Source organism: Juglans regia, chromosome 13 (assembly GCF_001411555.2).
Source record: "Juglans regia cultivar Chandler chromosome 13, Walnut 2.0, whole genome shotgun sequence".
NCBI classification, from domain to species: domain Eukaryota; kingdom Viridiplantae; phylum Streptophyta; class Magnoliopsida; order Fagales; family Juglandaceae; genus Juglans; species Juglans regia.
In genome coordinates this window covers 27092109-27164197 of record NC_049913.1, presented here as the reverse complement: position 1 = coordinate 27164197, position 72089 = coordinate 27092109, and the positions used below count along the sequence as shown (strand labels likewise).

General features: G+C 35.3%; 2 protein-coding genes across 4 annotated transcripts; both read left to right on the top strand.

Annotated features, from left to right (window-relative positions):
- Positions 1-24574: 24574 nt before the first annotated feature.
- On the top strand, positions 24575-29063 carry LOC109004002 (alpha,alpha-trehalose-phosphate synthase [UDP-forming] 6). Of its 3 annotated transcripts, none has more exons than XM_018982369.2 (5): positions 24575-24815; positions 24932-24993; positions 25462-27511; positions 27602-27875; positions 28547-29063. In XM_018982369.2, the coding sequence occupies exons 3-5, from the start codon at positions 25509-25511 to the stop codon at positions 28832-28834; spliced, it is 2565 nt and encodes an 854-aa protein (XP_018837914.1). In that variant the 5' UTR covers positions 24575-24815; positions 24932-24993; positions 25462-25508; the 3' UTR covers positions 28835-29063. The 3 variants fall into 3 exon arrangements, with proteins under 3 accessions (XP_018837914.1, XP_018837916.1, XP_018837918.1); XM_018982371.2 differs by having other exon boundaries at positions 24611-24815; positions 25498-27511; XM_018982373.2 differs by having other exon boundaries at positions 24640-24993; positions 25498-27511.
- Positions 29064-57896: 28833 nt separating this feature from the next.
- On the top strand, positions 57897-65958 carry LOC109004003 (MACPF domain-containing protein At1g14780). Its single transcript, XM_018982374.2, has 8 exons — positions 57897-58287; positions 58397-58638; positions 63611-63803; positions 63929-64003; positions 64163-64346; positions 64718-64887; positions 64980-65044; positions 65187-65958. The coding sequence occupies exons 1-8, from the start codon at positions 58051-58053 to the stop codon at positions 65800-65802; spliced, it is 1782 nt and encodes a 593-aa protein (XP_018837919.1). The 5' UTR covers positions 57897-58050; the 3' UTR covers positions 65803-65958.
- The last annotated feature ends 6131 nt before the right edge of the window (positions 65959-72089 follow it).

Genomic DNA, 72089 nt, shown 5'->3' with positions numbered 1-72089 from the left:
TCACCCCTTGTGGACCCACTATTATTCCACTCGGAATAATAGAAATTGTGTCAAGACTTGACAAAGATGGACTAGATGAACCAGTGGATTCGATTGATTGAAGAGGAGCTGAGCCTCGACAAAAGATTTTACCTTATCTTGATGTTTATAGCTCTAACCCTTCATGCTTTAGAACACATGAAGCAGCTGATTTAGCCATGGAAACTTCTTAGCAAGAATAATTGTAATAAGATTATGCTACATTATGATTTGAACTAATAATGGTTATGAATGAAATTGAGATGTTTTAGTTTATTCTGGCATAAGTTTTATTTAGTCACCCTTATTCCGCTGTGGTTATTGCATACTGTTAGATGCATTTATAGGATGTATTGCATTAACTGTCATGAATGGGGATATATAACCTTATGTCACATTTCCTTAAGCTCTAAGTCTTCATTCCATCCCAAGTGAAGGTTGGGGGTGTCATAGGATAGTATTAAAGCAATTACGTCTCTAGGTAAACCCACATGTCTTTAGGAATGTGTGACGGTGACCGAAGCTTCGGGACATGTAACAAAGGCTACATACCCCTCGTACATAACATTTAATCTAGCAGTATGTAGTAATTCGCAGCAGATAATTCTTTTAACTACATAAGGATGGTGGCAATATAATAATCTTGGTACTGAATGTAAGCATCCCAAAAGTTTAAATTTTCATAATTGTACTCCAAAATAGATAATTGTTTTAAAAGACTCCCAAAACACGAGACCATCAAAAATTACTTTCACAAAAAAACCATGAGTCATATCTTTTTTCTCCCCAAGACAATTTAAGTTCTTTGTTTTCTCAATGCTACTGTTCCATCTTGAGTCAAACATAAAAAGACTCTGTGTGACCTCTGAGGCTCAGGTTTCGAAAGTCCTAAGTCCTTTGCTATCTCTTTTGCCTCCATCGTAGTCTCGCTAGCTCGTTGGAGAAAACTGGTTACTTGGTCCATGTTCCCCCAAAATTTCAAGTTCTTCAATGGGTTGGTAAACGTAGAATCAATCTCGCCCTCGCTAAGGCTAGCTAAAATTTCTGTAAGAAGCAAGGTCGTATACTTCAAAACATCGACCATAAAGTCGTGATGAGCTTTCACAACGAACTCGTCCTCTATCATTGAACCATCTAGGTTCATGATTCTATGGTGTCTGGGGTAACCTGTAACAACTCCTACCATTCTGGGTGGGGAATGGTAGTGGAAAATACCACAATGAGATTTTAAAAAATCTCAGAAAGTAAACAATCAACATACAATAGATATCACAAACAAATACAACTAAACCACAATGAATGCATGGACATGAACTTTGACGTAAAAACTTTGACATATGCAACATAGACTTTTCTTAAAACATCTTTTCAACTTTTAGACTTCTTATCACATGGTCATATCATTTGAGCTTGGGTACTTGTTCTTGTCATAACATATCATGCCGTTCTTTTCATTTTATAACATATCATGTCATTCTTCTCATTTCATAACACTTTCATATTGTGATCATATCACATTGTAACATATCATGGCATAACATAATATATCATATCATGGCATATCATAACATATCATGGCATGTCATATCTTATCATAACATGAAGCTCAAATGCCTTGTTTATTTCATGATTCACATGGTGGATACATCATTGCTCCCTAAGCATCGTGTGTTCTCCACTAGTTACCGCATCAACCAACGATCCACTTTTTCGAGGTGACTACGTCATAACATAAACATATTCTTTTACGGCAGTTCGCTTACTTTCCCTTCACCGTATGGCACCCACTAGCTTTAGGTGCAACCTCGCTCTGATATCCTTTCCTAAAGGAACCATTCGAGGTCCGTTGATTGTACTTAATCGACCCAAGGGTCTCCACTCGACTTTAAACACTCTAGAGTGGACAAGGAGTTCCACTATGGTATTTTCGCGTCCTAGCACTTGGGGTCGTGATAAAACGTACTTTGACTCTTTTCTTTTTGAAAACATAGACTCCAATGCATGAGACATGAACACCTTATGTTACACTTTATCATACTCATGCAACATATACAACCCGAAACACATATAGTCCAATTCCCAATATGCATGTCACAATATGGCTAGAAAAAATTAGAACATGCAATCATATGATGAATACATGTAAACATAGTTGAATCATACTTGTCCAACCACAAAACAGAATCGAATTCCCTTCACATAGCCTTTTCTAAATCATACAAGTCCTCCAAACATGGATTTTCGTCATCACAACACATATTCTCATGCTTTTACACATTCATATATCAAAACAAGCATGCATAGCACATATACATGTAAAACCGAAACCCTAACATGGCATATTCGAAATTCATTTCAATAAACCATTATGAAAACATAGCATCTCATCCTTTTATCGAAACCGAGCAATACATATAACAAGATAACAAGATTCAAACAATGATAAACAAACAAGAGTTCATGAAATATATACAAGTGTTATCAAAAGTAAGTTGGAAGTTTACTTACAAAAACTCCAAAGTATAAAATAGCAAATCTGAAAAATATATATAAAACATATTAGAAGATAACTAGAGAAACCCTAGTCTCGAAATAAGGGTGAGTGTGAGTGTCTAAGGTTTTAAAAAATGCTTTCCCATGGAATAAACCCTAGAATCCGAGACCTTTAAAGATAAGAAGCCCTAGCCTTTCTTCTAAGTAGTGGCCATGGCCTTCATTCCCTCTATACTTCGTGTTCAAGAGCTTGAAGCAAAAGAGTATTTTCGGGTTCTTCTTCTTCTTGAAGAAAAACCCTAGTTTCTAAAGTGAAAGTGTGTGTACATGTGGGAAAACCCTAGAACCGAAACTTGTTGATGTTGTTTTCCCTCTTGGTCGTGTGTGTATGTGCAAGAAATGGTGGAATGGTTCTTACCTCCTTGTGTTCTTCCTCTAGCCAAATGGTTGAAGAAGTATTCTTGGTGGTATTTGAAATGGTAAAGAGAATGGTGGTGTTTGGTTGGTGAGAAAGTGTGAGAAAAGGATTGTGCATGGATGCCACTTGGCATCTTGACAAAGGGTCTCTTCCTTTTCCCTAGATGGCATTGGAAAACCAAAAGCCTTTCTTACATGTGGCGTGTGGCTTCCTCAAAACCGAAACTCTCTGCTGCCTCACCTTCCCATTATGCCCTTCCTCACTTGTCTCGGTTCGATTTACTTGGTGGCAAAAGGGTCAAAACACATAACTCAATCCTTCTTGGAACTCTACCTCGTGTGCATGGTTGTCAGGTGGCAAGTGAGTGTGTGTTCCTTGTGTTGGCCGAAACCCTAGCTCTTCCCTAGGTGATCCTTGGCATTTCCCAAGCTTGAGCCATCGCCCCCTCTCTCCTCTCTTGCTCTTCCAACATTCTTCTAGAACATGTATTTTTCCTCTTCCCAAGTAAGATCTTCTTGGAACTCCAAAGTTCTCTCTCTCCATGCTTGACAAGTGTCAACCTCATAAAAGTGGTCCTTGCCCCTAGGTGTGTAAGCCCTGACCCTGATGACCTCATCTTCCACTCACACCTTCTAGATCCTCATGCATGCTGGACAAGTGTCACACTTGCCATTTTCCTAAGTTCCATTCTAGAAAAGATCAAATTGTTCCTCGTGTCATGTGGCGCCTCTACCAACCCTTAGAATCAATTTTGGGCTTCCAAACCCTAATCCCATCCTAGTTGGCCGAAATCCACATGGGCATTTTTGGGCTTTTTCCTCTCCTTCCACTTATGGGCTTTCTAAGTCTAGAATTCTAAGGTCCAAAATAAAACATACCTTAAGGCTCTCCTCTAACACTTAACATCTTCCAATAACTAAAAAAAAAAATCTTCAAATAAAATAGGAATGGGACTTGGCAAAGTCCGGGTTCTCACATAATAATATGCCAGATTATAGGTTTTGACCTTTAGATTGGGTAGGCTTGAATCTTACAATAGGAACTGGATCTGATACATGTGCCTCACAGGATTTGAAGGTTGAAGCAGAATGGCACGTGAGAGAAGGGAAAGAAATCCTAAGGGTCCCATGCTCGTCAGGCAAATGACTATTGTTTGGATGGGGGACGTGATTTGGCGAACGCAATTTGCCAAATGACGGAGACCATGAAGCAGCAACAGAAGTTAATCCTGAGGTAGAATCAACAATAGCCACACTCACATGTTGAAAGGTAGGAGAGCCGAGGATCCTCGTATGAGAAATTTCTAATATACAGATACCTTAGTTTCATGGGAATTGAAGGACCCATGAAAACCAACAAGTGGCTATTGGATCTCAATAGGACCTTCAAGATCAGCGGATGTATGAAAGAGCAGAAGGTATAATACGCAGGGCATTGGCTACAAGGAGAAGCCGGTATCTGGTGGGATACCAAGAGGCAATTTCTAGGAATTAGTTAACATGGTCACGATAACAAAAGTGGAACAATGAGGCGTGGTAGCCTAGATTAGCCTAGAGCAAAAAAGGGCTTCTTCTTTCTCTGCAGGAGGGAATAATACCAAAAGAAGGATTATGCAGGGAGCCAACAAGGGCAAAGGCATTATGACAAGCCCACCAACTACCTGTAACAAGTGCAGAAAGAATCAGGGTGAAGAATTTCGAGTAGATTTAGGAGTATGTTTCCAATGCGGTCAGTCAAGACACAAGATACAGGAGTGCCCTTAGAATGCCCAAGGTGGAGGAAACGCTCCTAACAATCAACCCAATCAGAAGTCGCTTGTCCAAGCTCGTGTGTACGACATCACTCCTGGAGAGATAAACGAGGAGATTCCCGAAGATGGAGAAACGATAATCATCACTGGTACTTTTCTTTAAGTACCCCTCTTTAGTAATTAGCTTTTATGATTTAGCTGCTAAGTAGTTGGTAGTATGAGGTCTTTTGTGTCAGTGGCATTTGCATGCACGTGTAACCTGCCGACCTAGACGTTACCTCAAGCAATAGTAGTGTCAATTCCTAATGGGAGCATGATCATCTATACCCGCATATTGAAAAACTGCCCACTAAGCCTAGAAGGGAGATTGATGGAAGTTAACTTGATCATCTTCAAACTATAGGATTCGACATTATACTAGGGATGGACTGGTTATCCAAACACTGTGCTAGGATAGATTGCCATAACAAGGAAATTATCTTCAAATCACCCAAAGATGGACAAATCCGTTATATGGGAGGTATTGTAAAGGCTACCCCTTCTCTAATTTCAGCCTTCCATGCAAGGAAGTGCATCGCTAGTGTTGTCACGGCCTACTTAGCATTCATAGTGGAAGATTATGATAGTAATGAGGGGATTCAAAGGATACCTATAGTTGAAGAATATCCTGAGATTTTCACTGACGTTCTACCCAAATTACCCCCCGATAAAGAAACAGAGTTCATTATAGAGCTAGAACCTACTACAACCCCTGTCCATAAGGCACCTTATCGTATGGCTCCACATCGAAAAGAATGAACGTATCGGTGAGTAGCCTAATCAGGCTTGAAAGACTCAAGATTCAAAGTCCTCAAGTCTGTATAAGGGTTAGCCAGCAAGAAGGCTCTCAACCTTTCTAGACCGGCTCCAAAACCCTAACTGAAAGCCCTGTTGTGGACCAATCTGGCTGCCAGAATTTGAGGAGAAAAGCATGCAATTTCCTCACCAGAAGCAATGAACTCAGATTCCAACTCTTTAATAAGTTGGCCCTGATCTTTAGCTTTGTTGCTCAGTCGATACAGGGAATCTGACAGTTTGCATTGCCTTTGGTTCATCCGATTGGGATCATCTTTCATCACTTTGTGCCAACAAGATAACTCCTCTAACTCCCCTTCTTCTCCTCCAAGTCCAGTGCCAAGCGATGACGCATCTCAATAGCTTCCGCCGCAGTAGCTGCCAACTCCTCGCAGTGCCTCCTCACCCCCTTTAACTCCACCTGAAGGCGGGACATTGTCTCTTGCTTAGAAGAGTGTTCTTCCTAAGGCAACCACAACTTGAAGTGGTGACGAGCAACCTCCTTCCTCACCAGGTCGAGTTCTTCACTTAGGATGACTGCATGTTCCCTCAGACTAGCCAAGTCGACTTCCAACAACTGGCATCAACCTGGTCAATGACTACCTCTAGTTCAGTCTTCTCGATCTCTAAGTGCTCGATTTCCTTTCATGCCAAGAAGGTAAACACATGCCTAGATCGTACTTCATCCTATAGATCAAACTAATTGTCAATGATGCAGGCCACCAACTAGTCCACCCCATGCCAAATCCATACATATAAATAAAGACCCAAACCCAAAAGGAGAAGCGAAGACTTAATTCAACAAATTTCTTACCGAGGAAAGGTAGTTTTTCTGCTGAGACCCCTTGATGTCGATGAAGTCGTCTTTCTCCGAGAGCCCGCAACGTGTGAAGCCCAAGACAAACTAACGCCCCCATCGCCTCGGGGCAGGGGGCCCAAGCCACGGATAGATCCCAGAAGGTAAGGGCTAGGATTGGTCTCAGGAGCCATGGCCTCGACCTCGATCGTAGGCCTCTCAGGAGCCACGACGTCGACCTCGTCGGTAAGCGATAGGTGCATCGTGTAAACATCGAATGCATTACCATCTTGTCGAAGGGGGAGAGAATAAGCCCCCTTAGTAAGAGAAGAGACTTTTTCCTCGCCCCTCAAAAAGTCACTGAAGGGCGAGGAAGGAATCGAAACTCAACCCTTGCTCAACTTTGAGTTGGGGGGGAGTACCGAGGTTTCACCATTTGATATAGTTGAGGGAAGAGAACCTGGGGTAGTCTCCCTTCCCTAACCTCTAGTCGAGGGCCAGTCCCGGCTTGAGCCTCGTTGGTTGGGACCTTGATCCTGACCCCACCGGGCGAAATTGCGTCACCTAGACCAGTAGAGAAATCCACAAGATCACGAGAAAAAAGGAGTCAATGTCTGCGACTTCTTTGTTCACCAACTCCAAGGTGACTAGAGGGGTCGATAGTGAAACAAAGGCCTCCAATTGGTAGAATCGATCTCCTGCAAAGGAAACTTGAAATCCAGGGTAGTGGCTAAGCTTGAAAATCCCCTGCAAAGGAAACTTGAAATCCAGGGTAGTGGCTAAGTCTGAAAAGGCTTACCCCATCAAATCACATAGACCGATAGAGTCTAGGGAACCCTTTCAGATAGGAAATTTGTGAGGTCAGGGCTCCTTTACCCCCTCAGCCTCACGGCAGAACCGCTTCCCTTCTTTCTCCAGTGGTGTAGTGGTAGCCCTTTTCTTGCCCGAGGAAACACCAAGTTCCTTCGGCAGATTACGACCGCTAATACGAGAGCAGTCTGGCATCACCAAGAATCTATCAATGTGGGCCATTTTCAAAAGGGCTTCGGTCCAAACAGACTCCTAGCTGTGCCCGACCCAAGAGTAAACTCTCTCCACATGGGCTTCTTCCTATAGGGAATTAATAACAATTACATCCTTCTCATTAGGCACTTTTCCCCAAATGGTGCGAACTGGAAATTCAGCTTTCTCAGCCTCTCAACAAGGAAACTCCCATCCTTGTCCAAAAATAAAGAAAAATTTCTTCTGCCATTACTTGGCATTCGAGTGGCGACCTTCAAAGCGAGCCAAGCGATAGCAAGAATAGGAATGAAAGGAAAAAACATTACCCTCTAGTGCCTTAACTGAATGGGTAGCCAGGAACTCACAGGCAGTTAAGTCAAGATACCCCTCCCTGGTGGGTTCCAAAACCAGCCTCCATGCAACTCAGCAGCAGATGAGGATCCTCCAAGCATTAGAATGAAGTTGCGCTGGTGCTAGCTTCGAATAGTCGGGGATGTCACGCACTAGGCAACAAAAAGGAAGCCATTGCCCATGAGATAGGGAACAAACAGTGAGGGCCACCTTTTCAATGAAGCCCTCTTCGTTGATGGCCCCTTGAAGGGGAACCTCGAGGACCACAAAATTAGGGATTCCATAGGAATCCTTTAGCTTTCGTAGGTCTACATTGGTCATACTAGACGACCAGTCATAACCCTCGAAATAAGGAATATCACAGTAGAAGAGGAGTTTGGAGGGGGAGACCTACGAGAATAAGGGCGGGAAGATAAGAACCTTGACAAGCCATGGAATCAGATGAACTTCAGAGAAAGAAATTAGGTCACGATGGAGGGCACAAACAATAAGGCAGAGGAGAGAACAACTAGTAAGGAAGATATGCATGAAAGTGAAAGGGGTAATAGTGAAATGGAGGAGACCATTTATACTCTTGAGTACAATGGTTGAAATGCCTCAGGAAGAATATGAGCAGTCTAACAGCACAATCGCCGTGAACACATCCCATGATCATCGTGATGTGACTAAGGGCAAATGTGAGGTTAGTACAAACCCCACTAACATGCGAATACAAGCAGCCAAATGTAGTGACTAATCTGGTAGGAATGAATGCGCTTCATAATCTTTAAATTTCTGCCACGCCGATGTGACAGGAATTTGGGTGGTAACTGGAGGATCATTTCAATCCCTAATAAATGGGCCCAAGGATATAAAGTAAAAAGCCCATATGATGGGCCTAGAAGAATAAGAACCCTGTGGGAACACGACATGTCCAGGATCCCAGGATCATATCACCCCTATAAGATCATCATGGTAAGTCACTTGGCTAACAGATATGCACCACATATGAAACAGTGAGATATTCGGGGTATTATCCTCGAAGAGGTCAAACCGTTCCTTCTGAGATCATATCCCGAGAATATGGTGATTAGAACCCTGAGATCTAGGGAAAATATACTATCCTTATCAAGTAGCAATTCACCTCTATATAAAGGACCTATACTAATGAATCTAGGTATGATCTAGAGATTCCTATATTTTCTTAAGAAATATTTACTCCTTCCTGACTTGGGTATCAGAGGTGCATAAAGCATACTGAGGCCCCCCTTTTGTTCCTTTTTGCAAGTCATTGATTGAGACTAGGTGGTGAAAAACTTCGTCAACAATTAGATAATTAGTTTGATTTATTAATGTCAAACCACATAAAAAATATATATATATATATATATTCTTATATTTTATTTAAAAACTCGTAACATTTCTTTTGAATAACATGTCTTTAAACTTTAGAAAAGGTTGATAAAAAGATTAATCTTTTCTGTTTATTTTCTTTCTAGATAAAATCTTGTTTAAGATAGTCTTTATCAATTTCAAAATTTCATTTTCTAATAATGCAAATTTGGGCATCATCCCCTACTATCTCTAAATATGTTGGAGAAGATGGTTATCTAGGTTGTTCATGAGTGTGTGAGGTAGAAGGTTTTTTTTTTTGAGTAAACAGGTGTCAACCTTCATTAAGAGAGGACTTACAAAGTTGATTTGAAAAAACAAATCAATTATAATCGTTAATAACTCTCCAGTACACTTTCGTGACTGATATAGTCTAGTCCAGACAGTAAATCTCTAAAGACCTAAATCTTCAGAGAAAATACTCTCTCTGTCCACGACAGAGATTACAAAGCCCCATACCCTGACTAAGCAGGGTAGGGTATCCCAAATCCCAACAACTCCATCAACGCGGAGGGGGAACTAATACTCCATTCGGACCAAAGTCCGAAGGTACTAATTTTTTTGGATTTTTATTTAACCTAGAGACTACATTACACAAACAAAACTACAAAGAAAAAACACTGCAACAAAACAGAACACAGGGGCTGCTGTGGCGCGTGCAGTACACGCGCCACTCTGGGGAGGGAACTGCCAGTCAACCTTGGAGATCCCGGACTCACAGACTCCAGAAACGCCGCACGTGGTGTTGGCGGAGGGCTCCCAGGTGGTGGTGGAGGCCACGCGCCGAACGGCGCCAAAACTTAGAGCCGCGCATGCGGGCTACTCGCCGCTCCGTTCGGTGCCGTATTCGGTGGTCTTTAAGATCGGCGGCAGGGCATCACCATGGTGGGGCGCGTGCTGGCTTGCGGCGGTGGGAAGACCCAGATCGGCGATTCACACTTATTTCTCCTGAAAAAACACAAAAACACAAAACAAAAACTACATAGAAGAGAAGGGAAGGAGGAGGAGGCGGAGGAAGGGAGGGGAAGGGAGCCGAAGCTCCCACCCCTCAAGCCGGATCTACGAACGAGTTCTAGGTTTCAGCAAACGAGAGAGCGCAGAGGGAGAGAAAAAAACGAGAGTATATATCTTCTTCTTCAACTAATCCTTTGTGAAGATTCTCGAGGTAGAAGGTATATTAGTATTAACAATATAAACAAGTGTATCAATAATGTTTTTTGGAATAATTCCTTGGATTTGGGTATCCAAATTCTGAGATTTATTATGAGAAACAGAAGTAAACACGGATCTAGGTATTTGATAATTTGAAGATGGAGGAATAACATTCTAAAGGGTTGGAAAGTTATTTGGACTAATTTATTTAATTTCTTGTCTATATAATTAAGATCCAATATAACATTATTTTTTATCTTTAGGTAATGGAGTTATATTATCTAATCTTCATTAGTTATGAAGAGTAATTTTATTCTAATTAATTTGTCTAGGAATTTATATGATAGAGTTTGGTATGTTAGATTGTAATAATAACGTATAACATCTAGGGCTAGTAATTAGAGCACGCGGTTTTAATATTGTTTTCATTAGTTTATAATGAATACGATAGACATCAGTTAAAGGGTGTAATCATGATAACTGCTAGTCTTAATATTCAATAACAATGCATGGAAAATATTGAATCAAATAATGATAAGGAATAATTAGGATAACAATTAAAATAAATGAGACTTCGGTATAGATTGGAACCTACCATACCAAGTAATGAATCATAAGATTTATAATGACATATATCTCTTAAGCATAGTACTACCGAAACATTAAACCCACTTCTTATAAGTGATTTGATAGCAACTTGAACTAGTCTAATGTGAATAAAAGAATATTTGTGATCAATATGTTGCTTGATAGTTTTTTTACTTAATAATTGTAATTATTCATATTTGTTGTTTGAACTAATAATTTTCTTAACAGTTTTAATTGAATAATTTGTTATACATGATAATTTAGATGAGAAAATAGATTGCTTATAAATTTTATTTTTGGATCATGAGGAATAGTCTAATCTTGCAAATTTCTTTCAATATCTAATATATTATAATTGGATAATAGAATCTGGCTCTATTGGAATGGACATTAAGGATCAATTTAAATTAGACCTGAATAAGGGTTTGATCATAAGAATAGAAACATAAAAAAAAATATCTATTATATAGAGAATAGATAGATCAGATTTTGAGGGAACACCACCGAGACCATTATAAAGCTTCTTAGCATTGATGGGCTGACCATCGGATTTTCTTGGATCATCAACACAAGAATCTTAATATTCTCTATTCTTTCTTTTGACATGTTGTTTTTTGTTAAAATATGCCTTGTTGATTTCTTACCTTTTTTATCCTAAGGAGAGAAGGGCTAGATGATCCTGATATCTATTGTATGTTAGACGAATTCCTTCGAGATAATCTTCAGGTTCCATGATAACTACTTCTATACTTAAATACACATCATATATATGAAACTCAAAGAATAGCTATAAGGTACTTTATGTATGATATATAATACATTATTTGTCATAATCTACTACTTAAATATATAGCCATATTGTATTAGTCTTATAAATATATTTATATTTATTAACATTATAAATATATTAATCTTTTTAATTTTTTTAATTCTTTTTTCTGAATTTGTCAAACGGCTTACAATCTTATAGTATTATCATGTTAAAGACGTGCATTCCTCTTATCTTTAGCACTGTATTCTTATGCAACACGTACGCGTCACCCTTGACAATTAGATGGCCACGACTTCCATGTTTATTTTTTACTTCTACAAAGCGAGTACTACTTCATGGGATTAGAACACACGACCCTCACTACAAGAAATCAGGTATTTTTCAGCGCTCAAAATCGTCGCAAATATCCCCAATAATCCTTGCATTTGATCATTTTTGGCGATTTTGAAATTGACGAAATTAAAGCGCCATTTTTTATCAATTTCAGCTATAGGCAAAAATTATCACAAAAAACTACTATTTTCGGCGATTTTAGTCTATCGCAAATGTCCCAAAAATTGACGAAAATGGTCTTCCCGTTTACAATTAAAATCACTGAGAAAAGTTATTTCCGGCGAAACATCTCGTCGCAAAAAATGTAATAGAATGTACTAGATTGATGTATGTAGAGAGAGTAATGAAATGGGGATAACTGTATTTCTGCTATGAAACAGAGAACCACGCTTTCTTCGAGGGAAATCACCTCCACTAAACAATAACAGAATAATATTCCAGGTACCTCAGGTGTGAACATTATGCCTGCTAATATACTAAAAAGCATTGAATTACTAATAAGTCCTCACTCTAATATGGACTCAAGGCCCTTACAATACTGCATGTAACTAAACAAGTAACTAACATAGTTGGCCCATCCTGTCTAGCCCAAGACCCACGACATCTCCCAGGTCCATCATTCCTCTTTATTTCTTTAGCAGCCCATTACGAAGCCCATGGTCCTCAGCCCACAACCACACTTAACCCTAACTGATCTTCACGACAGCAAGTAGTTCACTTCTTAGATCTGCTTCTTCACACCGTCGTATGACAACTCTCTCTCCTTTCAGAAAACCTTGTCCACAAGGTGGGAAAAATCTTCACAAAGACGGTGGTGCAACTCCCATGAAGCCTCCTCTGCCTTTTGTCCTTGCCAGCGGATCAACATCTCCACTAAAGGTCAATTCTTGACCTTCTTTAATCTTCTTTGTAATACTTCTTCTGGTTCCGCTTTGATAACCCATTTACTGTCTATCGGTGGCAGTGTTGTTAGTGGTAACACTCCTTGGCTGAGCTTAGGCTTGAGCTGCGAAACATGAAATACACTGTGAATCTGGGCTGGGACTGGAAGCTCCAAATGATAAGCTACCTCCCCGATCCTTTGTTCTACTTGGTACAGCCCGTAATAGCAAGGTGAAAGTTTAAGACTTTGGCGCCGGCTGATTGAAGGCTGTCGATAGGGTTGTAATTTGAGGAAAACCCAATCCCTGATCTGGTAACTTTGTTCCTTCCTCTTGCTATTGGCGTATTTTCGCTTTCTTTCTTGGGCCTTAACCATGTTCTGTTTCAACAGGTTCCACAGTTGCTCACAGGTTCACAAGGTAACTTCGACTTCTTCCAACCTTGCTGAACCTGGAATATAATTGCTTAGTTTAGGGGGAAAGTACCCGTATAATGCTTCAAATAGGGTTATTTTTATGGATGCATGCATACTAGAATTATAACACCACTCTGCCAATTCAATTCATTGAGCCCAATCCTTTGGTCTGTCCCCCACATAACTCCTTAGATAGTTTTCTACCCATTTATTGACTGCCTTTGTTTGGCCATCCGTTTGTGGATGGTAAGCAGTATTGAAGGCTAGTTGAACCCTCTGTAAGGAGAATAATTCCTTCCAAAACCGACTTGTGAAAGAGGGGTCCCTGTCTGAAACTATTGACTGTGGCATTCCATGGAGTTTAAACACATGCTTCATAAAAAGTTGGGCCACTACCTTAGCCGTATATGCATGAGAAATGGGAACAAAATGGCCATATTTCGTAAATTTGTCCACCACCACCCAAAGGGCATTAAATTTTCCAAAGTTAGGTAACCCTTCAACAAAATCCATCGTTATATCTGCCCACGGTTTAGAGGGAATGAGCAAGGGTTGTAAAAGCCCACTGGGGAGGGAGTTGTCTACCTTCACCACTTGGCATATATCACACTCCCGTAGGAATGCCTTCACATTAGCTTTCTAGCCAGGCCAATAGAAATCCCTCTTAAGTCTATGTAGGGTTTTGTCAAACCCCATATGTCCACCCATAGGACTGTTGTGGATTAACTCCAATATCTTTTGAATTAGGCCATGATTTGCTGGAATATAGATTATATTTTTATATAAAAGCAATCCATTCTTCACTGTATAGGGGCTGCTTAAGTCACCAGCTTGATGTTTCTTCCATAACCCTTGTACACTGGGTCCCCAGCAACAAAAGCCTGGCTAACAGATAAGGACGCCACTTTTGCATTGTTGAAACGAGTGCAAAAAGTTCCTTTTCATAAGTCGACATACTCACAGCCCTACCTTTCAAAGCCTTACTGAAAAAGGCTATTGGCTTTCCCGATTACATCAAAACAGCTCCAATGGCTTCCCTCGATGCATCACACTCAATTACAAAAGGCGAATGGAAGTTTGGTAATGCCAAGACAAGGGTTGGGTCATGGCTGTCTTCAAGCTGTCAAAGGCAACTTGTGCTTCACTAGTCCATTTAAAATCTTCTTTCTTCAACAAATCTGTTAGCCTGGCAGCAACAGCCCCGTATCCTTTTATAAACCTCCGATAATATCCCGTGAGGCCCAGAAAACCTCTCAAGTCTTTAACTGATCGTGGGTAGGCCAATCTAGCATTGCCTTCAGCATTCGAATGTTATGTGGTCGTTCGAACTCTACGCAATTAGAGTGTTTAAACGTTATGTGGTCGTTCGAACGATAACTATTTTATTTAAAGTCAGTAATAGAAAACCAGATAGAAATTCATAATATTTGGAAAAATACATTAGAAACTGTTTAATACTCACAAAATTTTTATAATAAGTGCGAACTAAATAAATAACCGTGAGACTGGCATTGTTCGTACATAAATAGATAATCTCAAAATCTGTACGCAAAAAACTATCAGTTGCTTGGAGGCCTATACTGTTGCATAAGCTGCTGCATTTGGATTTGCATCTGTCTTTTGAACACTTCCTGTTGTTCTTCATGTTGTTTGAGGTACATCTTCATGTCTGCTTGTTTTGCCAATTGAGCTTCTAACTCATGTTGCCTTGCAGTCAATTATTTGATTCTGAAATTCGCATCCTAAATAGGATATTGGCGTGCATCTTTCTTCTTCTCAAACTTATTAATAATGCTCATGACACCTCACCTTATATTTGCGGAATGCATTACCCATAAGCTTTTCCACAGTCTTACGCTCTTCTCTCTGACCAAAATTTAATTCGAAATCATCCTTGAAAAAAATAGTCACAAACACATTATCATTTATAATATTCTAAATTTAAGTAAAATATAGAAATTTATTCTACTGAAACAATGTTTTAAATATTACCAAACAATACTTCTTGATAAACTCTTCAACATCTTAGGGGACTTTCTTCCATGAAGTCGTTGCCAATGGTGCATAAGTTCGTGTAAGAGCACCCACATGCAATGCAAGCCAAGCTGCTGGTTGTCCTAACTTCCAGAGTCTTGTCTGGGAGGGTCATTCTCTGCCATCAATCTTCAGCGATTGTGGTTGGGGACCTATCTTAGATGAGCGAGAGGAATCATGGGAGAGCATCTCCTATATTGACATTGTTTCTGAGTTCTATAGAGAGATCAGTGGTGCCAGCCCAGATGACGGAGGGGCATACAAGATCTCTGTTTGAGGAGTTCCAGCTGTATTTTCATGGGATAGACTCGCTGAGCATCTTGGTATTCCTAGGCTGCCAGATGCATATCCAAACGTGGTGCTTAGAGAGTCTGATCCTTCAGTTGAGGTGGAGACAGCTGAGGAGGAGGCACCAGTTTATACAGATGAGCTCGATACACATGCTGATCATGAGGTGAGGGATTTGGTTGTTGGTCTAGATGCTCCCCCATATGACAGGAAGAAGAGCATCAAGAAAGCAGATTTATCTTCTTTCTTCAAGATCTTGAATTTGATAATTGCCAACAATATTGACCCTCAGCAGCACAAGATAAATGTTGGCATTGATCGGACGAAATTTATGATACAGATCGTCCATGGTATTCCTATTTCCTATCGACCTGGTGGGGTATATATTCAATAGGATTCAATCAAAGTCCCGGTACATTTCGACGGATATACTGCCATTCGGGATCCTAATCACCCAATTTCTGCTATTTGTCGGTGTCATGCCTGATGTTGCCGAGCGTAAACGGGAGCCGATGGCACCGATCAACAGCACCACCCTCTCAAGCAACACAGGACACTCGAGACTACGTCTTCGTGGACATGTTCCAGACTCGGTTGATCCTCATATAGATGCACAGCCGAGAGATCATGGAGTATCGGCCGCTAGGACATCCAGATAGACTGAGGCATCAGTACACAGCGCTACTCGTGAGAACATGGCCGAGATCGTGCTTGCAGCGATCAACGGACAGACATCAGCGTTGATCGATGCAGTGTGTACGGAGGTCCGTTCCGCTGTGCCTGAGTTTCGTACATAGATTACTAGTACAATCTCTAAGTTACGTACGAAGCTTGATGTCATGTCTGCGACTCAGGTCACCATCAGTACTCGACTGACACAGATAGAGGAATGCTTAGCTGCAGTCGAGGAAGTGTGCAAAGAGTTGGGGTCTTAGTACTGTCTATCTTTTATTTATTTATTTTGTTTTTAGAATGGACAATATTTAGTGTTTTGTAAATTCAATATTTAATTATGAATTAGTATTATTTTATATTTTCTAAACTAATTATTGATTGTTATTATTCCTATTATTTAATTGATAAATTTCTTATAATTACTAGTTAATATAAATATAATTCTCTAAAAAAAAACATATGATCACCGTTTGAACCATACAAATAACGTTCGAATAGTATTGATTCATCATTCGAACGGCGAAAATTGTACATTCGAACGGTAGAGCAATTTCTCGTTATAATAATGTTATATAACGCGCCAAATTGCACATTTGAACAGTTCTAATTCATCATTCGAACGGTTAAATTGTGCGTTCGAACGTAAAGCATTTTTCTGCTATAATAATTATACTTAACGTGCCAAAATGTACGTTCGAACAGTGCTGATTAATCATTCGAACGGTATAACAATTTTTCGCTATAATAATATTACTTAACGTGCCAAAATGTACGTTCGAACAGTTCAATTTAATCGTCCGAACATTAAAACATTACATTCGAACGGTTTCATTATTATGAACAAAATATTTCGTCCCTAATTATACCGTTCGAACGGTTTTTTTCTTCCGTCATTTTTTTGGGACGAAATCTGAAATTCTTCCCAAAATCTCACTTTTTGGGACGATTTTCATTTCGTTCCAAAACAAAATCGTCTCAAAAAGTCTTTCTTGTTATAGTGGTAGTAGTATGGTTATGGAGGAGGAGGAGCTTGCAAAGAGATGGAAGAGACTTAGGCTATGTTTGGATACCAAACATTCTTCAACACTTTCCAAGTATTCTCGTACTTTTGAAAATACTTCACATGCCAAACAACTTAAAATACTCTCAATGGGACCCACAAACCCACTTCAATCTCTACTCATAACTATTCACAAACATTCTATAATACTTATCATTATTACATATAAATAAAAAATAAAATCACTATAATATTTATCACTATTAAATATAAATTAAATTAAATCACTATAATATATAAATAAAAAATAAAATCACTATAATATATATAAATAAAAAATATTTATCACTATTATATATAAATAAAAAATAAAATCGATATAATATATAAATAAAAAATAAAATCACTATAATATATAAATAAAAAATAAAATCACTATAATATTTATAACTATTAAATATAAATAAAAAATAAAATCATTATAATATATGAATAAAAAATAAAATCACTATAATATATAAATAAAAAATGAAATCACTATAATATATAAATAAAAAAAAATCATTATAATATATAAATAAAAAATAAAATCACTATAATATATAAATAAAAAATAAAATCATTATAATATATAAATAAAAAATAAAATCACTATAATATATAAATAAAAAATAAAATCACTATAATAAAATAACTATAATATATAAATAAAAAATATTTATCACTATTATATATAAATAAAAAATAAAATCACTATTATATATAAATAAAAATAAAATCACTAAAATATATAAATAAAAAATAAAATTGCTATAATATATAAATAAAAAATAAAATAACTACAATATATAAATAAAAAATATTTATCACTATAATATATAAATAAAAAATAAAATCACTATAATATATAAATAAAAAATAAAATCACTATAATATATAAATAAAAAATAAAATAACTATAATATATAAATAAAAAATATCACTATTATATATAAATAAAAAATATTTATCACTATTATATATAAATAAAAAATAAATCGCTATAATATATAAATAAAAAATAAAATCACTATAATATATAAATAAAAAATAAAATCACTATAATATATAATAAATAAAAAATAAAATTACTATAATATATAAATAAAAAATAAAATCACTATAATATATAAATAAAAAATAAAATCACTATAATATATAATAAATAAAAAATAAAATTACTATAATATTTATCACTATTAAATATAAATAAAAAATAAAATCATTATAATATATAAATAAAAAATAAAATCACTATAATATATAAATAAAAAATAAAATCATTATAATATTTATCTCTATTATATATAAATAAAAAATAAAAACACTAAAATATATAAATAAAAATAAAATCACTATTATATATAAATAAAAAATAAAATACTATAATATTTATCACTATTATATATAAATTAAAAATAAAATCACTATAATATATAAATAAAAAATAACATTACTATAATATTTATCACTATTATATATATATAAATAAAATCATTATAATATTTATCACTATTATATATAAATTAAAAATAAAATCATTATAATATTTATCATTATTATATATAAAAATAAAATAAAATCACTACAATATTTATTAATATTAAAAAATCACTATAATAAAATCATTATAATATTTATTATTAAAAATCAAATCACTATAATATTTGTGGGACCCATACATTTTTTAACTACCTACTCAAAAGTCAACAACTCAACATACTTCACACATCCAAACAACTCAAAATACTCTCAATGGGACTCACAAACTCACTCCAATCTCTACTCATAACTATTCACAAACATTCTCAACACTTTTCAACACCCAAACGTACCCTTAATCTGTCAAGGGAGGAGAGTGATGTCTTCCTAGTATCTACTTAGGGAATGAAAGAGATGGGGGATTAAGGGAAACACTATTATTGGAGGGGTGATGACAGACAAGGGGATTAATCAGAAAGCTTTTAGAATAATATGTCACAAGTATGGAGGCTGGAAGGCTGGGTGAAGTTTAAGGAAATGGGGGATCACATGTTCTTAATTGAGTTTCAAAGATTACCTAATAATTAAGGAAAGAGTTATTGCTGGTCGCCCATGGTTCTTTGACAGAAACCTGTTGTCCTTACAAGAAGTGGATGAAGCTATTCCAATTAGTGAAATGCAATTTAATTTTGAACCATTTTGGGTTCAAATGCATAACCTTCCTATGCCAGTAATGAATGAAGAGATGGGAGAGCAATTTGGTTCCGCAATTGGATAAGTGATAAGGGTTAATGTAGACTCAGAAGGTTTGGCATGGGGGAAGTGTCTTCGAGTAAGAATAGCCGTGGATTTACATAGGCCTCTTGTGAGAGGAAAGTGACTGCAGGTAGGGAATCAGAAGTATTGGATATCTTTCAAATATGAAAGGTTACAAAACTTTTATTTTCAATGTGAAATGCTGGCTCAGAAGAGAAGAGTGCTATAAATTGAGAGTAAATAGTCAAGGAGAGACGCTGATAACACGACTTGAGTTGAATTTGATTGAGATTGTAAAGAGTTATGAAGTGCAACCGCATAACTGCAACCGTAAAGAGTAATATAATTTTTTTCATAATATATTATACAATCATATTTTTAAAATAAAAATGAAAATATTTTAATAAATTATTTTAAAATATATTTCAATTAAAATGAAAGAGTTATTATGAAAGTGTTCTGTGCGTTTGCAGTACAAATAAATATCATTTTAAAAAAAAATTATAATTACAGTCGTAAGTGTGCAAACGTCGTACAATCATTTTAAAAAAAAAAAATAAATACTATATCGTAATAAAAAAATTAATTTTTTAATAATAAATTCTACTTTTTTAAATAACTATACAATACTTAAACACTTCACAATTATATATAACATTATTTCATCACAAATTACCACGTACGGGCTAAGAGTTGTCTTAGTGAAGTGTCGAAAAATTTTAATTGTAAAATATGTACTTTACACGTAAACGGATGAACTTATCCACTTTGAGTTATGGTTCAAAGCTTTATTTATTTAACTTAATTTATAATAATAGTGGGTCACTCACTTGCATTGCAAATTGTGCAGCTGGGGCCCCACTTCAATGACGAGCGGATATGCCAACGCGACTTTCACTTATTTTTGTCCGGTTTCGCTATTTGTCATCTTTTTATATTATACATCACACTTATTTTAATTTATTTTAATTTTAATTTTAATTTTTTTAATTAATTAAATTATTTTACTTATCATTTATATACTAAATATTTAATATAAAAAAATAAAAATTTAAAAAATTATATATGATATGTGAATATATAGTACATAAAGATGATCAATAAAATTTTTCATTTGTCTTTAGGTGCTCCAGTTCCAACATTTTATTATCTTGTTTTCTTTAATTTTTTTATGGCAAATTGTTACTCTTTTCTATATTTTCATCTTGGAAACTTTGGAATTTACTATTATTTTTATAAATGATTAAGGACGTGTGAGGTATTTTGAGGTATTTGTGAATAATAATAAAAAAATATTAAAAATTAATAATAAAATATTAAATAATAATTAATTATATAAAAAAATAATAAATAATAAATAATAAATAATAATAAGATATATGAGAATATCTCATACCCACCTAAATATTTCATATTTATGAAGGACCGACCGGCTACTTCCATCCAAAGCCATATAATTAGAGTACATCATATTTCTAAATTAGTTTATACTTTTTATATTTATTTAAGGAGAAGTTTTATTTGCAAATTCTATTTTTAAGAGTGTATGTACAAGTCTTTTATTAAATAGAAAAAAATATTATTTTGATAATAATATTATTATAATTTTGAAAAAATTTAAAGATAAAATTAACTAAACTTACAATGTAATCTTTATTTAGAGACTGTACATAACATTGCTCTTATTTAAGACAAAGCATAATTAAGTCATAAAATATAATATATTTTTTGAAGATTTATATTGCCCAAGGATTGTTTGAAAATAGCGTCATCAAAACATCTCAATAGCTCATGCAACGTGAAAAGGATTTTGTTTCAACGTTACAAGCGTGTTAAGTGTTGTACATTTTTTAAAAATAAAAAAATAAAAAAAATAAATATAAAGTTTACGTGAAAAATTAATTTTTTAATAATAAATTTAAAATTTTTAAAAAAGAATGCGAAACGTTTACATAATTCATAAATATATCTAGCATTACTCATTTATAATTTCTTGTAACTGTTTTTTATACTCTTTTGGAAATTTATTTGATTTTATCTGAATAAAAATAAATAGTACAGATCTTATATATGATTTTTATTTGAACTTCAACTGAGAATTTGAGCATAAAATATGAATTAATCCTAAAATCTTATCTGACAACTGCCTCAGATGAGTTCGAGTTTATTTGTAATTTTGTAATTCGAATATTTTAATATCAACTAATTAAATATTCAGCTGAAACAGATCTCTCATAATAAATAGAACCATGATTTCTTTGTTAAGAAGAATAGAATAAAAATATGGATATAATGACAACACAAAGGATAATGTATTTAATCAAGCCGCTGAGCTGGCATGTCATTAATTAATTATTTGATTTGTTAATTTAATGTTTTTTTTGTTAAACCATAGTTAAACCATTTGATCATCGAACATTATGAAAGTAAAAGGTCAAGACTTTTGTTTATAATAAAATTAGTTCTTGGGATTAAATTAAGTGATTTAATTACAACCATAAACGAAATAAAAAATGTCTTATAAGTTTTTTATTCTGCTTGCCTAATTCTATATATCAAACTATATGAAAAAAAGTACTGCTATATCTCTCGAGAGATGTAGCTCGAGAACCTACCGAAAAGACAACAGTAGTTTTTTATTTTTCTTTTATTTTATTTTTTATGTATTTTTTAATCATCATAAATATTTTTTAAAAAATAAAAATTTAAAATATTAATAAAAAATACTTCCTTAATCATTAAAAAATAAATAAAAAATCATATTTGGGACCCAAATTCGGATTCCAAAGCATTTATGATATGAAAAAAACTACTGTTGGTAGTGGCTCCGGTTGAGAATTTTTTATTTTTTTCACTTAGTGATTAAATAAATATTTTTTAATAATATTATTAAATTTTTTATTTTTTTTAAAATATATAAAATCATTAAAAATACATGTAAAAAAATTTAAAAATATAAATACAAAATAGACTAACAGAGCCGTAGAGGAAGCTCCCAACGGTGACTATCGAGCCACCACGAACTATATAGTCATGCACCCGCAGGATGAATGAGAGAAATGGTTAAAATTTATACTACTTTTAGATCTAATATTTCTTATTATATTTACAACTTGATAATAGAATTGTTTGAATGCGGGATAGCTTCGTTTGGAAGTTGAGCTCATCTCAATTCATCTCAACTCATTATTACAATTTTTTCAAATTACAATATAAAATATAATAAATAATTCAACTTTTTCAAATCTCAAAATAATAATAATAATAAACAATAATATTCTAATAATATTTTATCAACTCAACTCAACTCACTTCAACATCCAAACCCACCATTTGATTACTAATTGCAATAAATAAGAGATAAGAAAGAGTTTTCCAAATCTTTAATAGTCTTAATTATTCTCTAATATTAATTGACGCGATTTTTAAATTTTATTTTAAATCTAAATAATGAAATTTATAATTATTTAATATAGGATCTAATCATGTGACTCAAGTCACTCAACATTGTGATCTTTTAATATATTATCATTTCTCTTTGAGATATTATTTAATATATCAAAACTGATGTTATCTTTTAAATCTTGTTTTTTATTGATCATAACATTGTGATCTTAATTGGTGTAAATTGCCATACCATTTATTTTGGAGGGCTCAAATATTTTAGGTTGGAATAAATAGCTTAATTGGATTTTTTTTGGAACACTATTGAAAAAATACTAAAAAAAAAAAAAGTGATTAAAGAATAAGAAATAAAAAATAAGTTTAAAACACAAAGAAGATAGGAATTTTTAAAAAAAAAAATCATAACAACAAAACATTTTATATAATGTTTTAATTAAAAGTGTATACATAAAGCAAACATAAAAACTAAAATTATGAATTTTCTTATATATATATATATTTATATATATATATATATTTATATATATATATATATATTCAATTCAATAGGCATTACACTTACGTTTTAATGTTGTCATGTTGATAACATAAAAATTGCGTTTTAATGATCTTGATTACATCAATTGTCATTATTTTTAATTATTTTAATCTAATTTTAATTATTTAATTAAAAATTGAAAAATGATAGACATATAATTCTTTTTATAACCTTCTATATAATTATATTTTAAATGAGAGGTATTTTTATAAAAATAACTTATAAAAAATAGAGTAATATTATATACAGTCATTAAAATATACAAACGTCGTACAATCATTTTGAAAAAAAATAAGATTTATTATTAAATAATTAATTTTTTTTCCATATTAGTTCTGTATTTATTTAATTTTTAAAAAAATTTACGAGATGCTTATATACTCTATAATTATAAATATTATTTTTGAAAAAATAATATCATTTTATATAAGTACTCTCATATTAAAACATATTTATGTAAAAAAGTTGTAAAAAAATTGTACACGTAACATTACTCTTAAAAAATATAGAAAATAATACAATTACAACTATTTTTTATAACTTTTATACAATTATATGTTAAATAAGAAATATTTTTATAAAATAATAATTAACATAAATATTTACAATTTAATACGTGATTATATAAAAATTATAAAAAATTAATTATAAGTGTATTATTAACGAAGACGGCATTATACAATTTCAAAATCTCATACAGACAGCATTATTGCTGTACAGTCTATATGATTTACTAATATCTTATCTATAATATAATTAGATGGGGTAACTGATATTTGAAATATTTATCTGTTAGTTTAAAAAAAATAAAAATATTTATCTCTCAGTATTTTTTTTTTTTTTTTTTATCTTATTCATTTGTCGGTATTAAACACCCTAGGTGGCGTAAACCTGACCATAGGCTATCGAAATTATCCAATAATCGGTCAAACTCAAGACACGTCACACGAGGCCTGGTTTAGTGTTGTGAATGAAGCGTTAGCAGCTCGCCACGTGGACTCTACGATTGGAAAAGCTAATAGTTATAGACCACGTGTCGATGCGCACGAGCAGGACAGCTAATTTCAGACAAGGCCTTGCAATGGGTCCCCCAAAGATGATGCCTCGTGGCGAACTAACCGAAGGAGAAGAGATAAGGACGAAGAGCTTCTTTTCTACACCTCGAGTGCTCGTACGCCTTATGTTTTCACCGTCCGATCAAATACCTTCCCCTTAGAAACCAATAGACATTTGTGGTTCCTATCTGCAATTTGAAAGTTTTCCCCATTTGAGAGAAGCTGCTGAAGCTGAGTTCATTCGACTCTGATAGGACCTGTTTGGTCTAGTTTGGAAAAATAACACATTCTAGAAAATTTTCTTCTTGTTTTCTAGTCATAAATGTGTTTGGAAGGCTGGATATAAGAGTGATAACGCTTCACTTGAGGTAAGATTGTGGATTGTGATCTCTGAGCAAAGCTTCATAAATAAAGCTTCCATATTTATTGTCTATCCTTTCCCACGAAGCTGAATTAGATTTTTTTGCTCTTGCAAAATATCTAGATCCAAAGAGCATAATGTTCCAACCTACCCCACCAATAATGGATTTGCGTTTTCGGCAACCGGTAATTTTCTTTGTTTATTTTTTTTATTTTTTTGGTCTTTTCCAATTGCCATTTCTAAGTAGTGCAAGTGTGACAATCTCTGGCGGAAAGTTTGGTAGCAGAGAAGTATTTGTTAGCTGTATATGATCTGAATCTATTCTATTCTTCTTTATCTGGATACCAAGAAACTGGGTTCATCTATCCCTTGGTTTCGTTTCACTTGAGCTTATCTTTAAAGAGATCGTGTAGCCCTTTCTTTAGCCGCCAATTTAAGTTGCGCCTCTTCCCATTACTTGCTTTAGATTCTTTTTTTTACACTATTTAGATGTGGTACTCTGACCGCCCAAACCTGTTGCTTTGGTTTCACACTACTTTTTTTTTTTTTTTCCTTATAAACCTTGGTAGAGATATTTTTGCGTAAATTTTATTAGGCTGCTTTGCCATTCAGAGGATTTGGCTTCAATGGGTTTCTCTTTTATTTGTGCATAGTGAAAACATAGCGTTCATTAGCGAGGATTCTTGTAGGACTGGAAAACATGGTGTCCAGATCGTATTCGAATCTTTTAGAGCTTGCCTCTGGCGAATCTCCATCATTTGGGCGCATGAGTAGGCGAATTCCACGTATTATGACCGTCGCCGGCTTGATATCTGATATAGATGACGACCCGTCAGAGAGTGTTTGCTCTGACCCTTCGTCGTCTTCTGCTCAGCGAGACCGTCTCATAATAGTGGCAAATCAGCTCCCTATCAGAGCTCAGAGGAAGACAGATGGTAGTAAGGGTTGGCTCTTCATTTGGGATGAGAATTCACTTCTCCTCCAATTAAAAGATGGCATAGGGGATGATGATATTGAGGTTATCTATGTGGGCTGTCTGAAGGAAGATATTCATCCAAATGAGCAAGATGAGGTTTCGCAAATACTCCTCGAGTCCTTTAAATGCGTGCCAACCTTTGTCCCACCGGATCTTTTTAGCCGGTACTATCATGGGTTTTGCAAGCAGCAATTATGGCCTTTGTTTCATTACATGTTGCCCCTGTCGCCGGACCTTGGTGGTAGGTTTAACCGGTCCTTGTGGCAAGCATATGTTTCGGTTAATAAAATTTTTGCAGATAGGATTATGGAGGTGATAAATCCTGAAGAGGATTTTGTATGGGTACACGATTATCACCTGATGGTGTTACCGACTTTCTTGCGGAAAAGGTTCAATAGAGTGAAACTTGGGTTTTTCCTTCATAGTCCATTCCCTTCATCAGAGATCTATAAGACACTTCCTATTAGGGAAGAGCTTCTCCGGGCCCTACTGAATTCAGATTTGATTGGGTTCCATACTTTTGATTATGCACGGCATTTTCTATCCTGTTGTAGTCGGATGCTTGGTCTTACATATGAATCGAAGCGTGGATATATAGGCCTAGAGTATTATGGTCGCACAGTTAGCATAAAAATTCTTCCTGTCGGTATACATATGGGTCAGCTGCAGTCAGTCTTGAGCCTGCCTGGGACTGAAGAGAAGGTTGCTGAGCTTCTCAGGCAGTATTGTGATCAGGGTAGGATAATGTTACTTGGGGTGGATGACATGGATATATTTAAGGGTATAAGTTTGAAGCTTTTGGCAATGGAGCAGCTTCTTATGCAGCACCCAGAGTGGCAGGGGAAAGTAGTGTTGGTACAGATAGCCAATCCAGCTAGGGGCAGAGGAAAAGATGTGAAAGAAATTCAGGCTGAGACTTCCTCAACAGTAAAGCGAATTAATGAAACTTTTGGAAAACCAGGATATGACCCTGTTGTCTTGATTGATGAGCCACTTATGTTTCACGAGAGAATTGCATACTATGTTGTCGCCGAGTGTTGTTTGGTCACTGCTGTGAGGGATGGGATGAATCTCATACCATATGAGTACATAATTAGTCGCCAAGGGAACGAGAAGTTAGATAAGGTTTTGGGTTTGGAGCCATTCACCGCAAAGAAAAGCATGCTAGTTGTCTCTGAGTTTATTGGGTGCTCGCCATCTTTAAGTGGAGCAATCCGGGTAAACCCCTGGAATATTGATGCTGTAGCAGATGCAATGGACTCTGCCCTTGAGATGGCTGAGCCAGAAAAACAGCTTCGGCATGAGAAACATTACAGATATGTCAGTACCCATGACGTTGGGTATTGGGCTCGTAGTTTCCTTCAAGATTTGGGGAGGACATGTCGGGAGCATGAGCGGTGCAGGTGCTGGGGTATAGGATTTGGATTGAGTTTCAGAGTTGTGGCACTTGATCCAAACTTCAGGAAGCTCTCTATGGAACACATAGTATCTGCTTACAAAAGGACTACAATGAGAGCAATCCTCCTAGACTATGACGGTACACTAATGCCGCAGGCTTCCATTGATAAGAGCCCAAACTCGAAGTCAATTGATATTCTAAATGTTCTGTGTAGGGATAAGAACAACATGGTTTTCATTGTCAGTGCTAGAAGCCGGAAGACTCTCAGTGAATGGTTTTCTCCCTGTGAGAAGCTGGGAATTGCAGCAGAGCATGGTTATTTCCTCAGGTGAACTAGTTTAATTCTGAACTGATCCATGTTTTGAGTATATTAAAATTGTATGGAATGAATTTGTAATTGATAATTTTGTTGTATTAGGCTGAAGCGAGATGCAGAATGGGAAAGATGTGTACCTGTTGCGGACTGTAGTTGGAAGCAGATTGCAGAGCCAGTAATGAAGCTTTACACTGAAACGACTGATGGTTCCACCATTGAAGATAGGGAAACTGCACTTGTCTGGTGTTACGAGGATGCGGATCCAGACTTTGGGTCGTGCCAAGCTAAGGAACTTCTTGATCATCTAGAAAGTGTGCTTGCCAATGAACCAGTTACAGTCAAGAGTGGACAGAATATTGTGGAGGTTAAGCCACAGGTCTGAATATATTTTACCTTATCAAGTTGTAGTTTTATATTTAGTTTCTAATCCAAGGTGTAATATATGAACTCTCTTCAGATCTGGATTTTATGCTGGTCGACTATAAATTTGAATGTCATTTGGGGTGGGCAGACTGAAACTTAGCCTGAGCCCAAATCGCCACTGCTTAATAAGTTGCGTGTTGCTCAGTCAAATGGCTGGAGGTGCTTTTCTTGAGTGTGGGATTTAATTTGTCAGTGAAGGGGAGGTTTACCTGTTTTGCATGCCTCACGATGTTACCCATGGTCTATTAGAGAGTGAGGTTAATGGACTTAAGCATGAAACAACTTTGTATTACAAGAAGGATCAGTGCAAAGAATATGTGAAATCTTGTTATTTAGAAAAATAGTTTACATAAAGCACGACAACTGACATCATGTAATGTTAGGGCCTTTCTAGTAGGAATGGGATATTAATACTTCCGTACTTTCATTGATATAAAACTAGTTTGTGTATAACCATGTGCTGTATAAACTATCGGCCCGTTTATGTTGAGAATTATGAATTTTATATTTCTTTCCTGTGAACCGATTTGTTTTTCAGTGATTGGTTTTGATTAGAACTTTAATAATTGCTGGGTCAAATGACAATATCCTAAACAATCCCTTAAATGCTTGTGTACATGCCAGGGTGTAAGCAAGGGACTTGTGGCCAAGCGTCTACTTTCCATCATGCAAGAGAAGAGAATGTCACCTGATTTTGTTCTGTGCATAGGAGATGACCGATCTGATGAAGACATGTTTGAGGTAATCATCAGTTCCATGGCAGGCCCATCCATTGCTCCCAGGGCAGAAGTGTTTGCATGTACTGTTTGTCGAAAACCTAGCAAGGCCAAGTATTATCTTGACGATACTGCAGAAATTGTTAGGTTGATGCAGGGTTTGGCTTCTGTTTCAGAGCAAACAGTTTCTGGGTAGGCTTAGCAAAGAATATCCGTGCTTTGTCTGTTTGTTATTGTAAAAATGTGGGCTGAGTGGCATTTTCCACATTATCATCTTTTGGTTTGTTGCTTTTTCTATGTGTTGTAATTATCTTAGTGCTTTAAGAGTACCTTTGCCACCATTACCAGAGACTCTCTTCACTTCAAGCAGTGAAGCTGTATATATATGTTTTGCCATGAAATATGAGCTTTCCGTTATGCACCCATTGGCTACTACACTCTTATACTAGGAAGCTTGAAGTGGGAACGGGTGTTTATTTGGCTTCCTCTTGGTCCTCTCCACCATTAATTTGGGAAATAGAAATTTATAACATGGAAAGCTCAATATCAGAATAGTTCGGCAGAATGGGTTGTTTTTTCTGGCTACCAAACTGGTCCTGATGATTTGGTGGGAGACCAAGGGTGTTTGAAGTTGAATTCAACACGAATCATTTGTCACTTGGACCCTTCACGGGATGGGAAATAACCTTGCCTTACTACTTGGGCTTGGCACGAGACGCCTTAATAATTGAGTGGAATGTACTTTGTACTTTCAAATGGAGTGCAGCAAGGCATGACAGTAATATAATTGTTTGATTATAAGTTTTCAATATTATTTTTATCTTAAAATTTAAAAAATTATATTATATTTTATATTTTATTTGTAAATTTGAAAAAATTATAATAATTAGATAATTATTAAATAAAAAAATTAAAAGATTTAAAATTAAAAAATACTTTGTATTTGAATGATTTTTAAAATGAAAATTATGAAAAGTTTTAAAATGAGATTAGCCTCTCATCAAGCTTTTCAAACAATCTCTTAAGTCACGTCTTAGGCCCCATTTGGATTGTAAGATGGCTCATTTCATCTCAACATCTAAACACCATAAATATAAATATTTTTTAATTTTTAATTTTTAATTATTTCATCTAATCATTACTTAATTATTATAATTTTCTAAAACTTGTTAATGGGCTGTTTTAGGGGCTTTTTAGGTATATTCATTTTTTAAAATTCTTGAAGGACTTTTATTTTTATAGGCCTTTATGTTTCTTTTGTTTAAATCATGAAGTTTCTTATTATTTTAGAACGTTACTTCCGATTTGTTACAGGCAATTCTAATATATCTATGAATAATGACTTCTAGAGGTTCTGTTAATGGTTCGTTTGGATATTTAGAATATCTCAATATATCTATGAATAATAGTTAAATAATTTAAGTTCAAATATTTTATTAGATTTTGAGAAATGAGATAGAAAAAATTGAATAAAAATATTACAAAATTAAAAAATTGTTTGAATATAATTTTTATTTTAAAATTTGAAAAATCAATATTATTTTTTGGGTTTTGTTTTGGGGTTCGGGACTATTGTAATTAGGAGTGTAAATTCAAACCGAAAAACCGGAAAACTGGTCCAGACTGGACCGGACCGGACCGATTTTACCGGTTTTGAACCGGTCCAGTCTGGGACCGGTTCTTAGAATGTGAAAACCGGCCGGTTCCGGTTTTAGGGTTTTTCGTACCGAACCGGTTGATAAAAATTATATATAAAAAATAATATTTGTATTATTGTATATATAAGTTTTATACAAAATATTATATATATATATTAATATATATAAGTTTTATATATTATGTATAATTATAAATTTTTATGTGAAATTTTTATATATAATATATATAATTATATATATTCATATATGAAATAATTTTTTATTATAATTTATAAATTATTACATAAAATGTTAATAATAAATCAATAAAAGTTTATAACTAATAATAATATTAAATATATAGTTTATAATTAATATTAATATATAACTTATAGCTATACCAATAGTCTAATATTAATACTATTATATAGTCTAATATATTAATAAAAGTATAAAACAATTTTTTTCAAATCAGTTTTTTTTTTTTTTAAACGATTTTTTAATGACAAATTATGAAACTTACATTTTAAAAAAACCGAAAAACCGAACCGGACCGGACCAGACCGGAAATCGGTAAAATCGGAAGTACCGGTTTAGGAGGGTAACCAGTGCGTAATCGGTTTTGGAAAATACAAAACCGGTACATACCGGTTCGGTCTTAAATTTTGTCCGAAACCGGACTGGTTACACCCCTAGTTGTAATAATTAAGTAATAATTAAATGAAAAGTTGAAGATCTTGAAATTGAAAAGTATTTTGTGTTTGAGTGATATTTGAGAATGAAATATCTAAAAATATCTAAGAATACTTGAGATATATTTTGTTGCCAAACAGGGAGAATAATCTTTTTTTTTTTTCTTGCCATCTCAAGCCCAACCAGGATACATTTTGGATCCTCCAACCAAGGGCTAATTTCAGCTGTGTGGAATGATTGTAAAATAGACAATTTTGAATAAGGATGTAAAAAAACAAAAAGGGGAAAACCAGTTGAACCATCCAAACCAGAATTTTGAACCGAACGGGGTGGTTATATATATGTGAGTGCTGCACCTAACACGAAAGGGGACAGACCATTCTTGGAGCTGAAGAAAAGACAAAGATGAGGAACACTCCAATGATCTGAGGAACACTCCAATGGTCTAAGGAATCAACATCGCCAGACACAAAGTGCAGCTTGTCCAACATCTGGGTGAGCAAGCACCCTGTGAGAGGTGGCTGACATGTCCTAGAACGAGGTGGAGATGAGTGTCTTGACCATGGCAGGGAGATAGAAAATTTGTGTACTGTAAGGATGAGAACAAGTAGTAGAAGAGACTGGTGAGCTCGGGCGAGATAGGAGTTACTCACCCAAGGAGATATAGTACTACTTGCCCAAAAGGAGCAACGATCAAGGACTGACCCAAACTAGACATGAGAACTTTTTGAGATAACACTAAAGGGCTAAAAAAAGTGACAATGTCATATGTAGAAGCCCACACTCAATCTGAAAGGTCACATCCAGAGTGGCTTTGCAATGAAAGGTGAAGGCACTACAAGTCATGTCATCTAGACTCAAAAGTATGGCCTGACACCATGTGGAGAACCCTCGTTTAAGGAAGGACTGAGGAGTTGGCAGACCCTAGGGGTGTGCGGACCAAACCTGGTCACCTGCCTTTATCATCCTGCAGTATGACAAGACAAGGATGATGGACTCCTATCCAAGCATACCTGGAATCAGAGATATGTTAGAAAGGATATCTGACAATCTCACTCTATTTAACAAGACGTAGATGTGGGACAAACTCTCACTTTTGAGACTTTATTCACTAAGGAACTCGAGAAGACAACTACTGTGGAAAGCAAGGAGCACAGAGGCAATGAGAGAACTTCTGACATAGGAAGGTAGGTTAGCTTTTAAGGCAGTGTTGGGTAATGTAGGGTGAATGTTGTGTGTAAGAGGCATTATATTATTTATATAACTTCTCCCCCATTCTACAAGCATGAATAAATATTACAAGCATTAATAAATGTTACAAGCATTATGTTTCTAGCTATATTTACTCACTGATTTTCAATTCTTTAACCGTTCTCGATATTTGGCACTGAGACTGTGTGGGAACCCTGAATATTAGTGTGTGTGTGTGTGTGTGCGTGTGTGTATAAGTAGTCGGTAGCATGAGTCTCTATTCATGGTATGGGACTGAGAATCTCTCGAGACCATTCTAGAAAGCATTATCCCATACATCACACGAGAATGAGAATGTCTCGAGGGGAGTCGGGTGGAACAAAGTAGTATTTGGCCTCACCTGATAGGTGGGATGTGGGACCCTCCGGCGTATTACGTGTTGGTGTCTTCGAATTGGTTGGTTAGGTAGAGCAGCATCTCGGTGCAACAAGTATCTCTGTGTTTGTGCCTGTGTGGCAAATGAATGCCTATGCATAAATGTCTATGTGATAAGCACCTGTGTGTTGGAAGAATGTTATTGGTTAAAATAGGCCGGATACTGGTTTTTACAGGTTTTCTACTTATATGGAGATGGTTACTCCTCACCATAATATTACTAATATTTATTTTTTATTTTTTATTTTATCTATTTTGCATAAAGAGAGAGAAACATCCTAAGAGGGTGATTCCTCGCCAGGTTTTGAGGATGCATGTAGCTTTAAGAGTGAGGGTGATTCCTCTCCAAGCATATACCTATTATTCCAGTATTTACGTGAAAAAATTTCATAGCATCTTTGGTGGCATTATCTCTCATTAGCAGTCTTGTTATAGTTGCCTAACCTACCTATAGTTTTGTTTTCAGGACCATAGACTTTGATCCAGGTACAAACCCTGGCATGACGCCTGAAGAAGAAGAGTCTTGATTAACGAGACTAGGACCTGTAGCACCAGTACCCGCCTTAACTATCTCGTGCCTTTTGTAGGATGTATACTAAGCCAAGTGCTTATTTTTAATCAGCTTGCCACCTTATGGCAACTAACTTTATGTACTCAGGATGATGTAATGTATTGAGGTTAATGAAAGGCGAGAAGCCCCTTTTTCATGAAGTCTAGTATTCTGGTACAGAATTGTCAATGTTGTCATTGCAACGTGTTATGTTTCAATTTCGCGGTGACCTCATAAATTATATATGTTACAAGTGTACTTCCCTCTGGATTATTACACACTTGTTTTTCCTCTGAGGTGTTGACTGATTGGCCAACATCATTGGCACCACATATCCTCGCCTAGTCATTCATGAGGAACAAGGCATCCCAACATGGTATCAAAGCGTGTGTTTATGCGTGGGGTAAGTCTTAGGAGTATAGGATAGTAACAAAAAATAATAATTGATATAGTACGATAGGCTGAAAATCCTAGTGTTAAGCTTGAACTGTGCTTAGGATGGTGAGGTGGGATAGAATGTAATAGGTTTTGGTTATGTGGTAGGATGTAACGATGCTATGACTAAGAGTTCCGTGAGGAGAGCGAACACTGAGTGGTCATGAGGGAGGATCATCCAGCGGAGGAAGGGATGAGGAACTAGTTAGAGTGCCAAACCGAATGTTGGATCTGTTGGAACAACAATATGAGATGTGTTCCCGTCACATGCAAGTTCAGTTGGTAGGATCCCCAAGAGAGGAACGAAGGGGATCTATGTACGAGCTATTTCTGGCTCATTGCTACCCGGGATTCTTTGGAAACGAGGGACAGGTGAGAGTGGAAAAGTGGATATCTGACATAGAGAGGATGTTTGAAGTGTGTGGATATATTAAGGATCAAAAGGTGCTATATGTGAGCTACCTACTCCATGGAGAAGCAACTCTGTGGTGGGATACCTAGAGGCAACTCCTTAGTATGGAACTAGGAGCCACGAGAAGGATTTTGTGAGAAATGTTCAAGAAAGAATTTGATGACCGGTATTTCTTAGAGATTATAAGGAAGTAGAGGTCAAAAGACTTCGCTAGCTTGGTACAAGGAAATATGACGGTGAAACAGTATGCCACAGATTTATGGAGTTGGGAAGGTTTATCCCTCACCTTATCTTTACGGAAGCCATGTGGGTGGAATGATTTCAGGACGGGTTGCAAACCTACATTAGGACACAAGTAGCTTGTCTGGAGATTACGGATTTCCAGAATTAGTTCATAAGGTGTCCATAGCCAAACGGGAACATTGAAACTATTTTGATATATCCCCAAATTTGAAGAAACGTATGGTAGTAGGCGAAGGGATCAGTTTGGAAGCCTGACTCACTCAAAAATGAGTAGTACAAAGGCTATCCTAAGTGCAAGAGGATGTCGCGTAATAATTAGGAATAAATTCCTAAATCTTCTCCTCAAGGAAAGTTACTTAAAATTAAACTCGTTTAAAATGGTGAAAATATTTACAAAGAGAAAACAAAAATGATGGTATGTGCAATGGATGGAAGAGTGCAACAAGAATGAAAAGGTCACTAGTCATGAACTAGATTCATATTTTTGGATTTTTGAGTGTCGAAATGAAATGTAAAAAAAAACTAACAAATTGAAATTAACAATAAAAGAAAATCTACTAAACTAAACAATCTTAATTAATCTGAAAATTAAACAATAAAACAGAAATTATTTAAGTCCTAATTAAGTTTTAATCGATCTAATATGCAATGGAACTGAGAGATTAATAAAACTAATCTAAGAGTTAAACTAGATTAGAAAGTAATTGACAAAATATGAACTGAAAATTGAAAAGTCCCAAAATCAAGATTTTAGGATTCATCCTTGTATTCAAATCACAAATTCTCAAAATTAATCCATAGCAATTGTAATTACTGTTAAATGAAAGCTTAAAGAAGTGAGAAAAATAAATAACACGAAGTAAATAAACAGTAAATAAAATGCCCAAAAGTCTAAGCCAAATATCTCAAAAATAAATCACAAACTTTAAACTAAAATTAAATAAATAGTAGAGAGTGAAAAGAGCAAGCCAAATGAATAGAAATGGAGGTGGTAGGCAATGGAGGAGGCGGCTGGAGCGGAAATTGGACCCTGAAAGAGTTATTCAAATGTGCGGCATTGCTCTCCAAAAAGTCTCTAATTTCGTACTAATGATATGCTTAAATAGGGTAGGAAAGAAACCCTAATGTCTTCATATTCCCGCACACAAAATCGCTTAAATTTTATGACTCAACTTGGCAGCCACTTACGCACTTTAGGAGTTTGAATTTGGAAATTCTTATTAGAGAAAACGTTGTAGCCCTTCAAGATAGCTTTCCAACGCATCAAGAATTATATCAATCTAATATTTGAGCAGAAAGTTATGATTAAAATACTAAAGTGCATCCATTCTGTCTCCTAACGCATTTTGGACTCTGATCCGAATTACTCTCAAACCTCATCATTATCCTTATTTGAAGAGTCCTACACTCGTTGAAAGTTCTTAAGTTGTTTCAACATCTTGCCCACTTGAAAGTTCTTTGAATTTAAAATTTGAAATAAAATAATAAAAATTTGAAATAAAATAAAATAAGAATAATAGAATATCAAAAATATGTTGTGCATGTGAATGAACATTATCCAATTAAATCACAAATTATAAAATTAAGCATAAATCATGCTATTAACCAATTTAAATCACAATTTGGATTTATCCATCTTAACCATTTTTTTTTTTTTATCTAAAACCAATAATAATGTAATGAAATAAATAAAATATATTGGTTCTAAATGTATAAACTATGAAATAATTCAACTCAATCAAAGCCCCCCAAAATTTGTGTCTAGGGCCGGTGGGCGACCACTAGTAGTTCTAGGTTCACGAGGGGACGGAAGGATGCTGGTATGTAATGTTTGTCATAGGATTCACGAAAGGGATTGTCGTCAAGCCCGAAATGTGTGCTATAGATGTGGATAGAGGAGACATTATGCTAGTGATTGTCCACAGGCACCTCCAGTGCAGCGAAGGATGCCAGGAGGAGGACGTGGAGGTCTAAGACAACCTATGCAAGCCAGGGTATATAAGAGAAGCTGATGAGGACACCATAGAAGTGTAGGAAGCTGGCGTCATCATAGGTACGAGGTTATTACTCGCCTTAGTTAACTTCTTAAATAGGAATCCTTGACGTGTAGTAAATAGTGGCAATTATTATTGCAAGTTTACACAAGGGCTTTATTTGACTCTTCTCAGTAGTTTGCATCTTTCACGTTGGTTAGGATGGTTGGCCTTTGGATACAACCAATGAGCTAGGAAGTCACGGTGGCTCTACTGAATGGAGAATTGGTATTTCGTACCAAGGTAGTTAAAAGATGTATGTTATAAATAAATGGGGTTTCTTTAGAGGTTGATGTAATTGTGTTCGGTATGCTAGGATTCGACATTATTTTTGGCATGGATTGGTTGTTTAAGCAGTTTGTGAGTATAAATTGTCATTCGAAGACAGTAACATTTCAGGTACCAGGAATGGAAGCTAGGATCTTTAGAGGAAGCAATATGTACCCCCTTCCCGAAGTTATCACCTCACTACAAGCTAAGAAAAAGTTGATAAATGAGGCTGAGGTCTACCTAGTACACTTGAACTTAAGAAAATAGACATGTAAGGAAATGGAGGACATACCGATAGTAAGAAAATTCCCAGAAGTTGAGTTCAGGGATGCCCCCTACCATGGAAATTGAGTTCGCAATTAATTTAGGACTAGGGATTGTTCCAGTCCATAGGGCACCCTAGAAGATGGACCCAAAAAAGTTGAAGGAACTGAAGAATCAATTGTGGGAGTTATTGGTAAAATTATTAGACCCAGTAGTTCGCCTTGGGGAGCCCCGATACTATTTGTGAAGAAGAAATATGGAACCCTTAGGATGTGTATTGGTTATCGGGACTTGAACAAGATGACCATTAAGAATAGGTACTCGTTGCCTAGGATAGATAATCTGTAATGACCCAAAATAAATTCGATAGAATAATTTTTTTAGACCTTAGAACCGTCGTGAAATCTTGCGAAACGTTATGAACTTTACGAGATTTCACAAATCAAGCGATCAATTACGTTTTAGTCAGTTAGTGTATTCGACTCCCTACCCACTATAGTGACAAAATTGTATTTTTTATTTAATGGAGGCGCTTAGGAGTATTATTTACGAAACAAATTGCATCATTAGACTCATATGAATATTTAGGATTTTTATGGTTCAATAAAAAGTTTTGAGTTCTTGGGTGAATAGTAACCCTTGGGTAGAGCGCCACGAAGCATCTATTTCAAACAACTGTCAAATTGCCATGTAGGAAGTCCCAATCCATATAGGACGTGTAAGTAATGGAGTGTGAATCAAGCCTTGTTATCATGTCTCTTAAAACATTCACTATTCCATCCAACCAAATACTATGTGGCCAACTAAAATAAGTTTCAACCCTAATGAAATCCCAAAATATAAGGGAAACCGAAATCCTAAATCTTTCGGGTAACCGAAACCTCAAAAGTTTTCGAAACCCTAAATGCCACTCATTTTGATTATGTAATTTCCACTTGGTTTAAACCACTTCTACAAACAACTAACCACTCAAGTACACTCTCTTATACCCTCATCCACTCTCTTTCACCCTGGGAATTGCATTTGACCAAGAAAAATTAGGATTGAAATAAACCCTAACCGAAACCCCAATGAAACCCCAAATGGAGTGCTATTCGGTTAGCCTCCCTTCTTTCACAAGCTTCCACCCTCTTACAAGACCATGCCTTGGCTACCATTACACCTCACTTTCAGCCCCAAATATTGGCCATCACACCAAAGCAAGCCACCCACTCCCATCACCACCACCACTCAATTGGTCAAGGTTCAAGTCTCACCCACCATGGATTTTGTCCAACCACTCAAGTAACCCTCCCATCAATTGGTCACACCACACCCACATCAAGTCAGCTAACACCTTATCCCCTTAAGCCTCATGCGACATTCCCTTTCTCCGACGCACTTAACACTTTTTCATTCCTTTCCTAGGGAGAAAATCAAGAGGGAGCTAGAGGGGAAAATTCTTGATAACTTGGGTTCTTGAGCTCCAACCTTTTGTAAGTTATTTTCCTTAGCTCAAATCTTGTATATTGTTTTTGAAGTAATGAGTCTACTTTACTTGGGAGTGTATTGGTTAATTTTTTTTGGAGATTTGTTGGATGAAAGTTGGTGTTAATGGTGGAAGGGTTCCGTTTGGATGATTGTTGATGAACCTTGGGCGTTTTGTATTATTTTGATGAGAAGTTGTGTAGATCTTGATTTTATGAAGTGTTCCCAAGATTTTTATACAAATTATGGTTTGCTTCAATACATGTTAGGATTTTATAAAATGGTTTTGCATGATCTTTGAAGTGGTAGAAAGTGATGGGGTCAAAAAGAGTTTTTGTCTAGTTTAGTCGTGATTTTAGCCATAGGATCTTGATTCTATGGTTTTGAATTTTGTAACACTTGTTCTAAAAGTTTTTATCTATAGAATGGGCTTTGTAAGATTTATGACTTCGGCCTTTGTTGGATTGTTGATGAACTTGAAAGAGTTTGATTTTAAGCATGATATAGAGGCTCTAGGGTTTGATGATTATTTTGATGGATTATTTGCCATGACATGCTAGATCTAATGCTTAGATCAAATTAGAACTTGAATATGAGGTATAGGTTGCATTATTTAAGGACTTGTTGCATGAGAATCAATGATCTAGTCACTGTGATTCAAGTCCAAAAGCATGCATATTCGGTTTTAAGGATTTCCATGCAAATCGATTCTAAGTTGTTGTGTTTTGTGAGTTTTGAAGTTAGTCAAGCATGATATCACCTATATTGATTGATGAAAACATTAGAAGTGTTATGTATGGACTTTTGGAGTCCTTGGAGTTGATATAAAAATGTTAGACCAAGAACACCAATATTTGGTTTTATATGACCTAGTCTTGATGTTTTGGTCTTTTCCTTGAAGTCTTGAGTTTAAGTTCTTATGAAATGCATGATTCAGTGTCTTGGCATGATTTTAGAACTAAGAATATGAATTTTGAGAGTTGTTATGTTCAGTTTAAGCATGTTAGTTTGTTAAAAGGCCAAGTAGCAAGAAAATCATGGATTTTAGCCCAAGAATGAATCGGCCAAGAGGAGTTCTAATTCTTGGGTTTAGTTTTTAAAACTTATAAGTCCATATTTGGATTTAGGATGAAATTTACATGAGGAATGTAATTTTTGGTAAGTTTTGGTGTTTGTTTGCAAATTCCTTAGTTTAGGGGTAAATTTATAATTTCCCAAAAGTTAGGGCTAACTTTGCAAATTTGTCCTTCAATAAGTAAAGTTTTTTTTTTTTATTTATTTTTTTTTAATGAGGATTAAGTGAGATAATCTAACCCTAAAACATCTCTCATTTTAGCCTATGCTACTTTACGCTACGCACAAGATTTTTGTAAATTAGCTTCTAACTTACCTATAGTATGCTTATGCATGTAAGGTGGTAAGAATCATGCAATATATCCATGTTTTATTTTAGGCGTATTTATTTAATATGTCCACACCATACCATGTCATTACAAGCATCAATCATGAATATTTGTCACATGTCATGATTGCCATGTCTTGAAGCATACAAGCATGTCATGAAAACTTTTTAAGAGTCAAGTATGAATTGATAAGATATCATGGTAATTCCATGGGATATGATTAAGCTACCATGGTAACCCCATCAGACAAGATCAAGATATCATGATGACCCCATAAGATAAGATAACGTGAAAGGCTCATGAGATAAGATATCTTGGTAATCTCATGAGATAAGACCTCTATATAACAAGAAAGAACAAAATGAACGTCTTATGTCTAAGCAAGCAAGCATGTCACATTCATGTCAAGTTTTGATGTTCCTAAGTCATGTTTTCATAAGTGAGTCCATGTTCATCAAGTATACATGTCATATGAATATACTTAAGTTCCTAAGTCATTTGAGAGTAATGGTCCATGTTCATCAAGTTCCTAAGTCAAGTTTTAAGGCACTTAGGAGTAAAAGTTGGTGAAATGAATTGCACCATTACTTTTAGATGAATATTTAAGATTTTATGGTGCAATAATATGTTTCTCGCTTTTCGGATGAAAAGTGCTTAGGAATGTCTTCTCATTTATTCGGGGCACTTAGGAGTCAAATTTAGTAAAATGAATTGCACCACTAGACTCGTATGATTATTTATGATTTTATGATACAATAATTATTTTTGCAATTTTTTGCATGAATAGTAACACCCGGGATATCGTCATTTGGCACTCAGTTCAGAAGATTGTCAAATAGCTATCTGGATTGTCCAAAAAGGCCTTAGGGAGTCTTTAGTGGACGCTTGATAAGATCCTAACTACAGTTGGTGAATAGTGTAGGATACTTGGCACAAGAAGGAACCATGAGATAGAAATGTGAAGGAATGGAAAGATAAATCAAGCTATGTTATCATACCACTTAAGCCAAATACTATTCCATCCAACCGAACACTTTGTGGCCAATTGAAAGAAGGCTTTAACCTTAGTAAAACCCCAAACCATTGAAATCCTATTGAAAGCCCAAATCCATGGTGAAAAACGAAACACTAAATGGTTTCTCAAACCCTAAACCACCTAGTTTTTGGTTAAGTGATTAATCACTTGACTAAATCACTTTTACCTGCTATTAACCACTTAAATTCATGCTATTATACTCTCATTTATTCTTTTGTATTTTTTTAATTTCATTGGACCAAGAAAAATTGGAATTGGGTTTAATCAAAACTGAAACCCTAAACAAAACCCCTTTTAAACGTTTAAATGAAGCTCATTCGGTTAAGCCCACTTTTGGCCTATCAAAACTACCACCAAGCCCAAGCTTCTTGAGTAAGATTCTTCCTCCACCCAAGGCCACCCTATGAATGAGTTGATAGCCCCAATTAGTGACTTGATGGAAATAAAAAAGTCACTCAAAACCACTAGCCCTCACTCGGCCAACGGTAACCCAAAACCATGGGTTGTATACCCACAGCTTTCACCACCTTTTGGATGCCAGCCTCTCATCAAAGTGGTTTAACTTAGCCATTAACTTTGTTTTAGTCATGGCACCCACTAGCTTAAGTGCTACCTAGCTCCGGCATTCTTTCCAAAACGATCCATTCGAGACATGCCGACCGTTTTTTATCGACCTAGGGGTTACCATTCCATTCTCAAGCACTTCAGAGTGGACATAGAGGTTCTACTAGGATATTCCCCCATCCTATGACTTGGGGTCGTGATAAAACATGTACTTGACTTTTAAAAATATCATTTATCCAAATGCATTAAGACGTGTTTTTCCTTACATAAGACAAGTGACATATGAAATGTCGTGTATGCATGAACAAGCATATCACATTCAGTTTCATGGTATGGTAACATATGAGCATAACATGATACATAGGTAATATCTAAAACATATTACAAATAAAGTATCAAAACGCTTAAACCAAACATACACAAACATGCTTAGCCAAAACTTATAGGGTTCATTAGCATGTGAAATTCATTTTAATCATGGACCAAATCCGAACTACAATGGACTATAGATCATGGCAAAGATAATCACATAATCCAAATCATGAAAACATGGCAAATCATCACACAAGCTGAAGTCCTAATCACTTCAGATCGTGGCGTATCATCATACAAACCGAAACATATAGTCATGTCATGTTCTTGTACAACTCACAAGAAGATATTTATTCACAACATCATGAAATAACAAATATACACAGTACCAAACAAGGAGAAAGATTCACACAAGTATATACATATGTTAACGAAAAACAGGTTGAGGGTTTACTTACAAAAGTCCTTAAAAGAAAATGCTAGGAAGCTGTAATGGATAATACAACTTGTTAGAACAAGGGTTTAACCCTAATCCGTGTGTGAGTGTGTCAAGGGACAACTATGTTGGTTATTTTTTCCAAAGTGGCCCTTTCAAATATTTGGTCCATAGGTTTTTAGAAGATGAAACCTTAGATTTTCTCAACCCTTGCTAGGTCACGAACTTGTAATAGATGTGCAAGTGATATGGCTAATTGGTTTGAGGATTTGGGCCCTCAAACTTTCGGTCTCCCTTCCTTGGAAACCTTAGGTCATTTCAAAGATGAAATAACCCATTGAAACAGTGTGTGTGAGTGCGTTCTTCGAAATCTCAAACTCACTTTGAGATCTCCTACACCTTGGAATATGCATGTGTGATTGTGAGAAGAAATGAATTAAAGTGTAACGTTCTTATTGTGGAACTTCTCCTAAAGTCGTGGCCTTTCCTTGAATGTAGAGAGTATATGGTCGTTGTTTGGTTTAAAGGAAAGTGTGGGAAAATGACATTTGGACTTGGAGAATACTCTAAGTGGCGTGAGAGAGAATGCCTTAGGAATCCGAAAAGGAACAAGAAGAAAATGTGTGGTTGTATGGCATATGGTCTTTATATAGCCTACCTCCTTGAGGCCAATTGGTCAATCAAGAGCCAATGCATGTTGGACATGTGGCGTGGCTCTTCCTTTTCTTCCCTTGGTCGAAACCCTAATTCCCTCTAAGCTCCTCTCCAACATCTAGGTTCAATGAATCCTATGTGCAATTGTGTGACTTACCTCAAAGCCTCTTCATCTTCCCAAGAAAGTGGGTGTTGCATGCATGCCAAGTGGCATTGGCTTGTGGAGTCCTTCGAAGTGCCGCCCCCTCTCTCATTTCCCCATGAGCATCTTTCTGCTTCCCCCTGGTGTCTCTTCCCCTTCTCCATACGTGATCCTTACTCTCCGCGAAATAAGAACCTTTTTCTTCCTATTCGCATTTCCTAGGTGACTCTCCCACTTCCCTATGCCTCTTAGAAACTCTAAACATGATATGTGGCTAGTGATTGAATGTGGTGGCTGAAACCCTAGGGTTACAATAGTAATTTTTGTGTGATGTTTCTTCTAGAATCTTTCCTTCACCAATGCATGAATGACAATAGCACAATGTCTCAAAATTTCCTTGAGTGGGCGTGTGGCTTAGGGATCCAAAAGTCTCTTGGTGTTCCCCATGCAAATCCTTAGGAAAATCAACTCTTGGTCTTTCCAAAGTGTCATTCCCCATGTAAGATCTCTTGGAACTCTCTACAATTAACAAGTGGCATGAGATGTGGTTCTTGGTCAGTGTGAGGCATGTTGGCTGAGTGGCCTTTGGTCTCCCCTAGGTGAATCTCATGATTTCCCTTCTAGAAGCCTTTATGCATGAGTGACATGTGGCAAACCCAATGGCTTGTCACTAGGGTAGGCGTGCAAGCCTCCCTTGGCTTCTCAAACACTCTTCCCTCTCTCCCCTAAGCCCACTATCACGTCTAGATTCATGGGCCTTATATGCGCAACAAGTGGCACAGGTCTCATGGTGTGAGGCGTGACCTGTGGTCCTTTGGGGCTTTTTGGGCATAAGCCCACCTAGTTGGCCAAAAATGCAAGGGTTTAAGTGGCCCTTCTCTTGGGCTTTGGATTCCTAATCCTGAGGCCCAAGGTCTTAATCAATCTATGCCTAATTCATGGCTCTTACTAAAATAAAAACTTGGGCAACGAAAATCTAGCTAAGTCCGGGTTATCACACATTGTTTGAAATTAGCAGTGCCTACCATCCTCAAACAGACAGACAGACCAAGAAGAAGATTTAGACTCTAGAAGACATGCTTAGTGCTTGTGTCCTGGAGCATGAAAGAAATTGGGAGAAGTAACTACCTTTGGTAGAGTTGGCTTATGACAACAGCTTTCAAGCCACCATTAAAATGGCACCCTATGAAGCTTTGTATGGAAGGAAGTGTATATCCTCATTATAGTGGGACGAAGTTGGGGAGAATAAGGTGATTGGGCTGGAAGTCCTACGGAAGATAACAGACCAAGTCCTACCAATCAAAGAAAGGATGAAGACAGCATAAAGTCCACAGAAGAGCTATCCTGACAATAGAAGGAGTATAGAATTTGAAGTCAGAAATTAGGTTTATGTGAAAATATCCTATGAGCGGAGTGAATCAATGTGTTAAGGGGAAGTTAAGTCCGAGATATGTGGGACCTGTTGAGATATTAGAGAAAGTGGGAGCAGTTGCGTACCGTCTGGAGTTACCAACTGAGTTCCATGGAATCTATAATGTATTCCATGTGTCCTCATTGAAAAAGAGTTTTGGGGATCAGACACTAGCAGTTGTAGACCCCGAGGGTATACCTTTGCAATCCAACCTAACCTATGAGGAAAAACCAGTGCATATCATTGATTGGAGAGAAAAGGAATTGCAAAACCGCAAGATTTTGCTGGTCAAAGTACTTTGACAAAACCATAATGGTCAGGAAGCAACTTGGGAGAAAGAAGTTGACATGAAAGCCAAGTACCCTCATTTATTTGGGTTTTAGCCTCATCTATTTGGATCTTAGCCTAGTCTTTGTCTTTATCTATGATTAGGGCCTAGTCAATTTTTGCATTCACTTTTGTACGGGTTGCATTGCATTAGTCAGTCATTGTACTTCATTTGTTTGGACATCAAATAAAGTATATGTTTCATCTCAAATCTGTCTAGACCTCTGTTTGGTTGTGTTGTGAGTTGTTTTCCATCTTTGATTATATCTTTTTGCAGTTTCCATGGCATGAGAGAGAAAGAATGTGAGAAAGTCGACCTTTTCTGCACAGCGAGTGTGAGAGATGAGAGAGGAATGCCATAGGAGGCGACTTATCGAGTTGGATAGGCAGATTGCTACCTTTTTGTAGGAGATGGAGCACTTAGAGCACCATCTCACTCACGTGATGGACATAGATAGGAAAGTGGTAGGCTATGAGAAGAAGGTTTTGCCTCATGAGGAGCGTTATCCAACTCTTCACCTGACAACGTGGATGGATCAAGATAGCTTCAGGGCGAGGATGTCAATGAAGCTTAGTCCAGTCAAGCAATTGAGGAGCACGCCGCAACTGTCGATCATGAACCTGAGATGTTAGGATGAGTCATCTACTCATCTAGCACGAGTACCATTCAGGGTCATATACCAGACAACGATGACAAAGAGGTTGAACAACATATTGACCCTGGGCATTCGGTTATGTGATTTACAATTCCGATGATGACATGCTTTATTATATGCGCTAGCATACCGTCAGTAGACCTCGACTCACCCTCACTCGCATCGACTAGTGACTATATGTCCAGTGATGGACAATTGACTTGGTGAGCAACATCTTCTCTTTGTTTGATAGTAGTTATTTTATGTACACACATATATTTCAAAGAATAAATCATTTTTTAGGAGGGGAGGATGTAACAGCCCACCAGAAATTTATCGGATGAATTTCTTTAGGAACTTGGTGAAAATCTGAAAATTCGGAAAGGTTTCCCGATTCTAGCAATTGTTTAGATTTTAGTCTGTCAACATAGTTAATTTTTTACCTATTATGGCATCAGAAACATTATTTTATTTGTTTGAGGCACTTAGGAAGATTAGATTGAGAAACGGTTTGTGTCATAAGTCTTAGATGATTATTTACGTTTTTATTGCACAATAATACGATTTTCATTTCTAGATGATAACTACTCGGAAATACTTTTTCATTTCTTTGGGTTACTTAGGAGTCAAATTTTGTGAAACGAATTGCACCACTAAGTTCGTATGATTATTTAGGATTTTATGGTGCATGTTTATTTTTGCCTTTTTCACAGTGAATAGTAACATTATGATTGCGCCATGTGGAGGTCAGTCTAGTCGATTTTCAAATCACAATGTCGATTATCTAAATCAGTATAGGGAAGTTTTATTTGGACACTTGGAAATATCTTAGCCATACTTGGTAAATAGTATATGACACTTAGCACTTAGAGGAACAATTAGATGGAAATGTGAAGGAAATGAAGGAAAATCAAGCAATGTAATCATGTCACTTAAGCCAAACACTATTTCATCCAACCAAATACTTTATTTGAAACCAAATAGGGTTTCGACCCTAGTGAAATCCCAAACGCTTGAGTTCTAATTGAAATCTCAAAACCATGGCGGAAGCCAAAACCCTAAATGGTTTCCCGAATTCTATTTTTGGCCGGTTTTAGCTTAATGATTAATCACTTCATTAAATCACTTTCACATGCTATTAACCACTCAAATGCATGTCATTACACCATCTTTTATTCTTTTGTATCTTGGTAAATCCATTGGACCAAGAAAATTTGGATTTGGGTGTGGTGCCCCCAGCCCCCACTTGGGATTTGACGAAAACTGAAACATCGGGACATATAACACCAAGGTTACCTGTCCCTCGTTCATGACAGATAAGATACAATGCAGCTACTGATAACTATCAGTACGCAGTATATTGCTGTAAAAAGTAAACTTAAGTCAGTTTAAGAAAAGATTGGTCATGGTACCGAAACATAAAATCACAATACTATTGCATAATTCAAAAGAGTCATCATGGTTGATATGAGTTTCTAAAGAACTCCCAAAAACACGGGACCAAACATTAAAAGCTAAACAAAAGATCATTTCCCAAGAGTGGTCCCATAACATTGTCTTGATCTTCAGTGAGATTCGGGCCTCACTCTCTTCTCTAAAGCCCGGTCCTTGTCCCTATTATGGGATCTTCTAAAATTTTTCATGTCTTCAATTATCTCAATAATTGCATTATCAATCAACTCGAGATGGTCCAAAATGGAAGACTCAGGCGAGCCTATAACCATCTTAGGCACGATCCTCTCTGGAGGAGGTACTGTCCTCTTGTGCTTCATCATTTGCGTTGACTAAATCTGTCACAGCTTCTATCACTCCAAGTGAGAAACGATAGTGGGTAAATACAACAGTGAAATTTCAAGAAATCTCAGTAATTAAACAAATAACGTGCAACAGATATCGTAAGCATATGCAGCCAACTTAACAATGAATGCATGGACATGAACTTATAAATATGCATTTGACCTTTCAAATACTTTTATATAAACATGCCATTTCATAACTTTTACTTTCATAAACATGCTTTCATTATTCATACTTGATCATTAACATACTTATGAGCTTGCGGCGTTTCTTGACTTATAACATAATATTGGATACCTCACGGCTCTCCTATGCACCGTGTATTCCCTACTAGTTACTGCATCAACCATTGGCCACTTTGACCAAGGTGACTACGTCTTGATTTCATATACGGCAGCTCACATTTTGCCTACACCGTCGGTGCACCCACTAGCTTTCCCACTCTGGTATCCTTTCTTTTAGGCACCATTCGAGATCCGCCAACAGTACTTTATCGACTCAAGGGTATCCCTCCATTTTAATCACTCCTGAGAGGACAGAGGAGTTCCACTAGAACATTTCCCCCGTCCTAAAATTTGGGATCATGATAAAAACTTTATTTTTTAAAAGAGACTCTTTTCCTTTCAAAAATGGGTTTTCACAATTCCAATGCATGTGACATGACAATGAACTTTAGAACTTTCATGAGACACATGAAATACCAAAATGCTTCATCATAAACATGAGATGCTGAAATGCTTCATCATAAAATAAAACATTCATACATGCAATACACATCCCGTTACAGCTTGAAAATATTAGAACATGTTCCTTTATAACAATTCAAGACATTCATATCAATCAAAGACATGTATTCCAATAATAAACATGTAAGGGTCGAAACCTTCAAAACTCTAATGTAACCAAAAAAAGAAATTGTTCTTATCACATATATCCCAAAGCACCATTAATCTCACTTCATTTATAAGGTTGGCCGAAAGCTTTGTGTACGGAAACATGCATTCCAATCAATTTTTTATGAACTTAGAATCTTCTAATGCATTGAACAAAGTTTTTAACAAGGAAACCTCATGAGTGCTGAAGCATTTTCTTGTATGTATGGGTGATCCTTTCATGATCTTAGTCCATGCTGAAATGGTAAAATACAACATTCATGTTCAACCAACATAGAACATGCCGAAGCCCTACATGACTTCTTACTTCATTTCTTTTCCACATTACACATCTTCCATAACTCATTTCAATCATGCTTTAAACCATCAAATCAAGAGATATTAATAGCACATAGAAGAACAATAATATCATAAAAGACCATACAAAACCGAAACAACCAACAAGTTCACAAGCCATATACATAAAATATCCAAATACAAGTTAGAGGTGTACTTACAAAAATCTGAAACATGTGTTTATAACAAGCAAGCTGAAAATCACATGTAATACTAGTTAGGATCATTACTCAAGAAAACCCTAACCCATATGTTCAAGTATAGTGCTTCTTACACCTTTTTTATTTCCAAGAAACTCCAAGTTTTCGGACCCTTCCCTCTTGAATTCGAAACTTGTTTTCAATAAAAACCTAGCTACAACTCACTAGTGTTGTGGCCCTCTTACCTCAAAATATCATGTTTTAGAGCTTAAAAATAAGTAGGGTTACATTTATCTTTCTTGAAGAAAACCCTAATCTAAACATGTGAGTGTAGGCGTGGTTCATGTGGAATAACCTTTCAAAATACAAGCTAAATCCATCTAGCTCAAGTGTGTCGATGTTAGAGCAAAAGTTCTAGATGAACTATGCTTGAACCAACTATCCCATTCTTTCATGAAGCCGTGTGTGTGGTATGCGTAAAGCAAGGAAAAATTAGCTTCTTACCTCCTTAGTTCCTCTTCTTGAAAGTATCATCACTATCCTTAAGAAAATGTTTGTGTGAGAATAGAATATTGAAGTGAGTCTTTGGTTGGTGAGAAAATGATGAAAACTTGGGAGGAAAAGTGTAATGACCGAAATCCACAAGAGAAAGCATAAAATGGCCAAAGGTTCTAGGGTTTTCATTTTGTCCCCTTTTATAGACACTCAAAGGCTTCTTGCATAAACCAAACTCATGCATGGATGCCAAGTGGCGTGTAGCCCTATCATCTTTTTCTTCTAGCTCATCATTAAATTGAGTTGGAAATCCTAAGACACCTTCTTGCATGTGGCATCCTCTTCCTCCAAGCCGAAACTCACTTCCTCTGCCCTTTCTTTTCATGTCTTGGTTAAATGTACCTTATGGCTAAAAGGTCTTTTACTAAACTCAGATCTCCCTCTATCTCTTACAAATGTGCATGTGTTCCAAATGGCATGTGAAGAGTGTGTGCATATACATGGGCTGCCGAACCCTACAGTTCCCTAGGAGATCTTCTTTTTCACCATACATTTGGACAAACATCTGATTGGTCCCTTTCGGCACAAAAGAACTTTTCCTTAGCCATCCACCTCAAGGGGTTTCTTACACAAAATAATCTTCTAGAAGCCCTTAGGCGTGTAGCCTCCTTTCAATCTTGATCTTGCTCTTTCCCAAGAAAAACTTTAGCTACCTTCATGCATAGATGACACATGGCAAAAAGCAACCTTTCTCTTCTCCATTGTAGGCGTGACACAAGGCAATGAAGGGATTGATCTTCCTATGGTAGGCGTGCAAGCCAAAATTGGTTGGATGAAGGTGGAGGGTATGGCTAAAATTAGTTAGTAAAATTTTAGTAAGTCCACATTGCTTAACTATCACTATTGTATAATAGTTGGCTTAGGAGGTCAAGACAATTTAAAATATAACTCTCATGAGTTTGTATTTTTTTTAATGTATAAATTTCAATTTATACTTTAAATTATATTATAATTTGAGTCTAAAAATATTTATAGACTAAAAAAAAAATTTTAGACAATGGGTTGAGTGGGGGGCGGGGCAGGGAGGGGTGCGGTTTCTACCCCACCCCGAAGGGCGGGGGGGGGGTGGGTGGGTATGAAACCCCTCCACCCCCACATGCCCCTGTCCCGCACCATGCAGGTAGCACCCCTAACCGTATTCACTCATCAAGTATTTTTATAAGTACTCATCAAATACCTTGGACAAATAAAGAAGAGAAACGCAAATTGTAATAACTACTAATTTGAATGTCAAGGTATAAATTATAGAGTTCGTCTATATATCATATAAGTCCATATAGTTATATTTAAAAAAAAATTTAAAATTATAATAATATCTTTTTTAAAATAATATTTTTTTTCTTTTTATTATCATTTATCAATGATACTGTACACGTAATTTCCACTCAAAATTGTAAATAAAATTTCTTTAAATTATTATATTCCATCCTTGTGGTTCAAAATTTGGTTGGAAAGCTTGGAAACAAGAGTGTGAAAGACGAAGTTTTGGGGAAGATATGCAACGGTTTTCGCTTCTAATATTCAATTCTTTCATACCGTACGTATAGAGTGATTTGACGGTTTGACCGTTCGTAGAATGGAAAGACCAGGTCAATCCAGGACTTGACGGCCTGCTCCTTCCTTCCTTCCTTCCTTCATACATTAACATTATCAGTTGTTAACATCCTTGTGAACACCATGACTTTCCAAGCATTTTGTGACTCATTTTAGGTTTTGTCACACTCCAATCAACCAAAAAGATAAGGATATGTGTTCGATGAAAAAGCAAGTCCCCTCTCACTACGACACTCGACAGACCCACAGAAAAAACAAATAAAAGAAAATGATAATGATAATAAGTAGGGAAAATGTCCACACACTAGTCAATGATATTCTGCAATTGGTTTTGCCAGGTCACTTTCACCATATCCACACGCTAATGATTTTAGTGTGCACTAATGATCGATGGTTCGCTTCACGAAATGATCTTTCATGCTTTCACACTGGAGTACCGTTATATTTATAAAAATAATTATATAAAAATAATTATCTTCAATGATATAGTTTTATTTTATCTGTTAGATTTATTTTATAATAAAAATAATTTTATAATTTAATAAATAATATTTTATAATCAATTTATAAAATTATTTTTATATAATCATTTTATAATTAAAATATTTCTCTTTCACACAGCGATCCTAGTCACAGTCCAAGAACAAAGTCTAAACGGGTCCAAGTCTGAAACAAACTCGGTCCCACTCCCAGTTCGGCTTTTATCAGACTTATCCGCAAGCGCGTTGGCCCATAGAATCAAATGTGCGAGTTCACACATAAAGAACTGAAATACGAACCCAGTTGATTCTCGGTTATGGCTACGATAGTGAGAATATTTTAAAAGTATTAAAAATATTTATAAATAATTATAAATAAAGATTGAAATAAATTTATAAATTTTATTGAGAGTATTTTGAATTGTTTAGATATATAAAGTATGATAAGTTATTGACTTTTGAATAGATAATTGAAAAAAGTGTAGATCCCATCAATGATTAATTTTTTTTAATGATTAATTTATTTATATATAATAGTGATAAATTTTATAGTGATTTTATTTTATTTTATATATAATAGTGATAAATATTATAATGATTTTATTTTTTATTTATATTTAATAGTAATAAATATTATAATGATTTTATTTTTTATTTATATATAATATAAATAAATATTATAGGGATATTATTTTTTATTTATATATAATTTTGATAAATATTATAGAGATTTTATTTTTTATTTATATTTAATAGGGATAAATATTATAGTGATTTTATTTTTTATTTATATATAATATAAATAAATATTATAGTAAAATTATTTTTTATTTATATATAATAGTGATAAATATTATAAAATGTTTATAAATAATTATAAGTAGAGATTGAAGTGAGTTTGTAGGTCCCATTGAGAATATTTTAAGTTATTTAACATGTAAATTATCTTCATAAATACGAAAATATTTAAAAAATATTGATAATATTTTGCTACCCAAACATAACCTAAATTTTTAAGTAAAATTTTGACGTGACAATTATCTGTCACATGATAGCTAATAGTGTGAGAATAAAGAATGGTTTGGATTGAAAAATATTTTTAATTTAATTTAATTTATTATTATAATTGTTTTAAAATTTTATTTAAAATACAATAAATAATTTAATTATTTTAAAATTTTAAAATATTAATAATATTAAAAAATAATATTTTATTTAATTTTTAATTTTTATATAAAATTTTAAAATCATCTCATCTCATTATCTAAACAACTCCTAAGTGTACAGAATGCACCGATATTAAAATTTACAAAATAGCCTGTCAATATTGATAGTGAAAACAACAAATGCAATTTTTCAAAAATAAAATATCAAATTAAAAATTACATATAAAAAAATGGTTATAAAAAATGCATAATAAACTGAAGAAAAGTAATTACAAGTTAATAAAAAAAACATAAGAATTAAATATATATAAAAAAAAAGTTTAAAAAATCAAATAGATCAGAAAAGGTCAAAATTAAAAATATCAAAAAAAAAAAAAAAAAGAAAGAAAGAGCGCAACAACATAAAACCGAAAAAGATAACTAAAGTAAGAAATACAATTAAAATTAAAATTTGAATTTGAAACTTTAGAAACTTTTTAACAAAAGCTTAAAAAGCACAAACTCAAAAGCAGGATGTTGTTGGAACGGTGACAGGTCTGAATCACAGATCAATGGAGAGAAAAGGGTATCGTACACGTGAATAATGGTGGAACGGTGACTTGGTTTCACGATGAAAATGTCGTCCTAGAAAATTGGCTTGAGTGTGACTCGCTCGACTGTGGCTCGATCTTAGCTCAAGTGAATTTCAGACAAATTATTATTTCGACATCCGTTCAATAGTTCGTTTGAATAAATTTCAAACAGATTATTCACTCGATATCTATTTGACACTCCACATGAGCGAATGTTTAAAAAACCTAATTTTTATATCGTTGGTTACGGTTCACTGATAGTAAACTCCTTTTTAAGGTGGAAGTAGTCATAAGTGCTTCTATAATATAATTAGTATCTAATTTGGATGGCTGGTGGAGATCAGTCGGTGTCGAGTTCAATTAATTGCAAGATCAGTTTTTAGCTTGAAACGCCTCACTAATATAATACACGTACTACTGGAGATTGGATATACATAGCTATCTCTCCCTTGGCTCAGCACTCAGCAGCTCAAACTCCACATCGATCCCGATCCAGATCTAACTACAAACCTTCAAACTCCTCGTCCTGATCCAGATCTAACAACAAAACCTCTAGAGTCACTCCGCATCCAATATATAAATGGGAGAAGACATGCCTAACGTAGGACATAAAAGATTGTTGAATCTTCCTTAAAGAGAGAACCTTGTGAAGGGATGTGGGGTAAACCTCCAATCTCCAATTGCTACGTAAGCGTTCTACAATTTTATCTAAATGAAATGCTAAATCAAACAATATAGTTTCACATCCAAAAACCCAGAAATATAAACGGATAAAATTGATTGGGTCTAACCCATTGAAAACCTATCACTAATAATAAGAGAAGAGATAAGCCAATGAAGAAATAAACCAAAAGCAATCAGGTCAGACTCTTAAAACAAAAAGGTTTCACAAGGTAAATGGGACTCAATCATTCTCAGGAAGAAAATAGATCTCTATAAAAGGAGAGGATCTCTACAAAAGAATGGCACTCTCCACAAGCTCTTTATGTACAAAACTCCACTACACATAGCACCTCCACTAGATCTCTCTCAAGGGAGGCATCATCTTCAACTTCTGAAATCCTAGATTTCTCCATTGTATTGAGTGATACAAGAGGTCATGAGAGATTGTAAAATTATCTATCGTAGTGGATTTTGTCCCCCCAGCAATCCATAGGATATGGTCTACGCTATTAGACTCAATTAATTATTTAGGATTTATGACACAATAATCTCATTTTCAGTTTTTGGACGAAACGCTTGTTAAAAAACGGGTTCTGTTTATTTCGAGGCACTTCGCAGTTGAAATTGGGTTGAATTTCAATAAAAAAAAAAAAAAAAATCACAGTTAGGTTAGTGTGTATGTTTAGGATTTAATGGTGCAAAATTTATTTCCATTTTTCTTAGAGTGAATAATAACCTTAATAATAGCACAAAGTGTAGTGTTTTCAAAATCATAGTGTGAATGTTCAAATTAGGTTAGAGAAGTTTTATTTGGACACTTGGAAAGATCTTAGTCACACTTGGTGAATAGTATTGGACACTTCACACCAAGAGAAACCATGAGATGGAAATGTGAAGGAAATCAAGGTGTGAGATTATACCACCTAAACAAAACCCTATTCCATCCAACCATCCAAATTGTGCCAAAACCAAATAGGGTTTCAACCCTAGTAAAACCCTAAATTATTGGAATCCAGTTGAAACCCCAAAAACTTGGTTCAAATTGAAATCCTAAACGGTTTCCCCAAATCCTAAAGTTGGCCTTCAAATCCTATTTGATTCGATTTATAATATTGTGTTTAGTCACTTGATTAAATCACTTTCACATGTTATTAATTCCTCAAATTCATATTATGATATCATTATCCAACTCTTTAAACTTTGAAAATTTGATTGAGTCAAGAAAAATTAGATTTGGACTTGATAACATCTCAATCCCTAACTAAACCCTATTTAAACCCCAAATGAAGCCCCCACTTGTTTAAAGCCCATGAATTTTGGCCACATTGGTAAAGTTTTTTGAGGAAGTTTCCACTCACTCAAGGCTGACCATCTACTTCTCATAACAACCCCAAAGTTGTGCATGATGTGAAGGCCAAAGGCCACCTCACTACCACCCTTATATTGGAAGTTTACTTGACTGAAAACCACTCACTATTTACACATTTTTGTGACCTAATCACAATCCATCAAGGTGTCACTCAAGCCCATACTTCACTTTTCAGAAGTATATTAGGCGTACAAGTCACCATTTCACTTATTTCACCCCTTTTGCATGCCATTTTTGCACTCTTGTAAGTATTATCTCACTAAGCTTCTTTCATTAAGTTGTTCATCTTTGAGTCTAGGTTTCGTGGGTACCTTTTGTGTTGTATTTCAAGGTCATTTCATTGGTAAAAAATTATTGTAACTATGAAAAGGTCAATCTAGGCTACAATCTGGATAGTGTGTTGTATTTTGGAGTTTTTTTTATCAAACTAATGGACAAAGCTTGATCCGAAAATTTTTTGGAGTGTTTTAAACATGTTTATATGAATGTTCGTTGAGATTATTTGCATGACTAAAGTCTTTGATGAAATAGTTTCGTAGATCTAAAAGGTTAGAAACTAGAAGAGGAAAAACAGTTTCTATTTTAAGAAAAGTTTGGATTTTTTGTGGTTTATTCTTACTCCAATAACTTTGATAATTTTATTTAATGATCCTAAGCCTCTAATATACATATTAGAATGTTATTTTAAAAATTTTTTGTGTCAGTCTCAAATATATGAATTCTTATGCACGAGAATACTTGGTTAGGTCAAAAGTTTAATGTTTTCGGCTAGATACATGATTTGGTTTATGTTTAGCCATGTGATTTTAAGTTTAATGCTTGGATCTAATTTAGGATACATTTTTAAACCATATGATGTTTTGGATTAAAGATTTCACTATTGTATGCCTTGGATCAAGTGTTTGATCAAAGTAAAGTTTAGAAAAAATTTTGTTTGTGACTAAGTGTTGGAGCCGAGTACTTCAAATAATATTTTGTGATTTTTGGTGACGTTGATGTGTTGATTCAAAGCATGTTAGTTTTTAGGAATGCGCTATGAACATGTTAGAAGAAAGTTTTGGATTTTTAGAAGTTCTTAGAGATGTTTTGAAAAAGGTCAAAATCTTGAGATTCAAGGGTTTGTCCTTTGGTTAAATGTTTCGATATTATGCTTAAAAAGTTGTGTTTATGAGAAATATATTTTGTTGGATGTTTTAAGCATGTTTTTAAGCTTAGGACATGAGGATATTTGTTGCAATATTTCAGCTTGATCATGAGTTTTGGAATTTGATGAAATTGCAACAAAATCAAGATATATGACCTTTGGAAGTTTTGGCCTTTTGGTGTTTTTCATAGTTGTGGTTGGTTTTAAATTTTTTTAAGTTGATATTTGAGTTTAGGAAAAAAACATTTTCATGATGAATGTAAATTTTGGTATTTTTTGAGTTATGATGTGTGATCCTTAAATTAGGGATAAAATAGTCATTTTTCCACATATAAAGGGTAAAATGATAATTTTACTCTAAGTTAGCACTTCTTATGTTTTTAAGTCATTAGTGATAAAATTTCTAACATTTAGAACTCCTACTTACAGTTTCTTGTTTTACCTTGTAAAACATAATGATTATTATAAATTAGTTTCTAACTTACTGTCAAATTACTGTGTATGTGTGTTGGTAAGGGAACGATGTACTTATGTTATCATGTATGTTATGTCATGCCATGTCACTACACGTTTATTTGTTATACATATTATATTTTGTCACGAAATATTAATTTGTTACACATTATATTCTGTCATGAAATAGTTATATGTTACAATCTATTCCATATAGGGGTGTAAGAAAAAATTGAAAAATCGGTTGAACCGGACCGGACTGAACTGGTGGGTTCAGCCTGGTTTATAACCGATCTGGTGCGGTACCAGTTACACCCCTAATTCCATGTCACGTAATGCTATTTGTTACATGTTATGCGATATCACGTAATGTTATCTATTGCACATTACACCATGTCACGTAATATTGTCTGTTATTTATTATCCTATGTCACGTAATACTATTTGTTACACGTTATGCAATGTCATATAATGTTTCTATTACACGTTATGCCCTGTCGCGTAATGCTATATGTTACATGTTATACCATGTTATGTATTATTTATCTGTTTCATGTTACGTCAAGTCATGCATCTCACGTATATCATGTCATCTGTTATTTCATTTCATGTCACGTCATGTCTCGTATAAAGTGTATCTCTAAAACAGTATTTTCTTAGTCAGTCATATCTAGGATACTCGTGATGTAATCATTATGATTGTTCGAGCATCTTCATTTATAATTCACATAAGGTATTTCCAGCGTAATCATTTTGATTGTTAGATCAATGCTTTACTCAAATGCTCCTGGTGTAATCATTATGATTATCAGAGTATTACTAGGTACTCCTGGAGTAATTATTCTGATTGTCAGAGTATTACTAGGTACTCTTGGCATAATCATTCTAATTATAAGAGTATTACCAGGTACTTCTGGTATAATCATTCTGATAGGGTATCTCATTTAAAATACTTATGGCGTAATCATTTTGATTGTTTGAGTATCTTTGACGAAATATGTTGGGCGGAATCATATTGATTGTTCACTATTCCTAACGAAACGACTGGTGAAATCATTTTGACTGTTAGAATTCATTTTACGTTCAATTCATATTTCAAGTTCACGTTCAATCATGTTTCAAGTTCATATTCAGTTCATATTTAGTTTCAGTTCAAGTTTATTTTATGTTTAAGTTCATGCTCAAGTTTAGTTTATTGAACAAGATTTCAAGTTCATGTTTTTAACATTCAAGTTCATATTATGTCAAGTTTAGTTTCAATGTCTCTATAATTTTTAAGTAAACATATTTTTTAGTCTTGACCTACCTTAGGGGCTGAAGCTAGCCAATGGAGTCGTTTTGGCCATGGCATATTAAAATTAAATCGTGTGCTATTCACGTAATGTCCATTCAAAGCTATAAATACCAAACGCTTATAATAACAATAATAATAATAATAATAATAATAATAATAATAGGAGGAGGAGGAGGAGAGAAGAGTACAGTCAAAGTTCAACTCAAAACAAGAAGCGGAATATGAAGCTTCCTAGACTTTGTAGCTTCCCATTTTCCGTGCTCCGTTGAAATACCTAAATCTTAGAATAATTATGTTGAAAGGATGCCAGGTCTTTGGCATTCTTCAACCACAACCATATACTCTCTTACCTATATATATTTACGTGCTCCTTCTCTAACCTTGTGAATTTAGCCACTTGATCAAGCCCCAAAAGCCACAACACACGAGAGAGAGAGAGAGAGAGAGATGGGCGAAGAAATAGTAGAGAGCGCTCTTAGCTGCCTGGGGAAAGGATTCGACATAACGTCGGATTTCCGTCTCAACTACTGCAAAGGTAAAGAAAGATTAGTCCAGCTTAATGAAGCACAGAAACGAGAGCTTCAAGTACCTGGTTTTGGAACCTTCAAAGATGTCTCAGTCGATATCAAATGCGATAAAGGCGATCGAACCAGATATCAATCCGACATCCTCAACTTCAGTCAGGCATACACATCTTCCCTTCTTTTTCTTCTTCTTTGTTAGATTTTCTTTTTTTTTTTTTTTTTGGTCGTCGTTCTGGGATTCATGACTGATGGACAACTCATGGGTTTAGATGTCAGAATTTTTCAACCAAAAATCATCAGGGACGGGGAAAATCCCATCGGGGTGTTTCAATGCTACGTTCGATTTCCAGGGCAGTTCTTGGGCAACCGATGCAGCCAACACAAAATACTTAGGTCTTGATGGTTACTTCATCATCCTATTCAATGTTCACATTCATCGGTTTCCACTCGTTCTCTCTGATGAAGTTCGTGATGCAGTTCCGTCCTGTTGGGATGCCCGTGCACTTGCCAGGTTAGATTTCATGAATTGACTTTTGGGTTCTATGCTACAGACAAAATTGATTATTTTCTTCACCAGTAAGCATTAGAATTAGGAGCTGTACCTTTGAAGGTTTTGGCGATCGGAAAATTGGGTCAATACGATTATTGAGTCGGGTACGGCTTACTACTTTTCTTTAACCCAAACCAAACAAAATTAAAGTTTCATGGGTGAGTAGGCCAGGCTTTGTTTGCCGGCAGAGAAAAATCTTCTCCCTGCTAATGAATTTCTCATCGCTATACTCTCAGATAATTTGAAGAGTACTCTACGACTTAGGTTGAATGTTCAAGTTCTACCCTTTATAGCTGACGTGCATTTTCTAGAACAAATTCGGGCTTTGCAAGGACTTTTCTAACAACTTCTAGATTTTGGACTTTGTGAATTTTTCTATAGATGAAAATGGAAAACATATAGAGAGGGAAAATAATCGGCAAAACCAGAGCGAGCATAGGGACCATGTCAATAAAATAGGTCTGACATGCATAGAATGTAACATGCAAACCGCTGGGCACAATTAATTCTTCTTTGACGAATAATTCTTAATTAGAACCAGTTCATCTCGTTTTAAAATTAAAAAATAAAAAGTCAGTGGAAATATAAGAATTAAAAAAATCATTCTCATCAGTCATTATTTATTATTTCATACTTTATATCTTATAAAAAACACTCATTCACCTTACGAGAAACACTCTCTCTATGGAAAAAACACTCGTTTCGTTCACACTCTCAGTTTAAGGTGAACCACAGAATATTAAATAGCTTTTTAAAAACATTTAAATCTGTTTCTTTGTTGTGAAGGGAGAGTATATTACTCGGGATAAAAGTATAAAATCAGAATCCTCTTGTCATTCCGCACTTAGGGGGACAAGCCGATCTTTGACTTTCATTTGTCTAATTCTCAAATCTAGCTAATAATAAAAATAATAAGTAATAAATTACATTTTAAATTTTCAAAAGAATATTGTTACCTAATTATATTTTAATTTTTTTTTATTCATTATTATTATACTAAGTGGGTAGTCCATATTTTATTATATATATATATATTTTTTTGCCTTGTACTGCAATTGTGCACTTTACTATAAGGCCGAAAACTTGTCTGTACTAATTTGGTAACATAAATCATTTCATCTCATCTCATCTTATTTTATGTAATTATTATAATTTTTTTAAATTTTCACATAAAATACAATAAACAATTAATTTTTTTCAAATTTTAAAATAAAAATTATATTATAATAATATTTTATTTAATTTTCCTATCTCATCTGATCTGTGTAACCAAACGAGACCTTAATCTTTCACAATCTATTGCAATCCCAGCCTTCTTTTCTCCAAAGAAAAGTTTTACTTATTATCCTTACACTACACACCACACATAATTTTTTTTATTTTTTTCTCTTATCGAGTCAATTAGTTTAAGAATAATAAAATTAAAAAAAATAAATCTATAAAAATAAATATAGTGTATAATATATGAAAATAATGAGTAGCAAAACACACTCCAAATTCTTTCACTTGTCTTCTTCCAAATTTGGAAATAAACCTTGAGATGCCGTGATGAGATTCTAATTTTGAACTCTTACAGCATATTGTAATAGCCATGCACCGCACCGTATATAAGTGTCTTCTTCCGAGTACCGGGTAGTTTTAAGAGATGTTTGGGAATAGTGATAAGACAAATTATCAAAATTATTAAAAGCTGTTATAATTTTCTTTTCAAATATCACTTAAATATAAAATATTTTTTTATTTCAATTTTTTAATTTTTTCATCTAATCATTATATAATTTTTATTCAAACACAAAAATCAATACAACTTTTACAAATTTCAAAACAAAATACAAAAATCAATACTTCTAAATTTTCAAAATAAAAATTATATTCAAATAATTTTTAATTTTTTTATTTAATTTTTTTTTTAAACATGATAAAAAATTTTAATTCAAATTATTTCACTACTATTCACATAATTTTAAAATACTCCTAGTGTCCAAATGAGCCCCTAGTCCTCATATTTCTAGAAACTTATCAAATCAAATCATGATTTAACATTACATTCGGTATTCTTATTTTTTGAAATGTAATATTTGAAAATATAAAATTTTAAAAATGTAACTAAACTCACGATTGCAACTAAAAAGGAATTTTAAAAATGTTTGATTTAATTTTAAAAATCATTTAAAGATTATTTATCTGAAAGATATCCTTATTTTTTTTTTACTTCAAATGTATAAGAGAAATGATTTAAAAACTACATAAGTTTATAGAAAATAAAAAGTATATGCAAACTATGGCTTTTCTTGAATTTTTGAAATGCTCGCCCATTAATAGAAATATTCACAAGTCACTATCACTTCATCCATACAAACCAATATTTGTTCATTGCCCAATTCAAACAATATTACGCCATAAATTGTTTGTCACCCAACTAGAATAAACATCCTAAATTACATAAGATTATAAACTTAAAGGGGATAAGGCCCCATGGCTATTCCTCGGGTTGCCCAAGTCCTTCCTCCACGAAGTAACCCTCGTGAGCTATGTCTATATAAAAATCTATGGTTTTAAGTGGTGAAAATCATAATAGGACTACCATGGCGAGATGCCAATAAGACCTTAGTAAGTTAAAACCCATAACAACACTAACAATGTAAGACAGTGGTTATGAATATGAATGTATAAGTTTTATATAAATAAAAGATGAAACCACATGTATCATAAGTGTATCGAGGAACAAAACCTCCATGTAAAGCAACATAGTCATGAACCACCGTAAACATTATCGAGCACCCAGTGCCTAAATACACAATAAACATCTAGTAATAAATCATTTCCTGAACCTCAGGTCCAAATCAACATGCGAAATCACTCCATCACATCAACACGGGAAATCTCTTAGCAGTCTACACATGGAAACTCTCCACCAAATCAACATGTGGAATCACTCCACCATATCAACATGAGACTTCTCTTAACCCAAGCAATACGTGAATCACTCCACCAAATCAACGTGTGGAATCTCTCAACCCAAGCCAACACGTGGAACAACTCCACCACTCAGACCCATTTTGGTTTAGTAATGCTTATCACTACGACTCTCCATCATAGGTTGTGCACACACCCTAACTCCCTTCATCATAACGTGGGTAACGGGCACACGAATGACTTCGTAACAAGTGATGCCCAGTTCCACACTCATTACGTTAGTAGCCAAGTATCCTTTAGCATCCGCCAACAGAGAGGAAATAATGTTGACTCGAGAGTATTACCATTTCTTCGATCCTGTTGTCTCCAGATGGCAATCTAGAGAATGTTACTCAATTCTTAAGCGTCCTGAATAACTAGAGAAACTCCACTGATATAATACTCCATCTCGTCTTGGAGTTTGTGATACACACACACTCAGAACTCCAATTGAAACCGATACATTAATTACTTTGAAATCACACATCAAAGTAGGTAGTAATTGTAAAGAGAGAACTTGCACTTTCATGAGAGAGAAAGAGACTAAGAAATAGAAAATGAATACCCTGAACATACCTATAGACATTTACTCCATATTACTAGCATCATAGTAGGAGTGAACCTACTTGAATGGTGAATGCACACTAAGAGTTGCGTTGAAATCGTTGGCTTCCTTATTGATTATGACCTCTAGCTTTGCTTCCTCCTTGGAGTCCCGATCAAAAGGAAGAGAGAAAGAGAGTGTATTGAAATAGTTAGAGATTTCGAAAGTGAGATGAAGATTGAGGGTAAAATATCTCTTATGTGTGCTGTGCTGTCAGTTATGGTTCTGATAGTTATTGTTTCTACTTGGTCGAGGGGTAAATAGTGAATCTTTGTCGTCCTTGCGTATGTTGGATTGTGGAATGGTAGAGACTAAGGTTACGTTTGAATATTGAACTGAGTTAGTTTGAGATGATAAAATATTAGAATATTATTTATTATTATTATTTTTATTATTTTAAAATTTAAAAAAGTTAAATTATTTATTATATTTTATATTAAAATTTAATAAATTTAAATTTCAAATAAAGTCTAAGTAGATTGATAAGACAAGACTCGTACATCCATGCAGCTTGCCTTAGAAACACACACAATATGCCCCTTGTGAAAATCACCCACGTGGCATTGAGCTTTACTTGTGTGGTCAAATGTATGGTCTACAAAGTACAAACCCAAATTCCTCTTTTCCCATGTGGGCTCTGTTGAAAGATCATCTTTGGTGTACAAGCCTATGTACATCACCTGCTACCATGTACGCACTACTGTGCTATATTTTGGTGTTTCCAGTTTCGTATTGTGTTGTCCGTTGCTCGTACCAAACTTGGCTCGCCTTACGTATTATTAGCAGGACTTTGCTCTCCAAGGTGACATTTAACTTGCTTGCTTGTGCTTCTCATCTCCCATAACGTATTACTAGCTTTGACTGCCTTCTTCCTAGTTGCGTTTGTCTACGTTGTTGTTAATCCATTACTCGTCATCCGCACCGTTCGTGCGTCCCTGTGATTAGATGAGGTACTCACATAAACGCCTCCAAACGAAATAATCTATTAAAATTCCTAAAATTCTAAAAGATTACCCACATCCAAACGCCCCATTAAAGAATTAAGTAATCTAATGGGTCATCATTAACATTTGTATCTTTGTGAACTTAATTTCTTCTAGCATTGCTTGGACAATCCAATGAATACGTGTATGTTGATCATGATAGAAATATAAAATATAACAGAAATTGACAAGGAAAAGGGGAGAAGAAGAATGTGACAGAAATATAAATTAAGGGCCGACAACTTTGTTGTGCTCAATTATTTTTTTTAATTAAATTTAAAGTATATATCCCTATTTGTAGAGATATTACATGGAAATGAAATAAATTAAATATATCTATAGTATTAGAAAAATCAAAACACTAATCGATAATAGTAAAAGTGTTTGACAGATTCATTGAGAAATATGGGACCCATGTGATTGTGGGATTGAGCATTGGCGGCCAAGATATGGTGCTAGTTAAGCAAGATAAATCTTCCGGCTTGGGGCCATCAGAGCTCAAACAACACTTGGATGAGCTTGGAGATCAGCTGTTTACAGGGGCATGCAATTTCTTCCCGCAACACTCCAAAACTAAAGAGAAGGTTCTATTATTTAAACCGACCGGACTTTATTAATTGCCATCTCGTTTATTTTTACCCCATGTCAGACTTTAATCTAATCAAAATGTTGTTTGCACTAAAAACTTCATGACTTTCTTCAACTGCAGGCACCGCAGGCTTTCAATGTCTTCAGTTCACAACCTGTTGCCTTCAATAGCTTCTCATCTGTCAATGCAAAAGATGTAGGTTCGGTTACTGCGAGTATCGATTTTATATTAATGTTTAGTTAAAATGAAAGATGCATGAAAAATGACATAAGAATCACAAAAAGATGCTCTGATTTGACTTGGGTCTATGACAATAACTTGATGTTTAATAATGAAGTAGATGGGTTTTTGCAGGGACTCACCGTCATATGTTTCAAAAGGGGAGGTGATCCATCAGCCAGTAGCCATTCCGAGTGGCTTCTAACAGTTCCATTCATGCCGGATGCAATTCACTTTAACTTCATCCCCATCACTTCTCTCCTTAAAGGCGTTCCTGGCAAAGGTTTTTTATCGCATGCCATCAACCTGTATCTTCGATGTAAGTTTAAAACTCTACTTGATAAAGAGGGTATTAACCTGAAAATTAATGTCACACTCCAGAAAACGTATTGCTGATTGGTATAGAGTTCATAAAGAAACTGGATAGTAGTACACATTGCTCATATCATCCAAACGGACCAAATTAAGTAAACCACTCAATGATTCGCTCGGGTTTGTTTTCTTAGTGACGTGGGCTTGACCTCTGAATGGTTTACCTGAGATTTATCCAAGTAATAATACCATTGCACCGTAGTTTGCTATATATATATATATATATGATGTATTTTGTGTACTTTTCACTTGTCTTTTGTTGGGTTTGTTTCTTGTTTCGTTTTCAGCTAATTTATGTTGTATTTTATTTGGCTGCAGATAAACCTCCTATAGCCGATTTACAGTATTTTCTTGACTTCCAATTACACAGGATTTGGGCTCCCATTCACAACGATCTCCCACTTGGTTCTACCGCAAATAGGGCTACTCCTTCATCGACCCTCCGCTTCAATCTGATGGGTCCTAAGTTATATGTAAATCAAACGCAGGTGATCTTCATTCACATTTCGCAATGTTTCCTCAATTATTTTATGATTTGTTCAAGATTAATCGAACTAATTGGCATGTCATAACTCAACAGGTTACAGTAGGAAGGAGGCCCGTTACAGGGATGCGTTTGTATCTTGAGGGCATGAAATGCAACAAGTAAGTGTAAATGTAAGAATGACATTCATTTTTTTTTTCCTGTTTCTGTTCTTCAAGTTCTTGTAAAACAGAATCCAACTGGCCTAGTACTTTCAGCGGATCTCATACGGCTTAACATTGACTCGAAATGATCATATCTTAGGCTCGCTATACATCTGCAACATCTATCAAATGCTCCAATGATATTTGAGAACAAGATAGATGAAACTTCAAAATGGCGAGGATCAGAAGATGATGGCGATGATCGATACTTTGAAGCAATCCAAAGCAAAATGTTTTCCCATGTATCCACAGCGCCGGTTAAATATGACCCTGGGTGGACGACCTCTAGCAAGGACGCAGTCTTTATTGTCACCGGAGCTCAGCTTCATGTAAAGAAACACGACTCGAAGAGTGTCCTTCATCTCAGGCTCTCATTCTCTAAGGTGTCCGATTCTTATATCGGACAATCAACTTGGGTACAAGGGTCATCCGCATTTTCCCAGAAGTCAGGAATTTTTTCTGCTATAAATTCTTCATTTTTGGGAATCCCAGCAAAAGAAAAACAACCAATGGTGGTGGTGGATTCGGGAGTCTTTCCTACAGGACCTCCAGTGCCAGTTCAAACACAAAAGCTGCTAAAATTTGTAGATATGTCTGAGCTATGTAAAGGCCCACTAGATAGTCCTGGCCATTGGTTAGTTACTGGAGCAAGGCTTGACTTGGAGAAGGGAAAGATATGTTTAAATGTAAAGTTCTCGTTATTAAACATTTGTTGACGACAAAAAAGGGGGGTCGAAGTACTTGTAGAGAGGAACATTTGCAGCAACTTGCTAATAACAATGACTCCTATGTGAGTGCAAAAGAAAGATAGGATCTTTCAAACTTAAAGATGGATGAGTTAAGGTTGTTGGGCGTCCCTCCCTTCTTTACAAGACCTTAAAAGAAAAAGAAACAGCTTGTTATGAAATCATTACTCCCTTTCCTTTTTCACTCATTCTTTAATAATCTCTCCCTAGATTGGGGTAAAAATGTGTTTCACAGTTTCACTGGCCATAATCTTATTAAGAAGTGTATTCTGTTTATAAAATACCAAAATACAAGGATTAGTATAATTGATCTAAAAGTGTAAAGAAACATGAGCAGACCAACAAGCTACATCCAGGGCATGTGAATAAATTCTGTTTAAAAATTGGAGAAGGTATATGGTTTTCAAATCCTATATAACACCTCAAATATGAAGAACATGATACAGCAGCACAGCAAACTAAGAATAAATAAAAACAATTCTTCAATTCAATCCCTATTTCGCTATCCATAACGCCATTCTATGAATATATATATACATATATATAGCATGTGCCTTATGTGCTTCTTCAGCTTGTGAAACACTCTATAAAAGACCTTATGTGCAGAAAAAATGTTTAAAATCTCCAGTTGTTAGTATGCTTAGCCTATTGAGTAAATTACTCAATAGGCCAGAGTAATTAACAACATAACATTTAAGTTAATCCAGATACATTAATTTTAAACATACTGGTTTATTAATTTTAAACATTTAAACATACTGGGTTCAAATCATATACATCACATTCTTTGCCACATGTGGCACCATAGTATATAAATGATCTTCAATATCAACTAAATTCTTAAAATTTTGGCGTCTACATCATTTTCTGAGTCTTGAAATGATATTTTCTATATTTCTTCAAAAAATTATTGATCTAGAAATTGTTGTGGTTAAAAGAAAGAAATCTGGGTTCACATAACCCAATTCATTGTTGATGGACTTACATATCTAAAAACACAAGGTTGGCTCTAATGCATGACGAAATATAACTCATGAATTGGGATTCTTTCCAAATGTTTTGAACAATGCCATGTTACTCGAACTGCTCATACTAGTTCATCTAGTCTATAGAGTGAGGCCAAAGCTGAGTCGGCAGTCCTCCGATTTGAGATTTTTTTCCTTTCTCTCCTTGGGTAAGGAATATTTTGCGCAAACTTCTAAATACACATGGTAATAAAGCAACAAATAACCAGGGCAGCATGTTTGTCATCCTACCGCGTATAATTTATTAAAATGGAGTCAAGCATTCATCTCAAAAACATCTTTTAGTGAGACTTCACTATTATTTCTAAAATGTGTCAAGGCAGACAAACAAAAATTCATCTTCAGTACAAACCAGGTTTGACTCTGAACATGTACAAGGCAAGCTTGTCATACACTTTCCCAACATTCCTTGCATCAATGGTCGATATCATTGCATCAAAAATTTGAGGGCCGTCAATGTATAGGTTGTATTTGGTGCTAATTGATTATCAGGATCCCTGTTTTCTTTTCCAATGATATATGCATCTCTATTTCCTCAAATGCATTGTAAGATTTAAAAAAATTTGTAAAAATTGTGCGGAAGTTCTTGATCTAAGAAATCTCTGTTTATTAGATGTGATTATACTAGTGGGCGAGGCATTATTCTTTAATGGGAGCACTATGAACCAAGTGAAAAGTTATTTGGTTCTTAGTGACTATATGCAAGAGGCCTTAATCAGTATGGACTATAGAACCAAATGTGAATTATAAATGTAAAAAATACTAACTGCACCAAAGTCAACTCCATATTAGAAGAACATTCAGTAGCTTAAAAGAATGGAAGCATCTAGCATCAACTCATACTAAAAGAAAACATCGAATCAAAACAAGTACGCTGCATTTTAGCTGATTAATAAGAACTTCAGGTGCAACATAAAAAACTATATTTGCGTAGGTCAGAAAATTCTCCATCTCAAACTTTAAATGGTTCCAAAACTCAAGCAATCCATTCAAGTGAACCTAAACAACTAATTTTGCGTAGGTCAGTAAATTCTCCATAATTTAAACAAAGCCCCCCCAAAAAATAAAGCATATATTTGCTCCTTCAAAATTCACCCAACTCTCAAGTTCATTGCTTGAAAATTTTGCATGTCAAACTTGTCCCTATATTTTTCAAAGAATTCCGTTTGGATTTATTTTAAGGCATTGTACCTTACTCATTTTCGAATCTCTACTTTCATTCCTAGTTCCTACTCCTCGGAACCAAAACAAAAGGTGACCATAAAAAACCATATGGGCGTTACAAATGTACACTTCAACTTGCCTGAAACAAGAGGAATGGGATTTGAACGGTCTCTTAGAGATCACCCTGCAGTTGTTTCAAACCCCTCAACATAAACCCTATCTGACGAGATTTCGCCCCAAGAAACTGATCAAACAGATTGAACGCCACAGCAACGGGGGCATTGGCCTTGTTACCCTGATCAACGGCGTGGATCAACGCCCAATTGTCTCTGATCCTTTGGTCCCTGAACATCCAATACACAACAGGACCCACCGCCCCGTCCAATGCTCGCAATCGTTCCTTCAAAACCCTGATCCGGCCCGATTGTACGCACATCGACTTTCTGGGGGGAGAAGATAAGGAGGCCATAGTTGAGAAGGCGTGGAAGAGGCTAACGTTCGCAGAGGGTTTAGCGAAATGTAGGAGGTGGTGGGGGTGGAGGATGAAGCGACCCACGATGCGGAGGTTAAGAGAACGACAGAGAGAGTGGGGGCGTCGCGTAAGACTGCAATTTTTTGGAGAGTAATGATACACAGAAACTTCACATTCTGTACGTTATTTAAAAAATATTGATTTTACTTTTTTATATTTTTATAAAATATGAGAATAAAATAATAAAATTATATATTTTTAAATAGTATGAGATTTATATCTATTTTTTTTTTTTTGAGAAGAGGAATTGGAGAGAGAGAAGGGAGAGAGGAGAGATGGTCGGAACTAATTAAAAGAATGAGAGGAAACGCACATGTTTAAATTTTAGTAGTATTTTCTGCATTTTTTATTCTTGGCTAATAAGCATTAATTGGCTGCATGTGACTTTTACGATGATAACGTTCACCGCAAATAGTAGCTATTGCAGCGATTTTCAAATTCAATGGAAATAAAATGCCGCTATAGTAACAATATTTTTTTTGCGATGACAAATATCGCCGCAATAGGTATAAAAGTCGCTGCAAAAGTGAACAGTAAATTATCCCTCAACATTTCCCAACTTTATGTTGGAATTTAGCGACGACTTAAAAATCGCCGCAAATAAGGACTTTTTACGGTGATCTTAAATTCGCTGGAAAGGCCTAATTTCTTGTGGTGGGAGAGCTTCTCGTATCTAGGAGTTGTTATTTATACCAGGAGTCAGGGGAGGGGGACAAATTGTGTGTGCCCCCATAGAGTCCATGTTCTTTGCACTGTTCCTTTTATCAGAATCTTTTAATGCAGCGTGCTTTTACGATGGTGTCATTAATGTGTCGTGTGGCTCGAGTAGTGGTGCCATTAATACAGCGTGATTTCTTGATTTAATTTATCTTCGGTGGTCCGTCGATATTCTCATGTCAGAGGATCAAGGGTTCTCCGTCTTTCCCGTTTTGCCCTGTAGAAGTCCCCATGATCGGAGTGTGGCCGAGCAATGTTAAGCATGTCCGTCCCATCAGCCAGGTGTTTACTTTTCCTTATAGGTTCCTTGCTTCATGGGTAAGCTTGGATCCTAGGGTCAGGTATCGGGCTGAGGACCAGTGGGCTTGTGAGGTGGGAAAAATCCCCTTACACTTAGGTTTCAAGGGATCAATTATGAAGGGAGACAATGTTTTGATTTTCTAATGCACACGCCAATCTCATAGAGGTTGTCTTCCTTCTTGCCACTTGTCAAACATTAATAAGGATCTTAGAGTTTCTAGAAAGACAATTATGAGGGAGATGAAGAGAGTGTTTCGGTTTTTCAAGAGTTACATGCCACTTGTCCCTCATGCAAGATAGTTTTAGGCTTCTAGAAGAATCTAATGATGAGAAGAGAGAGTTAGAGTTTTGGCCAAGCAAGGGGTGCCACATGTTTTCCATGCAAAGGAGTTCTTGAGTTTCTAAGAAAATCAATGATTTGGAAGAAGGATAGAAGTTTCGGTTTTTGTTAAGGGCTATGCCACTTGGAGCCCATGTACACTAGCAATCCTTAGGTTTCCAAGAGAGGAATATTGAAAAGAGATGAATGTGATACTAGGCCATGCCACTTAGCAAGCATGCATGAAGATCTTTGGATCTCTAGAAAGCCAATCGTGAGGAAGTGGAAGAGAAGATTTCAAAATTTAAAGGGGTACACGCCACATGGCACCCATGCCATGGCTCTTAAGGTTTCGAAAATAGGCAAAAGAGAGGAAAAGGCAAGGGAAAAGTAAGTTTTCGGTGGAAGGGCTTGAGGGGTTCCGAATGCACAACACTAGTGGAAGAAAGAGAGGGGTGGGACACATGTCAAACATGCACTTGGAGTTAGTGACTCTAGTGTTCCTAAGATGAGTGGATGTGAGAGCATTTAAAGGGGTGAATTTTTGGCACTCAAGCATACCCCCTAGAGCAGAAACCGAAAAGACATGTTGCTCCTTCATATTTTCTTCACTGTGATATCCCATATGATAAGAATATGAGTAGGTGGTATATGAAATCCCACATTGCTTGAGAACGATATGTTCTTGCTCTTTATAAGGTTCCAATGTGGATCCAAATGAATCATTGACTAGTCCTTCTAGAGTATTGGTCATGTGGTTTGGGCCATCCATTGGGGCATTACAAATAGTATCAGAGCCTATCTCGACTATAAATGTGGGATTCGAGTTGTGCCACCTATGATTGACTGACCTACAAGGACATCAAGAATTTAACAGTGGGAGATTGTGATATCCAATATGATAAATATAAGAATATGAGGTGTATGAGATCCCACATTATTTGGGAATGAGAAGTTTTTGTTCTTTATAAGGTTCTAATGGGGCTCTAATTGTATCATTGATTAGTCCTTTTGGAGTTTAGGTCATGTGGTTTGGGCCTTCCATTAGAGCGTTACATTCACCCTTCCTCCTTCTCCCACTCTCATGCCCATCACCAAGAGAAAAATAAAAAGAAAACCCTAGTTCTTCCTTCATCCGATCTAATCGTCATCATCATCGTCCATTTCACTTGAAGATACGAAGTTCTAGGAGCCAGGCATTATAAAGACCATAGTTAGGTAAGAAAACTTCATGCTTCTCTTTTTTGAGGTATGTGAGTTCTTAGCTTGAGGTTTTCGGATTAAAGTAAGAAGTTCTCTAAGAATACTTCTTTGGTTTCAAAATCAAGAGAGTGATAGGTATATACCACTTGTTTAGCACCTTTCTAAAGACAAGACACTTGTTATTATTTGGTCCATTAGAGTTTCCAACGAGGGTAAATGACTTGATGTATACCAAGTAACTTTGGGCCTAATAGAGTTATATCCATGTGGTGAGTGAAGCCTGACGATAGATCTAATGTCATTCAATCACACTAGGGGTTTAGATCGTGTGTACATCCTTGGAGATGATTAGGGTTTTGCGAGATTTAGTTTCTTTGGAGCACAAGTTAGTACATAGATTCAAGTTTTCTTTCTTCAAGATTCTAACATTTAGAACGTACATGTTTAGCTTGCTTGATCGTTGGTATTACTTTATGTTGGAAGTTTTGTAAGTTAGCCTCTAACTTTCCCTTGAATAATATACTTATGTCTTGGTGTAAACGTCACATCTCTATTGCTTGTTTTGTTTAATGATCTGTCTACTCTCAAATGTCACATGATATGACCGATTTTAACTATTGCGTGATTGAATCTTCATGATATGTCCAAATGATGCTTTCTGGAATTTTGCTTCAAATGACATGTTTGGAGCTTTTAAGTATTGATATATGCCATGTTGAATCATCATGTGTTATGTCCATGTATATATATATATATTCGAATTTTCTAATTATTTCAACTTGTTCATAGGGTATATTTTTTGCATATTGAGTACAAGTACATGACATGGTCACATGAAAAGTTGCGTTGTTTCATCACAAGTTGCATGTCATATATTTTTCGTGTTATGTTTTAAAACAAATGATTTTTGTCATGACTCCAATGCTAGGATGGGGGAATATCCTAGTGGAATTCTCCCATCCACTCTGGAATGCTTAAATTAGAGTGGTAGCCCTTG

Coding starts and splice junctions, on each gene's coding strand:
- LOC109004002 (XM_018982369.2), top strand. CDS start 25,509: ATGGTGTCCAGATCGTATTCGAATCTTTTAGAGCTTGCCTCTGGCGAA. Junction 27,512..27,601: donor GAGCATGGTTATTTCCTCAG/GTGAACTAGTTT, acceptor TTGTTGTATTAG/GCTGAAGCGAGATGCAGAAT. Junction 27,876..28,546: donor TTGTGGAGGTTAAGCCACAG/GTCTGAATATAT, acceptor TGTACATGCCAG/GGTGTAAGCAAGGGACTTGT.
- LOC109004003 (XM_018982374.2), top strand. CDS start 58,051: ATGGGCGAAGAAATAGTAGAGAGCGCTCTTAGCTGCCTGGGGAAAGGA. Junction 58,639..63,610: donor GATGCCCGTGCACTTGCCAG/GTTAGATTTCAT, acceptor AGTGTTTGACAG/ATTCATTGAGAAATATGGGA. Junction 65,045..65,186: donor GAGGGCATGAAATGCAACAA/GTAAGTGTAAAT, acceptor ATCATATCTTAG/GCTCGCTATACATCTGCAAC.